At 39.8% G+C, this 72089-nt stretch overlaps 1 protein-coding gene and 1 long non-coding RNA gene across 2 annotated transcripts in view; both read left to right on the top strand.

The window, feature by feature from the left end:
- The first annotated feature begins 13181 nt into the window (after positions 1–13181).
- On the top strand, positions 13182–30567 carry LOC121648880. Its single transcript, XM_041999322.1, has 10 exons — positions 13182–13663; positions 15453–15521; positions 15893–16027; positions 20257–20410; positions 22303–22409; positions 23748–23786; positions 26137–26175; positions 27148–27189; positions 28755–28896; positions 28950–30567. Exons 1-10 carry the CDS (start codon positions 13598–13600, stop codon positions 29000–29002), a joined length of 846 nt encoding a protein of 281 aa, XP_041855256.1. The 5' UTR covers positions 13182–13597; the 3' UTR covers positions 29003–30567.
- Positions 30568–71302: 40735 nt separating this feature from the next.
- The window catches only part of LOC121655329, an 8210-nt gene continuing 7423 nt past the window's right edge, over positions 71303–72089 (top strand). The window contains exon 1 of the long non-coding RNA XR_006013165.1: positions 71303–71498. This is a non-coding gene — a long non-coding RNA (uncharacterized LOC121655329). The remainder of the gene's footprint in view (positions 71499–72089) is intronic.

The following is a 72089-nucleotide window of genomic DNA, read 5'->3' on the forward strand; positions in this document are numbered from 1 at the left end:
ATGGAAAATGACCTCGCCATGAAACACGGTTTGCTCATATCTCCATAGAAATGCGTGCGATCTGCACCAAACTTGACAGTATTCATACGTGTGACACCCCAAGTCCAGCAAAGAACTCAATCGAACACCTGTTGCCATGGCAACTGGGTGACCCCCATCTTGGTTTTCTCTGCCATTTGAACGAACTAGTCTGAGGGAATTCGTGCGACTGACTCCAAACTTGGTGGGAAGCTTCCTGACAAGTTGGGGACCAGACGCTCCTCAAATCTTTCTAATAGGAAAAAGCCTGTAACCGTGGCAACCGACGGAAAAAGCCTCCTCGCCATTAAACACGGTTTGCTCATATCTCCATAGGAATACATGGGAACTGCACCAAAATTGACAGGATTCATACAGGTTGGGTTCTTCACGCATTACACCACCTGTTGTCATGGCGACATCGGGTGGCGGGGTCCAGGCAGCTCGGACCCGATGGATGCCGCTTGCGGCTTTAATTATTATTATTATTCTTCCGCCGTTTTTGGGCACCTTCCTCCTTCCGCATTTTTTGTGCTATTTCAACAATTTTGGTATCAAAACGTTCAGCTCGTTCAGGACATTCCTGCTCTGACTTTTGGTATTTATAACTTTTATACTTTTTAAAATATTTAACTTTAAACAAAAATATTTTGCCATTGAAATCAATGGAAAACGTTTCAGCTCATTCAAAAACTTCCGCTTCTTTCAACTCCTACTACTTTTACATACTTTCAGCTAGAAACACCATTCAAACTTTAAACAACTCACAATGGATTGGGCTATTTAAAAATGACTTTTTTTGCCGATATGTTTTACGGTTTTGGATTTATGGAAGTTTAAAAATCATCAAAATCTTGATTTTCAACAAAATCTCTTGTCACTCTAGCGCCCTCTAGCTTTTCAGTCTGTTCCGCCACTCAAACAAATTCTCATAACTCCTACAATTTTCATCGTAGAGACATACATTATACATCAAAACGGAGGAATTTAAGTTGGCTTCGAATAGAACCAAGCACGACAGAGCTGGGACTTATAGATTTTGAGTTACGCCTCTCCAAGCGAGCAAAAGTCAACTTTTGCTCCTATACCCTTCCATTCAAATCAGAGGCAGGATTCTGGGTCAAAGTGCATTTCTCCTCTGTTTTTAACTCGCCACCATTTAAATTCTGTTCAAAGTAGGGATGAATAAATTACATCCCTGCCTTCCTCAGACCCTCCTGGCGCTCACGGTGAAAGAATTATTTGGATATCTCCTAAAGTTTTCTGTCAGGAGCGAGGAGTTCGAGAGGTGCGCAGAGTGATTCGGCAGTTCTGCTCTGCTCTTTTACCAGTCTGTGCCTGTCAGTTAAGTGAGGGGCTGTTGTCATGACAACTCACTGAGTGCTCTCAGCTGTTAGGAGCCAGCTGACCTTTGACCTCATACATTCAGTCTTATTGATCCAGATTATGGATTTCTCACCTGGTTTTGTCCTCCTAATGAGTCCACATATGTCTCTGTCCTTTTCTCCTGTCTCCTCCTTGTCCTTGAGGCCACATGTCCTCCTCTATCTCTCCTCCTCTGTCTGTCCTCTCATCATGTCCTTTGCTGCTCACTTATATGATTGACTGTGTTTCAGCTGCCAATTCACCTCTTTTTCAGCTCTTTCTGCCTTTTACAATCATTTGCTCTACATTCAACCAGTTCAGCACCTTTAATATTCACTTTCAGCTGTAAATCCTTTAACTATTGACTTCAGCTTCATGATTACTTCGGCTGGTGCTTCAGCAAGCAGACTTCAGCCATTTTCAGCCATGTTTCACTATCTTAAGCACATTTCAGTTCAACTTTCCACCATTTTAACTACATTTAAACACCAATTTGTGCTTTAAATGGTTGAACTCTTCATTTCAGCTTCATATATACTTCTTCAACAACCATTTTTCAGCCATCTTCAGCAATCTTTCAGCACCTTTTATCTCCACTTTGAGCTTTCAATCCTTCAACTTTTCACTTCAGCTTAATAAATATTTCTTCAACAAAGACATTTCAGCCTTTTTTAACCATCTTCAGCCATTTTTCAGCATTTTATTTCAATCATTCAGCATGACAGCATTCACACATGCTGTTATGCAATAACAGCTTTTTCTAGTTGTGTGAATGCTGTTAAGCATTCACACTATAGTTTTCCTGTTTTTCTTTATTATTCTTTTTATTATTATTATTCTTCCGCCGTTTTTCGTCGTTCAAAATCTTGAGCTAGCTTCAGCCGATTTCAACAATTTTGGTATCAAAACGTTCAGCTCGTTCAGGAGATTCCTGCTTCTATTCAACTTTTTGATATCTGTTCAACTTTTCAAATTATTGATCAATTTATTGCTCTTTAGCTCCCATTGAAATGAATGGCATTTCAGCTCTTCAGCCTTCACCTCCTTCAAAAACTTTCAGCTCTTTCAGCTCTTAGAACTTCAGCATACTTTCAGCTAGAGACACCATTCAAACTTTAAACAACTCACAAGGGATTGGGCTATTAAACTTCTATTCAACTTTTTGATATCTTTTAGCGTTATTGATTTATGGCAGTTTAAAAATCGATAACTTTTAGAATGTTCACTCCACTCTCTCCCACTCTAGCTCTCACTCTAACCTTTCAGCATATTCCACTACTCCAAACAAATTCTTATCACTCCCACAATTTTCATCGTAGAGAAATAAATTATACATCAAAATGGAGGAATTTTTGTTGGCTTCGAATAGAACCAAGAATGACAGAGCTGGGATTTACAGAGTTTTAGCTATGCCTCTCCAAGCGAGGAAAAGTCCACTTTTGCTCCCATAGACTTCCATTCAAATCGGGATTCTAAGAGGAAAATGCATTTCTCATGTGTTTTTAACTCGTCACCATTTAAATTCTGTTCACATTACAGTAAAATAAACCACATCCCTGCGTTCCCCAGACCCTCCTGGCACTCACGGTGAAAAAATTATCTGTATAACTCTTATAATTTTCTTTTAATGAACAGTTGTTTGGGAGGTGCGCAGAGTGATTGGAACGGTGCAGTTCTGCTTGTCAGTTAAGTGAGGGGCTGTTGTCATGACGACTCACTGAGTGCTCTCAGCTGTTAGGAGCCAGCTGACCTTTGACCCAATTCATTCAGCTTTATTGATCCAGATTAAGGACTTCTCACCTGGTTTTGGCCTCCTATTGAGTCCAGGTATGTCTCTCTGTCCTCTTCTGCTGTCTCCTCCTTGTCCTTCTCATTACAGCAGGCCACATGTCCTCCCCCATCTCTCCTCTGTCTGTCCTCTCATCATGTCCTTTGCTGCTCACTTACATGATGGACTGTGGTTCAGCTGCCAATTCAACTCTGGTTCAGCTCTTTCTGCCTTTTACAATGACTTCTTCTGCATTCAACCGGTTCAGCACCTTTAATATTCTGTTTGAACTTTAAATACTTTAACTTTTGACTTCAGCTTCATGATTACTTCAGCTGATGCTTCAACACCCAGACTTCATCCATTTTCAGCCTTGTTGAACTATCTTAAGCACATTTCACTTCAGCTTTCTACCATTTAAACTACATTTAAACACCAGTTTGAGCTTTAATTCCTTCCAACTATTGACTTAAGCTTCATATACACTTCTTCAACAACCATATTTCAGCCCTTTTCAGCCATCTTCAGTAATCTTAAGCACATTTCAGGTCAACCTTTCAGCCTTTCAGCACCTTTTCACTCCACTTTGAGCTTTAGGTCCTTCAACTTTTCACTTCAGCTTAATAAATCCTTCTTCAACAAAGACATTTCAGCCTTTTTCAACCATCTTCAGCCACTTTTCAGCATTTTATTTCAATCATTCAGCATGACAGCATTCACACATGCTGTTATGCAATAACAGCTTTTTCTAGTTATTATTATTATTCTTCCGCCGTTTTTGGGCACCTTCCTCCTTCCGCATTTTTTGTGCTATTTCAACAATTTTGGTATCAAAACGTTCAGCTCGTTCAGGACATTCCTGCTCTGACTTTTGGTATTTATAACTTTTATACTTTTTAAAATATTTAACTTTAAACAAAAATATTTTGCCATTGAAATCAATGGAAAACGTTTCAGCTCATTCAAAAACTTCCGCTTCTTTCAACTCCTACTACTTTTACATACTTTCAGCTAGAAACACCATTCAAACTTTAAACAACTCACAATGGATTGGGCTATTTAAAAATGACTTTTTTTGCCGATATGTTTTACGGTTTTGGATTTATGGAAGTTTAAAAATCATCAAAATCTTGATTTTCAACAAAATCTCTTGTCACTCTAGCGCCCTCTAGCTTTTCAGCCTGTTCCGCCACTCAAACAAATTCTCATAACTCCTACAATTTTCATCGTAGAGACATACATTATACATCAAAACGGAGGAATTTAAGTTGGCTTCGAATAGAACCAAGCACGACAGAGCTGGGACTTATAGATTTTGAGTTACGCCTCTCCAAGCGAGCAAAAGTCAACTTTTGCTCCTATACCCTTCCATTCAAATCAGAGGCAGGATTCTGGGTCAAAGTGCATTTCTCCTCTGTTTTTAACTCGCCACCATTTAAATTCTGTTCAAAGTAGGGATGAATAAATTACATCCCTGCCTTCCTCAGACCCTCCTGGCGCTCACGGTGAAAGAATTATTTGGATATCTCCTAAAGTTTTCTGTCAGGAGCGAGGAGTTCGAGCGGTGCGCAGAGTGATTCGGAAGTTCTGCTCTTTTCCCAGTCTGTGCCTGTCAGTTAAGTGAGGGGCTGTTGTCATGACAACTCACTGAGTGCTCTCAGCTGTTAGGAGCCAGCTGACCTTTGACCTCATACATTCAGTCTTATTGATCCAGATTATGGATTTCTCACCTGGTTTTGTCCTCCTAATGAGTCCACATATGTCTCTGTCCTCTTCTCCTGTCTCCTCCTTGTCCTTGAGGCCACATGTCCTCCTCTATCTCTCCTCCTCTGTCTGTCCTCTCATCATGTCCTTTGCTGCTCACTTATATGATTGACTGTGTTTCAGCTGCCAATTCACCTCTTTTTCAGCTCTTTCTGCCTTTTACAATCATTTGCTCTACATTCAACCAGTTCAGCACCTTTAATATTCACTTTCAGCTGTAAATCCTTTAACTATTGACTTCAGCTTCATGATTACTTCGGCTGGTGCTTCAGCAAGCAGACTTCAGCCATTTTCAGCCATGTTTCACTATCTTAAGCACATTTCAGTTCAACTTTCCACCATTTTAACTACATTTAAACACCAATTTGTGCTTTAAATGGTTGAACTCTTCATTTCAGCTTCATATATACTTCTTCAACAACCATTTTCAGCCATCTTCAGCAATCTTTCAGCACCTTTTACCTCCACTTTGAGCTTTCAATCCTTCAACTTTTCACTTCAGCTTAATAAATACTTCTTCAAAAAAGACATTTCAGCCTTTTTTAACCTTCTTTAACTATCTTTGAGCATTTCAGTCCGACCGTTCAGCGTGACAGCATTCACACTTGCTGTTATGCTAATAACAGCTTTTTCTAGTTGTGTGAATGCTGTTAAGCATTCACACTATAGTTTTCCTGTTTTTCTTTATTATTATTATTATTATTATTCTTCCGCCGTTTTTGGGCACCTTCCTCCTTCCGCATTTTTTGTGCTATTTCAACAATTTTGGTATCAAAACGTTCAGCTCGTTCAGGACATTCCTGCTCTGACTTTTGGTATTTATAACTTTTATACTTTTTAAAATATTTAACTTTAAACAAAAATATTTTGCCATTGAAATCAATGGAAAACGTTTCAGCTCATTCAAAAACTTCCGCTTCTTTCAACTCCTACTACTTTTACATACTTTCAGCTAGAAACACCATTCAAACTTTAAACAACTCACAATGGATTGGGCTATTTAAAAATGACTTTTTTTTGCCGATATGTTTTACGGTTTTGGATTTATGGAAGTTTAAAAATCATCAAAATCTTGATTTTCAACAAAATCTCTTGTCACTCTAGCGCCCTCTAGCTTTTCAGTCTGTTCCGCCACTCAAACAAATTCTCATAACTCCTACAATTTTCATCGTAGAGACATACATTATACATCAAAACGGAGGAATTTAAGTTGGCTTCGAATAGAACCAAGCACGACAGAGCTGGGACTTATAGATTTTGAGTTACGCCTCTCCAAGCGAGCAAAAGTCAACTTTTGCTCCTATACCCTTCCATTCAAATCAGAGGCAGGATTCTGGGTCAAAGTGCATTTCTCCTCTGTTTTTAACTCGCCACCATTTAAATTCTGTTCAAAGTAGGGATGAATAAATTACATCCCTGCCTTCCTCAGACCCTCCTGGCGCTCACGGTGAAAGAATTATTTGGATATCTCCTAAAGTTTTCTGTCAGGAGCGAGGAGTTCGAGAGGTGCGCAGAGTGATTCGGCAGTTCTGCTCTGCTCTTTTACCAGTCTGTGCCTGTCAGTTAAGTGAGGGGCTGTTGTCATGACAACTCACTGAGTGCTCTCAGCTGTTAGGAGCCAGCTGACCTTTGACCTCATACATTCAGTCTTATTGATCCAGATTATGGATTTCTCACCTGGTTTTGTCCTCCTAATGAGTCCACATATGTCTCTGTCCTTTTCTCCTGTCTCCTCCTTGTCCTTGAGGCCACATGTCCTCCTCTATCTCTCCTCCTCTGTCTGTCCTCTCATCATGTCCTTTGCTGCTCACTTATATGATTGACTGTGTTTCAGCTGCCAATTCACCTCTTTTTCAGCTCTTTCTGCCTTTTACAATCATTTGCTCTACATTCAACCAGTTCAGCACCTTTAATATTCACTTTCAGCTGTAAATCCTTTAACTATTGACTTCAGCTTCATGATTACTTCGGCTGGTGCTTCAGCAAGCAGACTTCAGCCATTTTCAGCCATGTTTCACTATCTTAAGCACATTTCAGTTCAACTTTCCACCATTTTAACTACATTTAAACACCAATTTGTGCTTTAAATGGTTGAACTCTTCATTTCAGCTTCATATATACTTCTTCAACAACCATTTTTCAGCCATCTTCAGCAATCTTTCAGCACCTTTTAACTCCACTTTGAGCTTTCATTAGTCTGTTGTGGGTGTCCACACACCTCCTGACAGCACCACGGACAGCAGCACAGTTTGCGCTTCAACCTTTCATCCTTTCAGCACCTTTAAAGTCCAGTTTGAGCTTTACATCCTTCAACTTCTCACTTCAGCTTAATAAATACTTTTCAAAAGTCCCATTTCAGCTATCTTTCACTATCTCCAGCCATCTTTTCAGCATTTTAGTTTTTTCCAATTACTTCACCTCCATGATTACTTCAGCGGATGCTTTAGCAAGCACACTTCAGCCAGTTACAGCCATGTTTGACTATCATAAGCACATTTCAGTTCAGCTTTACACCATTTTAACTACATTTAAACACCAATTTGTGCTTTAAATTGTTAAACTCTTCATTTCAGCTTTATATTTCTTTAACAACCATATTTCAGCCCTTTTCAGCCATCTTCAGCAATCATTTCACTTCAACCTTTCACCCTTTCAGCACCTTTTAACTCCAGTTTGAGCTTTAAATCCTTCAACTTTTCACTTCAGCTTAATAAATATTTCTTCAACAAAGACATTTCAGCCTTTTTTAACCATCTTCAGCCATTTTTCAGCATTTTATTTCAATCATTCAGCATGACAGCATTCACACATGCTGTTATGCAATAACAGCTTTTTCTAGTTATTATTATTATTCTTCCGCCGTTTTTGGGCACCTTCCTCCTTCCGCATTTTTTGTGCTATTTCAACAATTTTGGTATCAAAACGTTCAGCTCGTTCAGGACATTCCTGCTCTGACTTTTGGTATTTATAACTTTTATACTTTTTAAAATATTTAACTTTAAACAAAAATATTTTGCCATTGAAATCAATGGAAAACGTTTCAGCTCATTCAAAAACTTCCGCTTCTTTCAACTCCTACTACTTTTACATACTTTCAGCTAGAAACACCATTCAAACTTTAAACAACTCACAATGGATTGGGCTATTTAAAAATGACTTTTTTTGCCGATATGTTTTACGGTTTTGGATTTATGGAAGTTTAAAAATCATCAAAATCTTGATTTTCAACAAAATCTCTTGTCACTCTAGCGCCCTCTAGCTTTTCAGTCTGTTCCGCCACTCAAACAAATTCTCATAACTCCTACAATTTTCATCGTAGAGACATACATTATACATCAAAACGGAGGAATTTAAGTTGGCTTCGAATAGAACCAAGCACGACAGAGCTGGGACTTATAGATTTTGAGTTACGCCTCTCCAAGCGAGCAAAAGTCAACTTTTGCTCCTATACCCTTCCATTCAAATCAGAGGCAGGATTCTGGGTCAAAGTGCATTTCTCCTCTGTTTTTAACTCGCCACCATTTAAATTCTGTTCAAAGTAGGGATGAATAAATTACATCCCTGCCTTCCTCAGACCCTCCTGGCGCTCACGGTGAAAGAATTATTTGGATATCTCCTAAAGTTTTCTGTCAGGAGCGAGGAGTTCGAGAGGTGCGCAGAGTGATTCGGCAGTTCTGCTCTGCTCTTTTACCAGTCTGTGCCTGTCAGTTAAGTGAGGGGCTGTTGTCATGACAACTCACTGAGTGCTCTCAGCTGTTAGGAGCCAGCTGACCTTTGACCTCATACATTCAGTCTTATTGATCCAGATTATGGATTTCTCACCTGGTTTTGTCCTCCTAATGAGTCCACATATGTCTCTGTCCTTTTCTCCTGTCTCCTCCTTGTCCTTGAGGCCACATGTCCTCCTCTATCTCTCCTCCTCTGTCTGTCCTCTCATCATGTCCTTTGCTGCTCACTTATATGATTGACTGTGTTTCAGCTGCCAATTCACCTCTTTTTCAGCTCTTTCTGCCTTTTACAATCATTTGCTCTACATTCAACCAGTTCAGCACCTTTAATATTCACTTTCAGCTGTAAATCCTTTAACTATTGACTTCAGCTTCATGATTACTTCGGCTGGTGCTTCAGCAAGCAGACTTCAGCCATTTTCAGCCATGTTTCACTATCTTAAGCACATTTCAGTTCAACTTTCCACCATTTTAACTACATTTAAACACCAATTTGTGCTTTAAATGGTTGAACTCTTCATTTCAGCTTCATATATACTTCTTCAACAACCATTTTTCAGCCATCTTCAGCAATCTTTCAGCACCTTTTAACTCCACTTTGAGCTTTCATTAGTCTGTTGTGGGTGTCCACACACCTCCTGACAGCACCACGGACAGCAGCACAGTTTGCGCTTCAACCTTTCACCCTTTCAGCACCTTTTAACTCCAGTTTGAGCTTTACATCCTTCAACTTCTCACTTCAGCTTAATAAATACTTTTCAAAAGTCCCATTTCAGCTATCTTTCACTATCTCCAGCCATCTTTTCAGCATTTTAGTTTTTTCCAATTACTTCACCTTCATGATTACTTCAGCGGATGCTTTAGCAAGCACACTTCAGCCAGTTACAGCCATGTTTGACTATCATAAGCACATTTCAGTTCAGCTTTACACCATTTTAACTACATTTAAACACCAATTTGTGCTTTAAATTGTTAAACTCTTCATTTCAGCTTTATATTTCTTTAACAACCATATTTCAGCCCTTTTCAGCCATCTTCAGCAATCATTTCACTTCAACCTTTCACCCTTTCAGCACCTTTTAACTCCAGTTTGAGCTTTAAATCCTTCAACTTTTCACTTCAGCTTAATAAATATTTCTTCAACAAAGACATTTCAGCCTTTTTTAACCATCTTCAGCCATTTTTCAGCATTTTATTTCAATCATTCAGCATGACAGCATTCACACATGCTGTTATGCAATAACAGCTTTTTCTAGTTGTGTGAATGCTGTTAAGCATTCACACTATAGTTTTCCTGTTTTTCTTTATTATTATTATTATTATTGTGTGAATGCTGTTAAGCATTCACACTATAGTTTTCCTGTTTTTCTTTATTGTGTGAATGCTTTCAAGCATTCACACTATAGTTTTCCTGTTTTTCTTTATTATTATTATTATTATTATTATTATTCTTCCGCCGTTTTTAGGCACCTTCCTCCTTCCGCATTTTTTGTGCTATTTCAACAATTTTGGTATCAAAACGTTCAGCTCGTTCAGGACATTCCTGCTCTGACTTTTGGTATTTATAACTTTTATACTTTTTAAAATATTTAACTTTAAACAAAAATATTTTGCCATTGAAATCAATGGAAAACGTTTCAGCTCATTCAAAAACTTCCGCTTCTTTCAACTCCTACTACTTTTACATACTTTCAGCTAGAAACACCATTCAAACTTTAAACAACTCACAATGGATTGGGCTATTTAAAAATGACTTTTTTTGCCGATATGTTTTACGGTTTTGGATTTATGGAAGTTTAAAAATCATCAAAATCTTGATTTTCAACAAAATCTCTTGTCACTCTAGCGCCCTCTAGCTTTTCAGCCTGTTCCGCCACTCAAACAAATTCTCATAACTCCTACAATTTTCATCGTAGAGACATACATTATACATCAAAACGGAGGAATTTAAGTTGGCTTCGAATAGAACCAAGCACGACAGAGCTGGGACTTATAGATTTTGAGTTACGCCTCTCCAAGCGAGCAAAAGTCAACTTTTGCTCCTATACCCTTCCATTCAAATCAGAGGCAGGATTCTGGGTCAAAGTGCATTTCTCCTCTGTTTTTAACTCGCCACCATTTAAATTCTGTTCAAAGTAGGGATGAATAAATTACATCCCTGCCTTCCTCAGACCCTCCTGGCGCTCACGGTGAAAGAATTATTTGGATATCTCCTAAAGTTTTCTGTCAGGAGCGAGGAGTTCGAGAGGTGCGCAGAGTGATTCGGCAGTTCTGCTCTGCTCTTTTCCCAGTCTGTGCCTGTCAGTTAAGTGAGGGGCTGTTGTCATGACAACTCACTGAGTGCTCTCAGCTGTTAGGAGCCAGCTGACCTTTGACCTCATACATTCAGTCTTATTGATCCAGATTATGGATTTCTCACCTGGTTTTGTCCTCCTAATGAGTCCACATATGTCTCTGTCCTCTTCTCCTGTCTCCTCCTTGTCCTTGAGGCCACATGTCCTCCTCTATCTCTCCTCCTCTATCTGTCCTCCCATCATGTCCTTTGCTGCTCACTTATATGATTGACTGTGTTTCAGCTGCCAATTCACCTCTTTTTCAGCTCTTTCTGCCTTTTACAATCATTTGCTCTACATTCAACCAGTTCAGCACCTTTAATATTCACTTTCAGCTGTAAATCCTTTAACTATTGACTTCAGCTTCATGATTACTTCAGCTGGTGCTTCAGCAAGCAGACTTCAGCCATTTTCAGCCATGTTTCACTATCTTAAGCACATTTCAGTTCAACTTTCCACCATTTTAACTACATTTAAACACCAATTTGTGCTTTAAATGGTTGAACTCTTCATTTCAGCTTCATATATACTTCTTCAACAACCATTTTTCAGCCATCTTCAGCAATCTTTCAGCACCTTTTAACTCCACTTTGAGCTTTCAATCCTTCAACTTTTCACTTCAGCTTAATAAATACTTTTTCAAAAGTCACATTTCAGCTATCTTTCACTATCTTCAGCCATCTTTTCAGCATTTCAGTACAATCATTCAGCTTTAAATACTTTAACTATTTAGCTTCAGCTTCATGATTACTTCAGCTGAGGCTTCAACACCCAGACTTCAGCCATTTTCAGCCATGTTGAACTATCTTAACCACATTTTACTTCAACTTTCCACCATTTTAACTACATTTAAACAACTATTGACTTCAGCTTCATATATACCTCTTCAACAACCATAATTCAGCCATTTTCAGCCATGTTGAACTATCTTAACCACATTTCAGTTCAGCTTTCCACCTTTTTAACTACATTTAAACACCTGCTTGTGCTTTAAATCCTTCCAACTATTGACTTAAGCTTCATATATACTTCTTCAACAACCATAATTCAGCCCTTTTCAGCCATGTTGAACTATCTTAAGCACATTTCAGTTCAGCTTTCCACCATTTTAACTACATTTAAACACCTGCTTGTGCTTTAAATCCTTCCAACTATTGACTTATGATTACTTCAGCTGATGCTTCAGCAAGCACAGCTCAGCCATTTTAAGCCATGCAACTTTCTTTAGCACATTTCAGTTCAACGTTTCGCCATTTCAAATACATTTAAATACCTGTTTGAGCTTAAAATTGCTCAACTCTCTTTTTTGCTTCTTATACACTGTTTAACAAGCACATTTCAGCCTTTTCAACCATCTTCAACCACTTTTTACAATCATTTCCAGTCAACTTTCCACCATTTCAGCACATTCTAATTCCAGTTTCATTTTTATATTCAAAAACTTTTCAGTTCAGCTTCATGAGTGGATTCCTTCTCACACCCAGGCTTATTACAGCACAGCAACAGTATAATAATATTAAATCCACTTTGTTCTTGTCTGTGTGTGGTCTGAAATTCTAATAAAGAAGGAAGAATATTTACATTCATAGCAAATATAAATTTGAACTGATCATCTGGCTAAATACTGGTAATAATGTTTTCAGGTAGGCATAAATCTGCCTCTAAGGCTAACTTGACTTTACTACTTGAACACAATACAATGCTGCCACCCAGTGGCCAAATAGAATAATGCCTCGTAAAACACGTAGCGCACTGGAACGTCAAGAAAAATAACTAATAAAGTCCTAGATATCTTTCACGAGCAATACCGCACTAAACTCAAATAGAGTTGTACTAAACAATACTGCAACTGCATGTTAGGGTAAATTTACATATTAAATGTATGCCAAGGTGTACATAAAGAACAAACAGTATAATTTACATGGAAAACTGTAGGACTACTGATTAAGAAGGTGGAAATACAGGACGGCAACCTCGTTTAATATGAACACTTCCGACTACAGCTTGAACACCAACTATGGTTTGAACATTGCAAAGCAATATTTTTTTGGAATATTGTCAAACGTCAGTTGTACATGAGATGTGCTATAGAAAATCAATTTGACTTGCCTAAAGTCTTTAAAAAGAGTTAGTCTGGTTACAGTGTATCCATCAGTTACAGCAACCATGATATTATTTTTTTACAACATCTTGTTTGGCCTGACTGTTGTCGAATTCCCAGGAGATGACGCTGGGTATTTTCCCACATGTCTGAGACAAGGGACAGATTGTCCAGCTTTAAGCTACATCTCCTGGTGCTTTCTTTAATTTTATTTATTTTACTTACTTGTATTAGGACAGCTAAATTGTGTTTAATTCCCTTGTTGTCTCAGATGCAATTAAATGTATTTGAACATCGCTGTCCATGCGTCCCAAACGTGCTAAAGGTAGGTGGTGCAGTTGCGGGCTGTTACATTGACGCACTGACGCATCAGGGAATCCGCGCAAGGATGAGCTGGTAAACATGAAGAGTGCCACGTTGGTCAGCCAATCATTGCGTCCGATCAACGATTGGCTGGCCTTCTTACACGGACATTTCCGCTCACAGTTCGAAGTGTAGAAAAAGACGTAGCAGCACAGATATGAAGGAGCGGGAGCTTATGCCAGAGCCAGACATAAGTCTGCAGGAAAACAAGGCGGAGATGGAGGTAAGAGTGAAAGAAGGCTAATAATATTTTTAATAAAACAAGGTTGAGTGAGAGGGGGTAAATGGAAAAGAGGAGAAAGACAAGGACTAGGTTTGGGAAAGTGGTGCGTGAATTAGCGTGAATGTGCAAGACCGTTGCAGTGCAAGGTTTCGCTTTAATTGTTTGGGAAAGTAATTACGTTGAGTTTTTAAGCAGAGTAGGCTATATTTGCAGCCAATTTCTGAATACAGTCTCGACGAAGAATCGATGGTTCATCCGCCATTAGCCTGCAGAAATTCACATTCGATGTGTAAGCAGTTAGTTCTAAGCAGGAAAATATCTCTTACCACACAGCGTGTCTATTAATAGCCATTCTGGAATGGAAAGAAGAATACATAAAAAATACCTACATCAACGGCTTTTTAGATGACACGTGCACATAACCGAGTTTTAAATTTGAGTTGCATTTGAGTTCATTGCCTGGGAAATCAAGCCCGAGCTGCAGAGCTAGCTTGCAGCGCGAATCGTTTGCTAGCAGATTACGATCTGCCCCAACACCGCTATAGACACAGTTTTATTATTATTATTATTATTATTATTTTATTATTATTATATTATTTTATTATTATTACATAATTAATCAATATAAATTACCCAATTTCAATTTTTATTAATTGTTTTTTTATGTTTTTATATATTTGGGCGCAATGTCCAATCCGATCCTGTCTCTGGGTTTCTGACGTCACAGGGAAGAACTTCTTGTGATATTAGAAACGCAGCGGCGGGAAAAATCACTTTTCATCTTTTCCCGGTGAAGTAAGGTAGGTTTGATCTTTCTTAAAAATGCTAACTTACACACATATGACCGTATTCGTAAAAATCTGTTTAAAAAAATAATAATAATTAGGATTTTTAAGGGGCATTAGCATTACAAAGAGAAAATAGCTTTTTTTTTTCTCCTGTATTAATGAAGTTTTTTGGCTAGTTTACTTTTCTGTGGGTTAGGTACAGCTCATAGGTTAAAAGCTTTTCTTTTTCCTTTCTTCCCTGGCAATGACCTGTTAAACAAGTCAATAGGTGTATGTAACAGTATTCGGTTATGTGCTGGTGTCTTGTAAAAAGTCTTGAGGCTTATTTGTGTTTCTATTCCAATTTTAGGATGGCATTAAGACAAGTGCTGTGGGAAAAGGCCCCTGAGCCATATGCGAAGCCCCCTCCGCTGCACTTGCGTGTGATAGACATCTGTGATATGGTCCGAGTCCTGTCCTGGGATTTTGTGAAAGGCCAGGCCATACCAAAAATGAGTAAAAATAACACCGTTGTGGCTGTCACCGATGGCACTACGGTAACAAAAATAACTCTCTTCGAAGAGTACCGGCACAAAATGGCAGTAGGCAAAACTTATTATGTGAAAAACTATGGGGTGAGGGGAACCAGCCCCCCCTATCACATCTTAATTTTGAAAGAGACAATGTTCTATAGGAGCTCACCTGTCGCTCTCACCGATGAGCTTGTTGAGGAGGGCAAAAAGCTCCTCAACCCTAAGTCCGTACTGACCCCAACCTCTGAGGCATCTAGAGGAAGGGGCTTCATTACGCTGGAGGGCTCTGTTCTAGAGGTAGGTTATGGAGCATTCAGAATAGTTTGAAAATAACACTTTTAGGTGGACTGATAGGCCTCCTCATAACGAGGCAACTTTCTTTCAGCATGCTGTGCCAGTTCTTTGGTTAAAAGAAATGAAATAGTAAATTACCTCTGTGTGTTTTTTTTTTTTTTTTTTTTTTTTTTTTTAAATTTTTTGTCTTTTTAGTTTACAGAAATTAAGGAGGTTACTGTTGGGAGAGAGCACGTGCCAATGAGGACAGTAAAGATCCAACAGGTATGTCGACTTATTATCTTTATAGAATAAGATAAAGTGACAAGAACAATGAAAGAAATGGGGAAGAAAGAGACTTGTGTTTAGTCAGGCTACTTAATGTACATCAGGGGTGCCCAAGTCCGGTCCTGGAGATCTACCATCCTGCAACTTTCAGATGCAGCCCTTCTCCAACACGCCTGGATCAAATGACTGGCTCGTTACCAGGCCTCTGCAGAGCTGAATGACATTCATATGACATCTGGTGGAAGCGTGCAGGAGAAGGGTTGCATCTGAAAGTTGTAGGATGGTAGATCTTGAGGACCCAACTTGGGCACCACTGATGTACAGTATTCACTGAAGGAAATGTTTGATATTAATTGATGACTTTTCAGGGCACTGACACAGCAACAGTGAGCCTCTGGAGGGAGGCAGCAACATTTCCGTTGCAATGTGGACTCCTAATTCGGATGAGCCATCTAAGACACAGCACCATCTATCTACAAACAACCAACTTTACGAAGATTGAGGTAATTTCTAGAATATTTAAGTTGAACATTGCAACACACACATCTCCTTTCTCCTCTGCTCACAGCTGATTCCTCACTTCGATTACATTTTTCCTGTTCTCTTTACCTCTACTCATCTCCTCTCATCTCCTTCCTCATCTCTCCTCTCATCACCTTACCTCTTATTATCACCTTTCCTCTCCTCATCACCTTAGCTCTCCTCATCACCTTTCCTCTCCTCACATCACCTTTCCTCTCCTCACATCACCTTTCCTCTCCTCATTAACTTACCTCTCCTCACATCTCCTTTCCTCTCCTTTCCTCTCCTCATCACCCTACCTCTCCTCACATCTCCTTTCCTCTCCTTTCCTCTCCTCATTAACTTACCTCTCCTCACATCACCTCTCCTTTCCTCTCCTCATCACCCTACCTCTCCTCACATCTCCTTTCCTCTCGTCATTAACTTACCTCTCCTCACTTCTCCTCACATCACCTTTCATCTCCTTTCCTCACCTTACATCTCCTCACATCTCCTTTCCTCTCATTAACTTACCTCTCCTCACATCTCCTCACATCTCCTTTGCTCTCATTACTTACCTCTCCTCACATCACCTCTCCTCTCCTTTCCTCTCCTCATCACCTTTCCTCTCCTCACATCACCTTTCCTCTCCTCATTATCTTACCTCTCCTCACATCACCTCTCCTCTCCTTTCCTCTCCTCATCACCTTTCCTCTCCTCACATCACCTTTCCTCTCCTCATTATCTTACCTCTCCTCACATCACCTTTCCTCTCCTCACATCACCTTTCCTCTCCTCATTATCTTACCTCTCCTCACATCACCTTTCCTCTCCTCACATCTCCTTTCCTCTCCTCATTACTTACCTCTCCTCACATCACCTCTCCTCTCCTTTCCTCTCCTCATCACCCTACCTCTCCTCACATCTCCTTTCCTCTCCTTTCCTCTCCTCATCACCCTACCTCTCCTCACATCTCCTTTCCTCTCCTCATTACTTACCTCTCCTCACATCACCTCTCCTCTCCTTTCCTCTCCTCATCACCCTACCTCTCCTCACATCTCCTTTCCTCTCGTCATTAACTTACCTCTCCTCACTTCTCCTCACATCACCTTCCTGTCCTCACATCTCCTTTCCTCTCCTCATTACTTACCTCTCCTCACATCACCTCTCCTCTCCTTTCCTCTCCTCATCACCTTTCCTCTCCTCACATCACCTTTCCTCTCCTCACATCACCTTTCCTCTCCTCATTACTTACCTCTCCTCACATCACCTCTCCTCTCCTTTCCTCTCCTCATCACCCTACCTCTCCTCACATCTCCTTTCCTCTCGTCATTAACTTACCTCTCCTCGCTTCTCCTCACATCACCTTTCCTGTCCTCACATCTCATTTCCTCTCATTACTTACCTCTCCTCATCACCTTACCTCTCCTCACATCTCCTTTCCTCTCGTCATTAACTTACCTCTCCTCACTTCTCCTCACATCACCTTTCATCTCCTTTCCTCACCTTACATCTCCTCACATCTCCTTTCCTCTCATTACTTACCTCTCCTCACATCACCTCTCCTTTCCTCTCCTCATCACCTTACCTCTCCTCACATCTCCTTTCATCTCCTCATTAACTTACCTCTCCTCACATCTCCTCACATCTCCTTTGCTCTCATTACTTACCTCTCCTCACATCACCTCTCCTCTCCTTTCCTCTCCTCATCACCTTTCCTCTCCTCACATCACCTTTCCTCTCCTCATTATCTTACCTCTCCTCACATCACCTCTCCTCTCCTTTCCTCTCCTCATCACCTTTCCTCTCCTCACATCACCTTTCCTCTCCTCATTATCTTACCTCTCCTCACATCACCTTTCCTCTCCTCACATCACCTTTCCTCTCCTCATTATCTTACCTCTCCTCACATCACCTTTCCTCTCCTCACATCTCCTTTCCTCTCCTCATTACTTACCTCTCCTCACATCACCTCTCCTCTCCTTTCCTCTCCTCATCACCCTACCTCTCCTCACATCTCCTTTCCTCTCCTTTCCTCTCCTCATTACTTACCTCTCCTCACATCACCTCTCCTCTCCTTTCCTCTCCTCATCACCCTACCTCTCCTCACATCTCCTTTCCTCACCTTACATCTCCTCACATCTCCTTTCCTCTCATTACTTACCTCTCCTCACATCACCTCTCCTTTCCTCTCCTCATCACCTTACCTCTCCTCACATCTCCTTTCATCTCCTCATTAACTTACCTCTCCTCACATCTCCTCACATCTCCTTTGCTCTCATTACTTACCTCTCCTCACATCACCTCTCCTCTCCTTTCCTCTCCTCATCACCTTTCCTCTCCTCACATCACCTTTCCTCTCCTCATTATCTTACCTCTCCTCACATCACCTCTCCTCTCCTTTCCTCTCCTCATCACCTTTCCTCTCCTCACATCACCTTTCCTCTCCTCATTATCTTACCTCTCCTCACATCACCTTTCCTCTCCTCACATCACCTTTCCTCTCCTCATTATCTTACCTCTCCTCACATCACCTTTCCTCTCCTCACATCTCCTTTCCTCTCCTCATTACTTACCTCTCCTCACATCACCTCTCCTCTCCTTTCCTCTCCTCATCACCCTACCTCTCCTCACATCTCCTTTCCTCTCCTTTCCTCTCCTCATTACTTACCTCTCCTCACATCACCTCTCCTCTCCTTTCCTCTCCTCATCACCCTACCTCTCCTCACATCTCCTTTCCTCTCGTCATTAACTTACCTCTCCTCACTTCTCCTCACATCACCTTTCCTGTCCTCACATCTCATTTCCTCTCATTACTTACCTCTCCTCATCACCTTACCTCTCCTCACATCTCCTTTCATCTCCTCATTAACTTACCTCTCCTCACATCTCCTCACATCTCCTTTGCTCTCCTCATCACCTTTCCTCTCCTCACATCTCCTTTCATCTCCTCATTAACTTACCTCTCCTCACATCTCCTCACATCTCCTTTGCTCTCCTCATCACCTTTCCTCTCCTCACATCACCTTTCCTCTCCTCACATCACCTTTCCTCTCCTCATTACTTACCTCTCCTCACATCACCTCTCCTCTCCTTTCCTCTCCTCATCACCTTTCCTCTCCTCACATCACCTTTCCTCTCCTCACATCACCTTTCCTCTCCTCATTACTTACCTCTCCTCACATCACCTCTCCTCTCCTTTCCTCTCCTCATCACCCTACCTCTCCTCACATCTCCTTTCCTCTCGTCATTAACTTACCTCTCCTCGCTTCTCCTCACATCACCTTTCCTGTCCTCACATCTCATTTCCTCTCATTACTTACCTCTCCTCATCACCTTACCTCTCCTCACATCTCCTTTCCTCTCGTCATTAACTTACCTCTCCTCACTTCTCCTCACATCACCTTTCATCTCCTTTCCTCACCTTACATCTCCTCACATCTCCTTTCCTCTCATTACTTACCTCTCCTCACATCACCTCTCCTCTCCTTTCCTCTCCTCATCACCTTACCTCTCCTCACATCTCCTCACATCTCCTTTCCTCTCAATACTTACCTCTCCTCACATCTCCTTTCCTCACCTTACATCTCCTCACATCACCTTTCCTCTCCTCATTACTTACCTCTCCTCACATCACCTCTACTCTCCTTTCCTCTCCTCATCACCCTACCTCTCCTCACATCTCCTTTCCTCTCCTCATTACTTACCTCTCCTCACATCACCTCTCCTCTCCTTTCCTCTCCTCATCACCCTACCTCTCCTCACATCTCCTTTCCTCTCATCATTAACTTACCTCTCCTCACTCCTCCTGACATCACCTTTCCTGTCATCACATCTCCTTTCCTCACCTTACATCTCCTCACATCTCCTTTCCTCTCCTCATTACTTACCTCTCCTCACTTCACCTCTCCTCTCCTTTCCTCTCCTCATCACCCTACCTCTCCTCACATCTCCTTTCCTCTCCTCATTACTTACCTCTCCTCACATCTCCTTTCCTCTCCTTTCCTCTCATTACTTACCTCTCCTCACATCACCTCTCCTCTCCTCTCCTTTCCTCTCCTCACATCTCCTTTCCTCTCCTCATCACCTGTCCTCTCCTCATTAACTTATCTCTCCTCCCATCACCTTACCTCTTCTTATCTCTCCTTTCATCACCTCCTCATCACCTTTCCTCTCCTCATCAACTTACCTCTCCTCATATCACCTAACCCCTACTTATCTATCCTGACAGATGGTGGAGGAAGACAAAGTAACTCTCACTGGTAAGGTCGAGGGGGTTTCGAGTTGCCAGGAGGATGACAACCTAAACATCGACTTCTCAGATGGAAGCGAGTTAGTAATTGCAAAGGCGTTATGGGAGCCATTGGAAGAGCAGTTTGAAAAAGGTGACCTGTTTCTGACCGTGGAGAGGGTTGGAACAAGGGTCACAGCTGTAAAGGCTGTTGAGAAAAAAAAATAGTTTAGTTTCAGTGAGCTGTATTTCTTTTTTTTATTTGTTCGTTCAATCATTCATTCATTCATTCGCTCATTCATTCCGTTCATTACATTCATTGTTCCATTCGCAAATTTATCTTCATTAATTGAACATTCTTGTTAGTTAGGGTTGTTTAGTTTGATTTATTTAATTTATTTTTCTAACCGCCAAGCAAAGCTGTTTATTTATTTATTTTTTTACTGTAATGGAAAATCTGTTTTAATGAACTGCATTTCTTTTTTACTGTATGTGTGTGTGTGTGTGTGTGTATTTATTTATTTATTTATTTATTTATTTATTTATTTATTTATTCATTCTTGTATTTTTCCAATAAAAAATTTGTCTTAATTGAACATTCTTGTTAGTTAGGGTTATTTAGTTTGATTTATTAATTTCTTTTTCTAACTGCCAAGCAAAGCTGTTTATTTATTTATTTTATTTTTTTTACTTTAATGGAAAATAAATCTGTTTTAAAAAAAACAAAAAAAAAAAAACAAAAGTAAAAAATAATAAAAAAAAAAATCTATGATGTTTCAATGAACTGCATTTCTTTTTTACTGTATGTATGTGTATGTGTGTGTGTGTGTGTGTATTTATTTATTTATTTATTTATTTATTTATTTATTTATTCATTCTTGTATTTTTCCAATAAAAAATTTGTCTTAATTGAACATTCTTGTTAGTTAGGGTTATTTAGTTTGATTTATTAATTTCTTTTTCTAACTGCCAAGCAAAGCTGTTTATTTATTTATTTTTTTACTTTAATGGAAAATAAATCTGTTTTTAAAAAAAAAAAAAAAAAAAAAAAAAAAGTAAAAAATAATTTAAAAAAAAAATCTATGATGTTTCAATGAACTGCATTTCTTTTTTTTTTTTTTACTGTATGTATGTATTTATGTATTTATATATTTTTTTAGATTTTTCCAATAAAAAATTTTGTCTTAATTGAACATTCTTGTTATAAATTATTCTGAAGATTTGATCTGTTTTGCTACAATTTAAAAAAAAAAAAAAAAAACTAAAGTTCTACTCAAAATTCAGTATATTTTTATTATAGAATACAAGATGATCAAGAGATGCTTCTGTTTTCACATGGCTGACAGAGATTAGTTGGGGTTGTTTAGTTTGATTTATCAATTTCTTGGTCTAACCGCCAAGCAAAGCAAAGTCACAAAGTAAATTATTTTAAAGATACAGGTAAATACCAGGTGTGGTCTGTGAGATCTGATGGGACGGTTTACTGGTTGGATTAAGTGGTTAAGATTGTGAAATGTAATGGAGGCATCCAATGTTAACTTGTTTTTTTTATATATATATATATACATCACAAAATATGTAATTGCAGGTCAACCAGCTTATAAAATGATGAAGGCTGGCCCAAATATTAGTATCATTCATATTAATTCTATGGTGTTCCTCTAATTAGTAAAAGATATGTAATATTAATAGCTTTATCTATCACTTGTGATGGAGTTATGGCTGCCTCATGTACCATAGCAATATTCATACATGAATAATATACAGTTTTCTTTGCAAAACCATTTAATGATAAAAATGATGGTTTAAAAATGTATTATCTTATCTACTAATTAATGCAACTATCAACATGTGAAACGTTGTTTTAAAGAGAAGTTCAAAGACTGAACAGTGTTCGGACACCTTATTGTGACTTTATTATCACATTGTAGTCATTCACATTACAGTAGTAATTGTATTAAATTTGTTTATATTATTCAGTCAGTGTTAGTTGTTAGTTAGTGGACTTATATGTTTAAGAACTTTATTTACTTATATTTTACACAGTTTGTAACCAAACACTGGAATTTCTTACTCCACCTAAACTAAACACCCTCCTTTCTACGAGACCGCGCCAGCTCCCGCCCCTCCCCTTCTGCTGGCTTCGGCAAACAGTGAGTAAGCGGCAATCTGTCTCTCGTGAAATTATTAATATTTTATCTATAAACAGCTGTAAACGTCCTCAGAAATGTCCTGAGATGTTGATGAACTATAAGCGAAGTAAAATCAGTCGAAGAACGGTCGAAATTAATTACTATTTTAACAGTTTTAATCGAAACGAACCGGAAGTACATCCATTTCGCTTCGTCACGCTAGCGGAGATTAATGGCTAATGTCCCTCGGTTAAATTATTCAGTTTATGAACTATAAACACGTTTAAGCATCTTCTAACGTGTCCAGTGTGTTGAATGGTAAACGATGTAAAATCAGCCAAACAATAATCGAAATTAGCCATATGAACAAGTATATTTTAACAGTTTGAAGCTAGCTAACCGTTCGCGTTGCTAACGCTAATGGACGCTAACGGCTAATTTTAATGTCATAAATATGTCTTCAGCTCTTGTTAAACTTCAGACGAATTCAAACAAACCAATGACCCACCAGATTTATTTATTCTTTAACCACAGTGACGAAGTTAAATGACATGGCTAATGGCAGATAGGGAGAAAGCAACCAAATTCATTACTATCCCATTCATAGTAACTGGTTTTGTACAGTAAGCTAGCGATTAGCATTATGCTAACCGCTAGCTGTCTGTTCATCCAGACCTGTAGATAATTAGGTGTGTTTTGTAAGGGATTCATATACAGTTAACTGCTAATGCTATCCAGCCTGGAGGGACTAATCAGTCAGAAAACTTTCGTTCTCAGTTAAAAGACTTAATATGCACAGCTGTAAAATTAATAATGTTATAACTGAGTTAACTACTAAGCTGACAGGGACCAAAACATGCAGAGATGAGATGTTTTTCTCTGGTGGCACAGACAGGTATGACATAGATAACTTAAGGACTCTACGGTCTAACTGCAGCTGTGTCTCACAGCTGTTTACTGTCTGTAAAGGTGAGACACACATCAAATTAACCAGATGAAAAATTAATTACTTGTATTTATTACTGATTTTATGTCCACATGACTTTTAACACACTACTCTACATATAAATTAAATGACTGCTTCAGTGAATTGTTTTTTTATGGCCAGGTCATTTTTCTGTAGGAACTGGTTTAGATCTGTTTGAACTGGATTATAATTCACCTGAACTGGACTGTATCATTAGAAATGCCCTGAGAGGACCTGCTCATTATATGGTGTGTTAGAAATTAGCTGCATTGAAGATTTTACAGTAAAATAAAATGGAAATGTGGTATCATCAGTATTATGTGTGTGTGCTGGAGTTCTGGCAGACTGACTCCTCTCAGCTCAGATAATAAACTGTTGATCTGTGTTTTCAGACTAGAGAGAGAAACTCCTGGTGGTTTATCGACTGTTTGGTAAGTACAGACTGATTCAAAGCAGTGGTTCTCACTGTTTAAAAAAATGTACATTAAAATAAATTTAGGCTGAGAAATGACTTAATAATCACCAGCACATTATTTATTAATACATATTGTAATAGCTGCAGCTATAAAACCAGCAACAGAAGAGATTTGTGTTCCTGACGTTCCTGAATCTAAAACAACCAGAAGAAACCACGGCTTTAAGCATTTTCATGTCATGTTATCAGGATTTTACAGTCATGTGAAGCAGACAGTCCTTCCTCTTACAGTTCACAGGTGTAATTTATCAGGACATAATGAGAAGTTATCTGCTCCTCGCCAGCTCTGAAAATGAAGTTAATACACCATCAGATAAGAAAATACACATCTCTAACCATGCTGTTATTTAATGAACAGAAACATGAAATCTGTTGAAGACCAAGTCACATCGATCCTGTCCTGATATATTAAACCTTAGAAATGAAAGAGTGGACTTTGTTTCACCAGGACTGTTAAATCCAGTGGATCATGATGGCCTGAATGGAGTTAAATATGATGGAAGAAATGTTCAGTTTAATGGATGATGTCTTCAGAGAAAAAATGTTCTGATCAATGAGCCTGTTTATGTTGTATGTTAGGATAATTTTTTGAGTCCTGCTATCACAAGCAAAACTACAAACCAGTGTAGATGTGGAAAACTCAGGGTGTGTGGTGGTCGGGAAGTTGACCAGGTATTTTATAAAGCCAACTGTCTCCAGAGAGCAGTAGATGATCTCACACTTAAAGTCTCTGTTTTTATCCACGTATTATCTCCCGAATTCAGCTTTCTTCTGGAAGAAAACCATGATTCTGGATTTTTTTAATGGCTGTTTTTGGTTTGCTGTGAAACATCCATCCATCCATCCATTATCTTGACCGCTTATTCCATTTCGGGTCGCGGGTGAGCTGGAGCCTATCCCAGCATTTTAACAGGTGAGAGGCAGGGTACACCCTGGACAGGTCACCAGTCTGTCGCAGGGCTGCTGTGAAACAACCCTTCCAAAATCTGAGCCAATAGAAACAGATGTAATATTGACATGACAAGCAGCTCAGAGTAACCAGACACAGTAACCAGTAATCAGAGTAACTAACACGTGTTGACTTTACAAAGTGAGACACGAGTCAGTAAATCCACCATCATGTGATCAGCAGGACTGACTCAGGCCTAAACTGTAGATTCACTTCTAAACTTAAACATGAAGATTTATCCTCTGACTCTCTGAGCTGAGCTTGTCCAGGTGATCTGCTGAAGCCAGACTCTCCTCACCTGGAGGAAACTCTGTCAGGTAACACAGACAGAACCACAATGAGACACCTGGATAAGCTTTGACTGACATTTCTGTTTCACAGCAAGCTGAAAACAAGCAGAGACAATCACAGATTACAGGTTTTTACTGAAGAAAGTTCAGTTTTAGGAGGAGAGCAGGATGTTTGTTCAGTCAGTCTGAGCAGGAACGGATCAGACGTGAAGCAGAATATACCTGGATGAAGGTGGAAGAGGAAGATAAATGATTCAGTTTTACTTTATCATCACATCTGGTGTTTGTTTTAAAAGCTGCTTTAGATTTCTGACATGACATTTAACTAGCGGTCATACAGACGTCTTCCTCCTCCGTCCAGGTGATGTTAGAGCAGCAGATTTAAACATTTCTTCTTCTCAGCTTTCTACATGTTAACACACTGTGTGCTTCCTGAACTCAGACCTGATCAGACTGGTCCAGTTCTCGGCTGCTGGCTGGATTTAACAGATATGAGGTCTCCCTCTGAGACTCTTTCAGCCATAAACACTGAATCAAGGAGCTGCATGGAGCTCTACAGTAGATCATTTCACTGCTTTGTTTACTTACAATCACACAGAAGAAATGTCTGACTTTACTGGACACTAATGAAAGCATCACAGGTTTTTTCTAGAAGAGTACAGACACGACTGTCCTCATCATGTCCAGTAAATAAGCTTCAGTGGCTCCTAAAGACACTCTGGCCTTTTTTAAAGATGATGAATCCTGTTTTATTTACCAGCAAACGTGATGTTATGGTTCTCAGGGACAAAATATAGAAAACATTCAGGTTAATTTAAGTGGAACTTCAGTTTTCTGCTGTTTGTAGAACAATATGATTATTGATTATTGTCATGGGTTTTTAGTTAAGTCATTGTTTCCCCAACAGTACACAGTATTAAAGTTTTAAACACAAACACACCAGCAGCTACAGTCCGGCAAACACAGGTTATCTTAGTAACTGAGAAGCTGTTTTACCTCCACAGCTGGTTACTGACTTTAACCAGAAGAGATGGATCTGGTAACTAACCTGTCGTCTCTTTTCTCAGGCTGAGAGATTGTTGGCTGCATCCTGTGCTTCTGCTGCGGTACGTATGATCATGTATGAAACATGCAATGTTCCTGTATTCTTACAGAACTCGTATCAGACGCCTCAGAGGAGAGTCAGTAAAGTTTAGATGAGTTCCTGTAAAGTGGAGGATTGAACATCTGTAGTGGAGCTGGACAGTTTTATCATCTTTCAGTGATTGTAGGAACACTGACATGTTAGCCACCATCAGCTCATACAGTCTCGTGTTCATCTGCTCATGTCTGTGCAGTTCAATCACATTCATGTTTCTTCTTAAACTACAATAATTAACTATAAACATTAATAATTAGTCCAGCAGCTTGTAGAGAACCAAGCAGCTTCCACCACAGATGTTCATGTTTCACATGTAAACAGATGTTTCTCTGAGGATCCTGACATGTTCCTGGAAAGCTTTTAGTTCAGAACATGTAGAACATCTACAGCTGTTATTTTACATCTGGACCATAAACACTTGGAGCCTCTGAGATGATGATCAGAGCTCCAGCCTCCAGTAAAACCAGTCAGGTGTCCACACTCAGCCAGTGGGACAGGATTGTGGTAAAGTTGTACTCAGACCTGTTCCTGCTACTTCCTGTTTACCTGCTGTCAATCATCCTGTCAGTGTGCAGCTGGTTAACATCCAGACCAGCAGACCTGGTCCTCTCAGACTGGATCCATGAACTGGAACATCCGTCATCGTACAATATGTTTCACAGCTGATCTGCTGCTGCTCTGCTTTCCTTCTGACCTCTGATCACTTCTGTATCGATCAGCAGCAGGACTGATGTCACCTTGTAGAAAGAGGACATGATATTTTTATCTTTGATCATGAAGCTTCCAGCCTCTGAATTGATCTTCTACCAGCAAGTTAAAGTCCAGAAAAGTGGATCAAAGCTCATCCTGTTGAGACCAGAGCAGAAGCAGTCAGCTGTGAGATCAGATGATCTGATGGTTTCTGGCAGTGAACTAACTCCTCTGTTTCTTCTATCAGACTCAGAGAGAACTGGTTCCACTTGGATTCCTGCTTTGTCTGGTAAGTGTTTATAGTAGATGGAGGTTGAGTCCATCACATGACTGAATGTAGGAGGTTTTAACATTTAAACCTTTTCATCCTGCTTAAGTTCAGTAAATATTGTTATTGATCAGAGCTGCTGACCAGGTGAGTTCCTACATACGTGTTAATAAAAACACATCTACAAACATTAAGCTGAAGTCAGACATGAGAGACGAGCTGTTCTACCTGTAAATGGATCAGACCTGGTCCAGCAGCAGTGGGCTGAGTCCACCAGTATAAAGCTGACAGTTTCCAGTTGGAACTTCCTGTTAGGTCCAGTTTAATGGATTTAATGACCACAGCCAGAAAGCAGCATGTGTTCATGTAATTATGACACTTTATTATGATCCGTGTGTTCCAGCTTCATCCTGGTTCCTACATTTAATAAATGAATCAGACCAATAAGCAGCTGCTGACTCTTCCTCTCAGACCACATCCAGGAGCTGAAACATGGATCATCATGTTACAGAACACCTGCAGCTCTGATGTTTTCTCTCTGCTCATTTATGATGTGTGATGGTCAGTTTAAGCTCTGTCATCAGTAACATGTAAACATGACGTCTCCATCTGAGTTAATCAGCTGTTGGATCAGGAGAGAGCAGGTGAGTCCTGTCAGCCAGAGGTGGGACTGGACCAGAACAGCTGGATTGTTCTGGTCTAGAAACTGCAGCTGCTCTGTGGTGAACTTGTTTCCTGGTCTGCATGACATCAGAGAAAGTCCAGATCTACTTTGACTAGAATCTGCAGTGATCACCTGTGTTTGGTTCTGGACTGATCTGGTTCATGTAGACCAGGACTACACAGTTTGGTCCTATGAGGGCAGCAGCCCTGCAGGTTTTATAAAGTCTCCCTGCTCCAACACACCTAACTGAGTTCTGGTGTTGGGTCCATGTCAGTAGTCTGGTGTGTTGGAGCAGGAAACACTGAAAACCTGCAGGACTGCAGCCTTCGTAGGCCTGAACCAGCAGCCCTGATGTAGAACAAGTCAGAGTCTGAGTGGGTTCTACGTTTCATGATGCCATTTATTTTCACACAAACCGCTGGAAGTAGTGCTGCACAGAGATTTATTAAACTTGGTTTTTCTTTCAGCTTTCTCTTCATTTGAAGATCTTGGATGTAATTTTAGATTTTTATGTGTAAAGTGGAAGATTGAACATCTGCCGCTTTCAGTCATTACAGACCCGCTACTAAACCCACAGCTTAATAAACCTACACATGGAGTTAGTTTCATGTGGCCTTTCTCAAACTGAAACAAGGAATGAGAAATATGATTTTGCCAGATAATATATATAGAAAAAAGTGCAAAACATCTTTCAGAACATTTACATAAAGATGTTTGTTAGAATCCTGATGCTAGTGAACCAAAGCTGCCTTTAAAAAACTACCCATCCTGATCTTACTGCAAACAGTTTTAAAAAAAAAAGAGTATTTTTAATAAGGAGACTTTGTTTTATATTTAAGATAGTTAAAGGGTCTCCAGATTATATTGTGTTTCATTGAGTTGAGTTAAACAATGTCTAATCAATGTTTTCTGTGTCTTCCAGGTGTCCTGGTGTCCTCCACCTCTCTTCCCCTCCCCATCTACCTCTATCATTATTGGACGCTCTATCTTTCCTGTCACTCTAGTGCATATCTATCTAATTATTGGACTCTATCTTGTATCCCATCTATCCCTGCTCTATCTAGGGCAACAAAGCCCACCCTCTATCTTGTATCCCATCTATCCCTGCTCTATCTAGGGCAACAAGGCCCACCCTCTATCTTGTATCCCATCTATCCCTGCTCTATCTAGGGCAACAAGGCCCACCCTCTGTCTTGTATCCCATCTATCCCTGCTCTATCTAGGGCAACAAGGCCCACCCTCTGTCTTGTATCCCATCTATCCCTGATCTGTCTAGGGCAACAAGGCCCACCACACATGAAACCTGTTTTTGAACCTTTTTACAAGAATTGATTGTTTGGAGATTGATTACAAGAAACTTGATATCTTATCTTCTGTCTTATTGGACTCTATTTTTGGACTTTCTGATATTTGCATATAAACTCTCAGCAGTGTAGAATTCCTGGTGAGATCTATCTGTTCTAATCCTGAGAGCATCTCCGCCCTCACGCTCTATCTCTCCGCTGTTCTGTCCTATCCTGCACCCTTGCACTTACAATTGGAAACAACTAATTTAACTAGAAAGCATTGCTATACATCATATACATTCAGATCTGACAAACATTTAACATTCAGTGGACCAAAGAAAAAACATTATTTTAAATATTATTCTGTACATTTGAAATAAAAACAAATTTACTACATACACAGAAAATTTGGATTGACTTCAGAGATCTTCCATACTTTATCATTTTGTTCATTTGATAGAGATCAGCTGTATTTATTGATCTCCCAATAACACATCTTTAATACAGTAATTTATAGTTCACTGTTGAGATAAATCTACAAAAATCCTAATTGGATTATAGTGAAACTCAGAGCACTATCATTTATCTCAGTTTGTTGCTGATCCTCATTCTGGACTAACTGAAGGTTTGTGGTCTGTAAGTATTTGTGTTGCACTCAGTTAAAGATTAATTTAAAGATTATTGGTGTTAAAATATATTCTTGAAATAAAAGTAAAAGATAACCGCTAAAAGTTCCTGGAGTGTGTTTATTTCCAGTGAATCAGCTGTTTCCGCTCCGGTGCTACTGCCACTCGACTCACTGCAGGTTTGTTAAAGTCGTGCTATAAAAGACCACATCCAGCATTGGAGAAGCAGTCTGCTGTCTGTCCTGAGCTGAACTGACGAGAGGAATCCAGACACCAGAAGTCATCTTCATCCTACGACCTCACTGCTGCTGCTGTGTTCCAGATTTGCTCATAAAACTCGATATAAAACAGTCACAGATCTGAATAGAGCTTAGTGTCATATCTAAAACATTAGATTCATACAGTTCAATCTATTGGCCAAACTAAGAGTAGCATAAAACCAAATAAGTAATCTGGTGTAACATCCGACGTAACTGATATCTATATATTTCTGGGTTTTGAATTCTTGTAAAACCTAGTTATAAATTGACTCCTGAGAAATACTGAGAATCCATATCTGATATTTTCTGTCTGCTAGTAAAAGTTACTGGTTTAGTTTAACAGATTGTAGCTAATTCATCTGTCAGATTAATTTTTGAAGATTTGAGGATTTCATAGATATTTTAAAGAACTTTGTTAATTGAAGATTTGAACAATATACATATTTTTGGGGCGTTCTTGCTTGACCACTTGCAGTGATTACACAACTTTTCCCTTTAAGAGTTAGTGCATATCAGATTAACAAGCGTAAACCTATTTGATTATTTACACCTATAAACTTTGTATCAAAACAGTTTTAGTAGTTTGGGGCCAACTGATACATACTAGCTGATTGTATAGCCTAAATACATTTTCTGGTATAATTACTTTTGAATAGTCTAGACAACAGTTTAAATAAGTGATCTGTATAATTTCAGATAACAGGATTTATATATCAATTCTTTTGCATATTTGAAATAAATTATCCAAGAACCACTGAACACTCGAGTAATTTCTACTAAAGTGTGTGGTAATTAAATACTGCTTCGATTCAGTATAAGTTGTACTGAGGTTCTTGGTCGGCTGAAATCTTGAGAAATTATTTTTCTTTAGTGTTTATTAAACGTGAGTTTGTGTTTGAGAAGACATTAAAGTGTAAACCTGTTAAGTGAGTAAACAAAGTATAGTTGAAGTATCAGAACTGAGTAAAACTCAAATCTGTTAGTTGTAACAGTACAAATAAAGTAAGGTTTGAGGTTTTGAAAAAACAAAAATGCCGAGAGCAAAACGTGGGTCTCAGTCTCAGAAGCGCAGATGGGAGAAGGCAAGAGAAGCTCGTGAACAAGCACAAGGTACCAGTTCTCAGAGCAGCAACCAGGTGTCCCAGACGGTGTCTTATGCTGATGCTGTAAAGAGAGGATCACACAGTGATGATGTTGGACAGACTTCTGATGGTCCCCAGGTAAACCAGAGTGTACCACAGCTGTCTCATGCTAAAATGCAGATTACCAACAGAGGCCAGAGCAGTTCTAGCGAACCACCAGTTCCTAAGGAGAACACTCTTATAAATACTGTCCAGAATGATCCCTCTAAAGAACAACAGGTAAACCAGAGTGTACCACATGTGTCTTATGCTGACATTGTAAAGAGAGGACATGATGCAGCCGGACCATCTCATTTACACACCATGACCGAGGAACCTGAACCATCTGTGACACGACTCTCTGCTTCATACAGTCAGGCTTCCTTCAAATATGGAAAAATGTCAAGGAATAAGCAATGTGTGGCAAACAGTTTGGTGTTTCTATCATATCTGCATGAGGATGAAAACATTACCAAACAAGATCTTAACCATGTTCTGGATAAAGGTGACGCAATGTACAGAGAGGTTCGAAAAAGGTTTAAAAACAGTACTTTCCTGGCAACTGACGAACTCCCAGATGAAGTGACAGCACGAAAGACTAAATATCATGTAAACATGACTCAGGAGTCTCATTATGGAACATATGGAGGTGGAGAGACTGTTCTAAGCCTTGAAGAAGGACTGAGTTGTTTGTTGTCTGATGTACAGTACGCACTGTTGCTAATAACAGGATTATGTGTTGGAGTTTTCCGAACTGAATCTGGAGAATATGGAATTTTTGACCCACATCGTCGAGATACAGATGGACTGCCAGTGCCATTAGACACACATACGTTTGCAAGTGCTGTAATGCTGAAATTCTCACGTCTGAGTGATTTGATTGACAGGATCATATTGTCCTACTCTGCGTTTATGCTAGCACCATCTACTCAGTATGAACTCAAGCCTGTGTCATTTTACACTGCAAACCCATCCAGCTCAAGAAATGTTGTGTTACAGACAGACTGCAGAACGCCAGCTGTTAATACACCGACTCTGTCACATGACGCTGTTGATAAATCACACAGATGTATACGCCATGATCGCTCTGAGAACATTTCACCAGAAATAACAGCTAACTCTAATGTGGTCGAACAACAGGGGATTGAAACTGCATCATTCCAAACACAGGATTCTCCAGTATGTCAATCAAACATGACAGCTCACGTGATGAACACTACAAGTGATCTTTCTGCTAACATAATGCAAAGCGTGTCTACTGATACCAGTATGCCATTACCTATGAGAGAAGATGAGGTTCCATTCTGTAATACCAATGTTGTACCAGAAGTAACAAGTGAATTCTCTTCATTTATTGCACATGTTGATCCTGTCCGTGATGCTGCTAATGATTTCTCTGATACTGTGTTACTGGAAATCTCCCAGAAACTAACAAAGTTGAGTAAAGATCAAAGGAGAAAAATGAAAAGGAGACTAATGATGACAGAAAAATGTAGACAAGAACAAGTTGATAAAAAACAGAAAGAGAGGCAAGAGAGATATCAAAAGAACCTTGATTTTAGACAGAAAAAAACTCAGTATATTAGAAATCAGTACAAATACAATCCTGAATTTAGAGACAGACAAAGATCATATGTCAGAAATTCCTTTAGAGAAAATGCTGAGTTCAGAGACAGACAAAGATCATACGTCACAAATTCCTACAGAGAAAATGCTGAATTTAGAGACAGACAAAGATCATACATCAGAAATTCCTACAGAGAAAATGCTGAATTTAGAGACAGACAAAGATCATACATCAGAAATTCCTATAGAGAAAATGCTGAATTTAGACAGAGACAGAAAGACTACATAAAGCATTGTTACAAACAAAAGGAGGTGTTTCGACAAAAACAAAAGACATACATCAGAAATAATTATAGACAAAGTGAAGCATTTCGAGAGAGACAGAAAACCTATGTCACCCAACGTTATGCAAATGACAGAGAATTCAGACTCAGACACAGACAGCTTATGAAAAAACGAATGAGAGACAGATACAATAACAACTGTTCTTTCAAGATGATCCATAACATCAGATGTGCAACAAGCATTAAAAGAAAATACAGACGGATGAACAGACAAACTCACAATGTAGAAACTGAACCAGAAAACAGAATCAATCCCATTGTAGAGCAGAACCAGATTGAGCCAGAAAACAGTTTAATCAATGAAGCAATATCTGTCTTCAGATCAAACATAAAAGCAGGTCCCACCTTTATTTGTTCTTCATGTGAAAAAGCATCTTTTCCCAACCAAGTCAAAGTTTGCAAAAGATCAAATTATAAGAAAAATCCAGATGTAGTTGCACAGTGCCTGACAGGAAAGTACGTTCATGTTTGTGATGAATCCTGTATAAATGAGCAGTGCTCTGTGCCCGATGAGAGAAAGAAAGAATGGGTTTGTCACACATGCCATGAACATCTTAAAAAGGGGAACATGCCAAGACTTTCTGCAGCAAATAACCTTCAACTCCGTAAGATTCCACCTGAACTGTGTGATCTAAACATCTTGGAGAGACATCTGATAGCAAAGTGCATACCGTTTGCTAAGATCATTCCTCTTCCTAAAGGCAGACAAAGACTCATACGTGGAAATGTGGTGTGTGTTCCATCAGAAGTTAATGAGACAATTAACATGCTGCCTAGACTACGTTCTGAGTCTCAAGTTTTACGAGTAAAGCTGAAAAGACGTCTGTCTTATAAAGGCCACCAGCTGTTTCAGTCTGTCACCTGGTCCAAACTTGTTCAAGCACTTATCAAACTGAAGCAGATCCATCCCCAGTATCAGGATATTACTATCCGAGATGAAGCTGAACTCTGTGATCCAACACTTCCTGATGCAGACGATGATGATGATGATGATGATGTAAGCATGGGAGAGGATGACTATGATGAAGCTGATTTAATGGAGATTGACATGATAGAGAAAGATGCACTGTGTGATGCAGAAAATGAGCCTGAACGTGATCAGGACATGCAGAGTGACACTGAACAGGAACACAGAGATGATGCAGAACCAGATGATCTACCAAATGGCGGTTTTGCTATAGAATCGTGTCTTCAGCCTGTTGACATATCAGATGAGATTCTCTGTTACACCGATAGCATCTACTGTGTTGCTCCAGCAGAAAGAAATGATCCAGTCAGCTTTTTCAAAACACCAAAACTCGAAGCCATAGCGTTTCCATGCCAATTTCCTACGGGTCAGAACACCATAGATGAAGCTCGAGAAACATATGTCACACCTAGTGGATATTTCAAGTCCAGACTTTTCCACATTGATGAGCGATTTGCTAGAGATCCTAATTATCTGTTCTTTGCACAATTTGTCACTGAAATTCACTTGGCCAATTCCAGCATGATGGTACAGTTGAGAAAAGGAAAGACTAAAACCAGAGATGGAAGACAAATAACCTCAGCCATGTTACAGGACAGAACAGAAGTTCAGAAGCTGGTGAGAAATAAAGATGCAGTCAGATTCATGATCCCACTAAGAGGAACTCCCGCATACTGGCAGAAAACCTCCAAAGACCTTTTTGCCATGATCAGACAGTTGGGAACTCCTACGTTCTTTCTGACTTTTTCTGCTGCTGAATTCAGATGGCCTGAAGTGATAACAGCTATAAAGAGACAGCAAGGTGAACACGTAGATTTTGAAGCTCTAAACTGGTCAGAAAAAAGTGAAATTCTCAGATCCAACCCTGTCACATCCATGCGTATGTTTGATAAGCGCATTGAAGCCCTGTTCAGAGACCTGCTTCTCTCTCCTTCACAACCTCTGGGAGAAATTATCGATTTTTTCTACAGACTAGAGTTCCAACACAGAGGAAGTCCACACATACATGGTCTTGTCTGGGTAAAGGATGCTGTAGAACTTGATGTAAATGACGATCAGACTATCTGTGATTTCATTGATAAATACATCTCAGCCCAACTGCCTAACCCAGACACACAACCTGAACTGTACAGGAAAGTGAGTGAGCTCCAGAAACACAGTAGGAACCACACAAGAACCTGTTTCAAGAGTGTAAACTCTGGTTGTCGGTTTGGTTTTCCAAAGCCGCCCTGCAGAAAAACCATGATTGTGAGACCTGATGAAGAAGGAGACATTAACGCTGCCAAAGAGAAACTGAAACCTCTCATGGACCTGCTTAATGAACCTGAAATTGCTTCCTTGACTTTACAACAGATCCTGGTTCGTTGCAACCTGACGCTGCAAGAATATGAAGGATGTCTTCATTTGATGAACAAAAAGATTGCCATCCACCTGAAACGTGATCCCAAAGACTGCTGGATTAATGGTTACAACCCACATCTGCTGAAAGCCTGGGATGCTAACATTGACGTTTCATATATTGTCAATGCTTATTCCTGTGTGGAGTATCTCTGTAAATATATTACAAAACAGGAGACAAATCTTTCAAACTACTTGACAGATATGTTACAGAACGCAGACAGAGATCATGTCAATGAGTGTGATGAGATGCGAGCCGTCATGCAAGCTTACTCAAAGAAAAGAGAAGTCAGTGCTCAGGAGTGTGTGACTCGTGCATGTGGAATAAAAATGAAAAAGTCTTCACGAAGCACAATTTTTGTTCCAACGGAAGAAAACTGCTGTAAAATGAGTCGTTCTATAGCATTCTTGGAGGAACTGCCACCAGAATCTTGTGACGTCTGGATGACAAGTTTGAATGACAAGTACAAAGCCAGACCAGAGAGACCAGAGTATGAGGAGATGTGTTTGGCTGATTTTGCTGCTAGCTGCAGGTTTGTCAAGAGTGAAAATGCTAAAAAGGACGATGTCTTTCCACTGCTCAATGGACTAGGATATGTTCAACAGCGTAAAAATGATAAACCTGCTATCATCAGATATTACCACTGTTCCAAGGAAAAGCATCCTGAAGAATTTCATGAGAGATTACTGAGACTGTACCTTCCTCACAGATCAGAGCAGGAACTAAAGAGAAACTTTCCTACATATCAGTCTTTCTACTCTTCTGGATGGGTCGTGCTACCCGGATCAAACCATTCTGTCTATGTGAAGAACATTGTCAAACACAACAGAGACAAGTACGAGAAACACAGTGAGGCCATTGAAGAAGCACTGGAGGAGTTTGAGGAGAACAGAAACGTTGTGATCGATGAATGGTGTAATCTTGCTCCAGAATCTGAAGTTGTGAGGTTGGATTGTGATGAGGACCTGCTGGTAAGAGAGCTAATCAATGAAAACGAGCAGGAAAATGTTCCTGACCTTTGTCCTCAGTCTGATGCTGCAACAGAACTCAGTGCAATCAGACAAGCCCCTGCCATTGATCCAACTGTTCTCAGACAAATGTATCAGAACCTGAACCAGAAGCAGGCCTGTGTGTTCTATGCAATCAGAGACTGGTGCATCAAACGTGTCTGTTCTGTCAATCAAGAGCCATTTTTCTTCTATGTAAACGGTGGTGCAGGAACAGGAAAGTCACATCTGATTAAATGCATTCACTCAGAAGCATCAAAGATACTGAGCAGACTGCCAAGACATGCAGAGGAAGCCGACATATCGAGCCCTACTGTTTTTCTCACTGCATTTACGGGAACTGCAGCTTTCGGGATTGGTGGAACAACGTTGCATTCTCTCCTCCGCTTGCCTCGCAGTTTAAAACCTCCCATTCAAGGACTTGGCAATAAACTGGATGAAGTCAGAGCTGAACTGTACAATGCTGAGATCATTATCATTGATGAGATTTCTATGGTTTCCAAGCAGCTTTTCGCCTATGTGGATGCCAGACTGAAACAGATCAAGGGTAATAACAGACCTTTTGGAGGAATGTCAGTCCTAGCTGTTGGAGATTTTTATCAGCTGCCACCAGTACGACAGTCTAAACCTCTCTGTGTGCACGACCCATCTGAGATTGACCTATGGCAGGAACATTTTCAGATGATCACCCTGACTGAGATCATGCGTCAGAAAGATGATGTTGCCTTTGCAGAAATGCTGAACAGGATTCGAGTGAAGGAGAAAGATGAGGAACTGTCTGAGTCTGACAGAGAATTGCTGACACAAGCCATCACAAAACCAGAACTTTGTTCCACCGATGTTCTGCACATTTTCCCCACAAATAAGTTGGTTGAAGATCACAACTCAGCAACGCTGTCTCGGTTATTTTCTGACATCATCACTATTGATGCAGACGACTTCCAGAAAGATTCTCGATCAGAAAGAATGACACGGCAAGACAAACCCAGCAAAGGAGGACGCAATGATTTACCTGACACCTTGAAACTTGCGGAAGGAGCTCGTGTCATGCTCACCAGAAACATCGACATACAGAAAGGATTGGTGAATGGTGCCTTTGGTACTCTGATGAAGGTGATTACTTCTGAGACGAATCAACGCATCACAAAGCTTGGGCTGAGAATGGACAGTCAAACAGCTGGAAGACGTAGTGGACCTGCAGGATCTGACGATCTGGTTTACGTGGAGAGAGCAGAGGATACTGTGAAACAGAAAGGAGTGGTACGTAGACAGTTCCCCGTAAAGCTGGCCTTTTCTTGTACCGTGCATAAAACTCAAGGCTTAACGACACATGCAGCTGTAGTTTCCTTGAAGAAGATCTTTGAAGCAGGCATGGCTTATGTGGCTCTAAGCAGGGTGACTTCTCTCAGCGGACTGTATCTGTTGGACTTGGATGAGAAGAAAATCTACGCCAACCCTGAAGTTACTGCAGCCATCCAGACCATGAGACAAGCCAGTGTGGATGACATGATGCCTCTTCTTCCTCTGAGAGAAACCGTAAGCAGGCCTGACACTCTGACCGTCGTCCATCACAACACAGAGGGACTGCCTTCTCACATCGATGACATCAAGAGACATCATGAACTGTGTCTGGCCGATGTACTGTGTCTAACCGAATCTCACCTGCAGGGCTCCTTTGTTGCAGACACTCTTCAGCTGGATGGATTCACCTTGTACAAGCGTAACAGACACGTGTCGTACACAAACCTTCCGCAGATGGCCAGCAGATGTGGTGGTGGAGTTGCTGTTTATGTGCGAAACCACATTCAGGTGCATGAGAAACAGTATTTGCATAATGTGACTGATCTTGAGTTTGTAGTTCTGAAGGTTGAGGCTCCAGTCCAGGCACTGATCGCAGCGGTGTACAGACCCCCCAGCTACAGTTTGAGGCGCTTCCTGGAAAACATGGTAAGCCTTCTGGATGCACTGGAGATGATGGACTGTCACCCTGTAATTGTTTGCGGCGACTTTAACGAGAATCAGGTACCCACTTCTCCCAAACCCATTTTGGAGCTGTTCCAGTCTAAAGGTTATACACAGCTGATCACATCTGCCACCACAGACAAGAACACACTACTAGATCTTGTATTTATATCCCAGCGTCAGCAGTGTCTCCATTCTGGTGTGATGAGGACGTACTGGAGCTACCATAACCCCGGTGTTCTGCATCCTTTCCACCAGTGACCCATGAACATGTGTGGTGAGTTTTAAAGAGGACGTTCATTTGAAAAACACTTTACTTTGTATTTTGGTGTACAGATCAGTGAAAAGTGTGCAAAAATTTAATAAATCATGAAGAAATCATGGTACAGAGAAATTATGGGAACAGAAATAATGATACAGAATATTTATGGAAACAGAAATAATGATACAGAATATTTATAGAAACAGAAATAATGATACAGAATATTTATAGAAACAGAAATAATGATACAGAATATTTATGGAAACAGAAATAATGATACAGAAATTTGATGGATAGAGAATTAATGGTACAGAACCTTTATGGATAGAGAATTAATGGTAGAAAATAATTATGGAAATAGATTTTTGGCCTGTGCATTTACCTGGGTGGGTTGGGTTTGGGTTGGTAAATGCACAGGCCAAACATGGTAAGCCTTCTGGATGCAGAAGAATTCCCATGAAGTGCAGCGGCTGGTTTTGTACAAACCAGCCGCTGCACCTCATGGTAAGCAGCTGTACTGCAGCAACTGCAGCACAGTTGCTGGTTTTGGACATACCAGCAACTGTTTGCAGCATCCAGAAGGCTTACCATGCAGTACAGCTGCTGGTTTGTATACATCCAGCAGCTGTACTAAAGCTGTTCAAAATAACTACATCAATACACCAGAAAGCATGAGCTTCCTGGTGTATTGATATACCAGCTGATACCCACAGGGTGCAGGGCATGGTGGGTTGGGGGTGGGGTGGGCAGTCAAAGGAACCATCACTGATTTATTCAGCTATTCACAGTTTCATTGCACTATCTGTGTGTACTTAGAGCTGAATGGCCAAATCTTTGACACGAGGATGTTTTTACCGGCAGAAAAGATGTTTTTGTTTAGAAATTCCTTTTTTAGACGTGTGTACTCCAGACAGGAGACATGTTCTCCTGTGTCCTCTGTGACAACTTCATCCAGCACAACCATCTGCAGCAGATCTACACCATCACACTTCTACATCATCTTCATGAACTATTGGTGCAAACAAGAGACACCACTGCTGGACCACACAGAGAAGTCTTCTACATGCTGCCATCCCAGTCTTTCTTCAAGTAGGTGATGAAATGTCACCTGTGAAGCTTCACCTGACCGCCTGACTGGGCCTAAGAAAGATTATTGACATCATGCTGCCATGCTGCACACCAACAACAGAGGAAGCAAGACTTCACGGGACTAAGAGACTCCTCCTCCTCCTGCCAGTGACCTGGGTTCCTCACAGTAGAAGAAAAGGTAATGAAATTATTCATTATTATTGTAATTAATATATATTCATCCATGTTGCAGATTACAGCATCTAAAGAACATTTGCTTTCTGTTTATCAGCTCTTCCTCTGCTGTGAGTCTTTCTTTTCACCATCGATCCTCATCAGAATACTGTCATCAACACTCCCAAAGCATCTGGGTGTGAAACTGCACTGGCCAGGAGAAGACTGGACCTGCAGCACATTTAAGGTATTTCATTATCATGTGTTATGCAGGCTTTCAGCTGGTGGTCTTAGAAAAATTGAGTTAATAACAAAATGTGTTTATCCATTTCTTTTCCTCAGGACCAGTTCCATGTTCATGCCTGCACGACACCATCAAAGAGTAACCTGTGCTGACTCTTGAGTCAGAGACCAGCCATGTTGCTGCAGGGAAACGTTGCTGAGGACCAGTCAACATTTCTGGACTAACTTCCTCTTATCTGTGTAGCAAAAGGCCTTCTCAGTAAGACTCAACCTTCCTGTGTGCAGCAGAGACTGCACTGGTCCATGGAGGCAGCAGATGATCAGCCTCTGGAAAAGGAAACCATCCCATGGTGATCACACCGTACATCTTCACTGTGACAACATGTTCTCAGACTCTCTGGTCTGCACCAACACACAACAGAACTGAACTCAGCTCACACCATCCATCTTTGTAAAGACTATATTTTATAGTACAGTTTCATATTATTTATAGTTAAATAATTAGTTTTGCAGTGATAACAGTAATGAAAGAATCACAATAACTGACAATTATAATAAAAAAATTATTTGAAAAAACAAATTTTTAATATAAATTATAGGTTCATAATTGCCAAGTGAATTCTATTAAATTAAAAATAGATTATTTCCCTGATAATAAATTATAATGTTGTAAAGGTTTTAGTTTTCTTTGTTCTGTTAGCCTTCTCTTTGGTTCCTTTGACTGCCCACCCACCCGAAGACACTCTGTTTATCTTCAGAGTGTGTTGGGGTGTGAACAATTGTCCATATTCCATATAATCATATGGAATATATAATATGTATATATTTACATGAATGTGTCTGTATGGGTATGTGTATATACATATTTACAGTATTTTGTGTCAGTTGCTATTATTGTATATTATAAGAATAACAGATATGTTTATAATTATCATTAGAAATGATTATTACAGTACAGTAATTATACTGATTATTTATAGAAAGCATCCAGCGGGACTCACACATACATATGTTAATCTTTGGATGCTGACTGTGCCTAATATTTAGGCCTTAACAATAATAAATTGCCTAAGTGAAATAGGACTTTGCAATGCCATTTCAAAACTTGGCATTTTCCACCATAAAGACTGCAAATGCAGCTAATAGCAGGTCCACAATTCAGTTAACAACCACAGCATCACAGTGTTGAAGCTGAAGAGACGGCCAAGCTAGCAAAGCCTGGAACATGTTTGTGTGAGTCCTGCTCAAGTGTGGGGTATCTGCTGGTATGTAGGTAGAAAACACATATATACACTTAACCTGGACTAATATAGACCCCAGTTAGAGACAAACATCATATAAAGAATATAATGTGACCAAATATATTGACAATGATCCTCAGGGTGTTCAAAGTGCTTCTGAAATGCCCACAACTAATGAGGAGGTCACACAGGCCACATCCAGAGATGTGAGTCTTCCTGTAGTTTTACGTTCAACCTGGGGTAATTCTGGTTATATGTACATAAATTACGCTTTTAATATGATTATCTGGAGTGGGGCTGGGTCTATGAAAGACTGTGTACCCACATCGAAGCACAAAAGAAAAGTCTGATGGGATGTGGCTCCACATATCCATTTAAACTGTGATATGTATTTTTTTAATTACTATTAATGCCCAACAAAGGGTGATGTTTGTTTGAGTGTGTGCTATTAATAGCTTTTTGATTTTCAAATGTATTATTCCATATAACTGCTGGCATTTAATATGATTACGTTTATCAAACAAAGCCAGTGCTTTCTGTAGGGTGGAGAATTCTCTTTTTTTTGTTGTTGTTTTTTTGTTTGTTTGTTTTGTTTAGTTAGATTCTCCTAATATTTTATTTACATTTTTTAATATATCTGTTAAACTGTATTGTACTTGTGAATGTTTCAGTCATAATGTTAATATAAATTATATTTGCTTTGGATATTGCCACATTTTCTTGGAGAAAATGTTTTAAATCTGTGCTGTCATTGCAGATGTTCTGCTTTCTTTGTTAAAATGGCTATTTTTTTCTAATAGTGATATCACTTTTATGTGTCATATTTATTCAATCTGAAATGTTATCAAACTCTGGTTAATCTATTTCTCTAATTTGTTCCATAGTTATAAAATTAATTGCTGCCACATTTATTTTTTAAATTGTCATTCATGTTACTACATTTACAGATTATTAAGTTTCAATGTAATCTATGGCTTCCTAGATTAAAAATGTCTAACTTCTACTTATACAAACACCACAGATCTGCTTTGTAGAAAGAATAATAAAAATGCACATTTTGAATATTGTCAGACTGAGTTTGAGATTATTCTCCTATTGAATTAAACTTAATTACTATTTATGCTAAGACTTCAGCAGAAGGTTTCAAGTTTTGAACTTTAAAGACTAATAGTGTTAACTTCAGCTGCATAAATACTTTGTCAACCAGCAGATTTCACCTGTCTTCAAACCTCTTCAACTATATTAAGCACATTTAAGTTAAACTTTCCATCATTTCATCACATTTTCTCACCAGTGTCAGCTTTTCTTTTGCTTTTTAAAATCATTTATTCCACTTTTCACCACTTCAGACCCTTAAAACTGAGAATCATATAGTTCAAGTATAACTTCATTTGAAATATATCAAAACAATCTTTAACAACCACATTTCAAGCACTCTGTCTGTCCGATCTGTTGTTTCCTTCAGCACCATTGACAGGAAAATTATTAGTCTGTTGTGGGTGTCCACACACCTCCTGACAGCACCACGGACAGCAGCACAGTTTGCGCTTCAACCTTTCACCCTTTCAGCACCTTTCAAGTCCAGTTTGAGCTTTACATCCTTCAACTTCTCACTTCAGCTTAATAAATATTTCTTCAACAAAGACATTTCAGCCTTTTTTAACCATCTTCAGCCATTTTTCAGCATTTTATTTCAATCATTCAGCATGACAGCATTCACACATGCTGTTATGCAATAACAGCTTTTTCTAGTTATTATTATTATTCTTCCGCCGTTTTTGGGCACCTTCCTCCTTCCGCATTTTTTGTGCTATTTCAACAATTTTGGTATCAAAACGTTCAGCTCGTTCAGGACATTCCTGCTCTGACTTTTGGTATTTATAACTTTTATACTTTTTAAAATATTTAACTTTAAACAAAAATATTTTGCCATTGAAATCAATGGAAAACGTTTCAGCTCATTCAAAAACTTCTGCTTCTTTCAACTCCTACTACTTTTACATACTTTCAGCTAGAAACACCATTCAAACTTTAAACAACTCACAATGGATTGGGCTATTTAAAAATGACTTTTTTTGCCGATATGTTTTACGGTTTTGGATTTATGGAAGTTTAAAAATCATCAAAATCTTGATTTTCAACAAAATCTCTTGTCACTCTAGCGCCCTCTAGCTTTTCAGCCTGTTCCGCCACTCAAACAAATTCTCATAACTCCTACAATTTTCATCGTAGAGACATACATTATACATCAAAACGGAGGAATTTAAGTTGGCTTCGAATAGAACCAAGCACGACAGAGCTGGGACTTATAGATTTTGAGTTACGCCTCTCCAAGCGAGCAAAAGTCAACTTTTGCTCCTATACCCTTCCATTCAAATCAGAGGCAGGATTCTGGGTCAAAGTGCATTTCTCCTCTGTTTTTAACTCGCCACCATTTAAATTCTGTTCAAAGTAGGGATGAATAAATTACATCCCTGCCTTCCTCAGACCCTCCTGGCGCTCACGGTGAAAGAATTATTTGGATATCTCCTAAAGTTTTCTGTCAGGAGCGAGGAGTTCGAGCGGTGCGCAGAGTGATTCGGAAGTTCTGCTCTTTTCCCAGTCTGTGCCTGTCAGTTAAGTGAGGGGCTGTTGTCATGACAACTCACTGAGTGCTCTCAGCTGTTAGGAGCCAGCTGACCTTTGACCTCATACATTCAGTCTTATTGATCCAGATTATGGATTTCTCACCTGGTTTTGTCCTCCTAATGAGTCCACATATGTCTCTGTCCTCTTCTCCTGTCTCCTCCTTGTCCTTGAGGCCACATGTCCTCCTCTATCTCTCCTCCTCTGTCTGTCCTCTCATCATGTCCTTTGCTGCTCACTTATATGATTGACTGTGTTTCAGCTGCCAATTCACCTCTTTTTCAGCTCTTTCTGCCTTTTACAATCATTTGCTCTACATTCAACCAGTTCAGCACCTTTAATATTCACTTTCAGCTGTAAATCCTTTAACTATTGACTTCAGCTTCATGATTACTTCGGCTGGTGCTTCAGCAAGCAGACTTCAGCCATTTTCAGCCATGTTTCACTATCTTAAGCACATTTCAGTTCAACTTTCCACCATTTTAACTACATTTAAACACCAATTTGTGCTTTAAATGGTTGAACTCTTCATTTCAGCTTCATATATACTTCTTCAACAACCATTTTCAGCCATCTTCAGCAATCTTTCAGCACCTTTTACCTCCACTTTGAGCTTTCAATCCTTCAACTTTTCACTTCAGCTTAATAAATACTTCTTCAAAAAAGACATTTCAGCCTTTTTTAACCTTCTTTAACTATCTTTGAGCATTTCAGTCCGACCGTTCAGCGTGACAGCATTCACACTTGCTGTTATGCTAATAACAGCTTTTTCTAGTTAGGGTCCGAGCCATACAAAGTATGGCAAGGCCCTATTGTTCCTGAAATGTTTATTATTGTTCTCCTTCTCCTTCTAAGCATTTTGAGCCTAAATATCACCCCCTAAACACCCATGAAAAGTTGTGAAATTTGGCACACACATCAAGCCCGGTGAAAAATTTCATATTCTAAAGTCCGCATTGACTTCAATGCAAAATCGGCTCAACAGCGCCACCTAGACTCACCAAAAATCACCACATGAATGGGGTCCCGAACGTCTACTTCGACGTAGGAACACGAAACTCGGCACACACGTGTAACACCCTGAGTCGACCAAAAACTCAATAGAACATCTGTTGCCATGGCAACAGGGTGCCCGCCATCTTGGCGTGTACGGCCATTTTTTTGCCATTTTTTGCACTTTACACACATCGTATTTGAACGAACTAGTCTGAGGGGATTCGTGCGATTCACTCCAAACTTGGTGGGAAGCTTCCTGACAAGTTGGGGACCAAACGCTCCTCAAATCTTTCTAATAGCAGAAAGCGTGTTACCGTGGCAAGCGACAGAAAAACACCTTCTCGCCATGAAACACGGTTTGCTTATATCTCCATAGAAATAGATGGGATCTCCACCAAACTTGACAGTATTCATACGTGTGACACCCCAAATCCAGCAAAGAAGTCAATCAAACACCTCTTACCATGGCAACGGGTCGCCCGCCATCTTGGATTTCACTGCCATTTGAACGAACTAGTCTGAGGGGAATGGTCCGACCGACTCCAAACTCGGTGGGGACCTTCCTGACAAGTTGGGGACCAAACGCTCCTCAAATCTTTCTAATAGCAGAAAGCGTGTTACCGTGGCAACCGATGGAAAAAGACCTCGCCATTAAACACGGTTTGCTCATATCTCCACAGAAATAGATGGGATCTGCACCAAAGTTCACAGTATTCATACGTGTCACACCCCAAGTCCAGCAAAGAAGTCAATCAAACACCTGTTGCCATGGCAACGGACTGCCCGCCATCTTGGATTTCACTCACATTTTAACAAACTAGTCTGAGGGGATTCGTGCCACTGACTCCAAACTTGGTGGGAAGCTTCCTAATAAGTTGGGGACCAAACGCTCCTCAAATCTTTCTAATAGGAAAAAGCGTGTAACCGTGGCAACCGACGGAAAAATGCCCTCGCCATGAAACACGGTTTGCTTATATCTCCATAGGAATACATGGGATCTGCACCAAACTTGACAGGATTCATACTTGTGACACCCCAAGTCCAGCAAAGAAGTCAATCGAACACCTGTTGCCATGGCAACGGGGTGGCCGCCATCTTGGATTTCACTGCCATTTGAACGAACTAGTCTGGGGGGGATTCGTGCGACTGACTCCAAACTTGGTGGGAACGTTACTGACAAGTTGGGGACCAAACGCTATTCAAATCTTTCTAATAGGAGAAAGCCTGTAACCGTGGCAACCGACGGAAAAAGCCTTCTCGCCAGGAAACATGCTTTGCTTATATCTCCATAACAATACGTGGGATCTGCACCAAACTTGACAGGATTCATACTTGTTGGGTCCCTAACGCATTACACCACCTGTTGTCATGGCAACATAGCATGTTAGCTAGCAGAATTAGCATGCAAGCAAAAAATCCTAACTAGGTATTTCAACGTTTCAGATTCTCAGCTACGTGTTTTACCATGTCACCTACCATGTTACCAGGCTACCTACCATGCTAGGAACAGGTGTATGAGACGGGTGGCGGGGTCCAGGACGCTCGGACCCGATGGATGCCGCTTGCGGCTTTAATTAGGGTCCGAGCCATACAAAGTATGGCAAGGCCCTATTGTTCCTGAAATGTTTATTATTGTTCTCCTTCTCCTTCTAAGCATTTTGAGCCTAAATATCACCCCCTAAACACCCATGAAAAGTTGTGAAATTTGGCACACACATCAAGCCCGGTGAAAAATTTCATATTCTAAAGTCCGCATTGACTTCAATGCAAAATCGGCTCAACAGCGCCACCTAGACTCACCTAAAATCACCACATGAATGGGGTCCCGAACGTCTACTTCGACGTAGGAACACGAAACTCGGCACACACGTGTAACACCCTGAGTCGACCAAAAAACTCAATAGAACATCTGTTGCCATGGCAACAGGGTGCCCGCCATCTTGGCGTGTACGGCCATTTTTTTGCCAGTTTTTGCACTTTACACACATCGTATTTGAACGAACTAGTCTGAGGGGATTCGTGCGATTCACTCCAAACTTGGTGGGAAGCTTCCTGACAAGTTGGGGACCAAACGCTCCTCAAATCTTTCTAATAGCAGAAAGCGTGTTACCGTGGCAACCGACGGAAAAACGCCTTCTCGCCATGAAACACGGTTTGCTCATATCTCCATAGAAATACGTGGGATCTGCACCAAACTTGATAGGATTCATACTTGTGACACCCCAAGTCCAGCAAAGAAGTCAATCGAACACCTGTTGCCATGGCAACTGGGTGACCGCCATCTTGGTTTTCTCTGCCATTTGAGCGAACTAGTCTGAGGGGATTCGTGCGACTGACTCCAAACTTGGTGGGAAGCTTCCTGACAAGTTGGGGACCAAACGCTCCTCAAATCTTTCTAATAGCAGAAAGCGTGTTACCGTGGCAACCGATGGAAAATGACCTCGCCATGAAACACGGTTTGCTCATATCTCCATAGAAATGCGTGCGATCTGCACCAAACTTGACAGTATTCATACGTGTGACACCCCAAGTCCAGCAAAGAACTCAATCGAACACCTGTTGCCATGGCAACTGGGTGACCCCCATCTTGGTTTTCTCTGCCATTTGAACAAACTAGTCTGAGGGAATTCGTGCGACTGACTCCAAACTTGGTGGGAAGCTTCCTGACAAGTTGGGGACCAGACGCTCCTCAAATCTTTCTAATAGGAAAAAGCCTGTAACCGTGGCAACCGACGGAAAAAGCCTCCTCGCCATTAAACACGGTTTGCTCATATCTCCATAGGAATACATGGGAACTGCACCAAAATTGACAGGATTCATACAGGTTGGGTTCTTCACGCATTACACCACCTGTTGTCATGGCGACATCGGGTGGCGGGGTCCAGGCAGCTCGGACCCGATGGATGCCGCTTGCGGCTTTAATTATTATTATTATTCTTCCGCCGTTTTTGGGCACCTTCCTCCTTCCGCATTTTTTGTGCTATTTCAACAATTTTGGTATCAAAACGTTCAGCTCGTTCAGGACATTCCTGCTCTGACTTTTGGTATTTATAACTTTTATACTTTTTAAAATATTTAACTTTAAACAAAAATATTTTGCCATTGAAATCAATGGAAAACGTTTCAGCTCATTCAAAAACTTCCGCTTCTTTCAACTCCTACTACTTTTACATACTTTCAGCTAGAAACACCATTCAAACTTTAAACAACTCACAATGGATTGGGCTATTTAAAAATGACTTTTTTTGCCGATATGTTTTACGGTTTTGGATTTATGGAAGTTTAAAAATCATCAAAATCTTGATTTTCAACAAAATCTCTTGTCACTCTAGCGCCCTCTAGCTTTTCAGTCTGTTCCGCCACTCAAACAAATTCTCATAACTCCTACAATTTTCATCGTAGAGACATACATTATACATCAAAACGGAGGAATTTAAGTTGGCTTCGAATAGAACCAAGCACGACAGAGCTGGGACTTATAGATTTTGAGTTACGCCTCTCCAAGCGAGCAAAAGTCAACTTTTGCTCCTATACCCTTCCATTCAAATCAGAGGCAGGATTCTGGGTCAAAGTGCATTTCTCCTCTGTTTTTAACTCGCCACCATTTAAATTCTGTTCAAAGTAGGGATGAATAAATTACATCCCTGCCTTCCTCAGACCCTCCTGGCGCTCACGGTGAAAGAATTATTTGGATATCTCCTAAAGTTTTCTGTCAGGAGCGAGGAGTTCGAGAGGTGCGCAGAGTGATTCGGCAGTTCTGCTCTGCTCTTTTACCAGTCTGTGCCTGTCAGTTAAGTGAGGGGCTGTTGTCATGACAACTCACTGAGTGCTCTCAGCTGTTAGGAGCCAGCTGACCTTTGACCTCATACATTCAGTCTTATTGATCCAGATTATGGATTTCTCACCTGGTTTTGTCCTCCTAATGAGTCCACATATGTCTCTGTCCTTTTCTCCTGTCTCCTCCTTGTCCTTGAGGCCACATGTCCTCCTCTATCTCTCCTCCTCTGTCTGTCCTCTCATCATGTCCTTTGCTGCTCACTTATATGATTGACTGTGTTTCAGCTGCCAATTCACCTCTTTTTCAGCTCTTTCTGCCTTTTACAATCATTTGCTCTACATTCAACCAGTTCAGCACCTTTAATATTCACTTTCAGCTGTAAATCCTTTAACTATTGACTTCAGCTTCATGATTACTTCGGCTGGTGCTTCAGCAAGCAGACTTCAGCCATTTTCAGCCATGTTTCACTATCTTAAGCACATTTCAGTTCAACTTTCCACCATTTTAACTACATTTAAACACCAATTTGTGCTTTAAATGGTTGAACTCTTCATTTCAGCTTCATATATACTTCTTCAACAACCATTTTCAGCCATCTTCAGCAATCTTTCAGCACCTTTTACCTCCACTTTGAGCTTTCAATCCTTCAACTTTTCACTTCAGCTTAATAAATACTTCTTCAAAAAAGACATTTCAGCCTTTTTTAACCTTCTTTAACTATCTTTGAGCATTTCAGTCCGACCGTTCAGCGTGACAGCATTCACACTTGCTGTTATGCTAATAACAGCTTTTTCTAGTTGTGTGAATGCTGTTAAGCATTCACACTATAGTTTTCCTGTTTTTCTTTATTATTATTATTATTATTATTCTTCCGCCGTTTTTGGGCACCTTCCTCCTTCCGCATTTTTTGTGCTATTTCAACAATTTTGGTATCAAAACGTTCAGCTCGTTCAGGACATTCCTGCTCTGACTTTTGGTATTTATAACTTTTATACTTTTTAAAATATTTAACTTTAAACAAAAATATTTTGCCATTGAAATCAATGGAAAACGTTTCAGCTCATTCAAAAACTTCCGCTTCTTTCAACTCCTACTACTTTTACATACTTTCAGCTAGAAACACCATTCAAACTTTAAACAACTCACAATGGATTGGGCTATTTAAAAATGACTTTTTTTGCCGATATGTTTTACGGTTTTGGATTTATGGAAGTTTAAAAATCATCAAAATCTTGATTTTCAACAAAATCTCTTGTCACTCTAGCGCCCTCTAGCTTTTCAGTCTGTTCCGCCACTCAAACAAATTCTCATAACTCCTACAATTTTCATCGTAGAGACATACATTATACATCAAAACGGAGGAATTTAAGTTGGCTTCGAATAGAACCAAGCACGACAGAGCTGGGACTTATAGATTTTGAGTTACGCCTCTCCAAGCGAGCAAAAGTCAACTTTTGCTCCTATACCCTTCCATTCAAATCAGAGGCAGGATTCTGGGTCAAAGTGCATTTCTCCTCTGTTTTTAACTCGCCACCATTTAAATTCTGTTCAAAGTAGGGATGAATAAATTACATCCCTGCCTTCCTCAGACCCTCCTGGCGCTCACGGTGAAAGAATTATTTGGATATCTCCTAAAGTTTTCTGTCAGGAGCGAGGAGTTCGAGAGGTGCGCAGAGTGATTCGGCAGTTCTGCTCTGCTCTTTTACCAGTCTGTGCCTGTCAGTTAAGTGAGGGGCTGTTGTCATGACAACTCACTGAGTGCTCTCAGCTGTTAGGAGCCAGCTGACCTTTGACCTCATACATTCAGTCTTATTGATCCAGATTATGGATTTCTCACCTGGTTTTGTCCTCCTAATGAGTCCACATATGTCTCTGTCCTTTTCTCCTGTCTCCTCCTTGTCCTTGAGGCCACATGTCCTCCTCTATCTCTCCTCCTCTGTCTGTCCTCTCATCATGTCCTTTGCTGCTCACTTATATGATTGACTGTGTTTCAGCTGCCAATTCACCTCTTTTTCAGCTCTTTCTGCCTTTTACAATCATTTGCTCTACATTCAACCAGTTCAGCACCTTTAATATTCACTTTCAGCTGTAAATCCTTTAACTATTGACTTCAGCTTCATGATTACTTCGGCTGGTGCTTCAGCAAGCAGACTTCAGCCATTTTCAGCCATGTTTCACTATCTTAAGCACATTTCAGTTCAACTTTCCACCATTTTAACTACATTTAAACACCAATTTGTGCTTTAAATGGTTGAACTCTTCATTTCAGCTTCATATATACTTCTTCAACAACCATTTTTCAGCCATCTTCAGCAATCTTTCAGCACCTTTTAACTCCACTTTGAGCTTTCATTAGTCTGTTGTGGGTGTCCACACACCTCCTGACAGCACCACGGACAGCAGCACAGTTTGCGCTTCAACCTTTCATCCTTTCAGCACCTTTAAAGTCCTTCAACTTTTCACTTCAGCTTAATAAATACTTTTTCAAAAGTCACATTTCAGCTATCTTTCACTATCTTCAGCCATCTTTTAAGCATTTCAGTACAATCATTCAGCTTTAAATACTTTAACTATGTAGCTTCAGCTTCATGATTACTTCAGCTGAGGCTTCAACACCCAGACTTCAGCCATTTTCAGCCATGTTGAACTATCTTAAGCACATTTCAGTTCAGCTTTTCACCATTTTAACTACATTTAAACACCAGTTTGACTTTAAAATCTTTCTACTATTGACTTAAGCTTCATATATTCTTCATCCACACCACATTTCAGCCCTTTTCAGCCATCTTCAGCAATCTTAAGCACATTTCACTTCAACCTTTCAGCCTTTCACCACCTTTTAACTCCAGTTTGGGCTTTAAATCCTTCAACTTTTCACTTCAGCTTAATAAATACTTCTTCAAAAAAGACATTTTAGCCTTTTTTAACCATCTTCAGCCATCTTTTAAGCATTTTATTTCAATCATTCAGCATGACAGCATTCACACATGCTGTTATGCAATAACAGCTTTTTCTAGTTGTGTGAATGCTGTTAAGCATTCACACTATAGTTTTCCTGTTTTTCTTTATTATTATTATTATTATTCTTCCGCCGTTTTTGGGCACCTTCCTCCTTCCGCATTTTTTGTGCTATTTCAACAATTTTGGTATCAAAACGTTCAGCTCGTTCAGGACATTCCTGCTCTGACTTTTGGTATTTATAACTTTTATACTTTTTAAAATATTTAACTTTAAACAAAAATATTTTGCCATTGAAATCAATGGAAAACGTTTCAGCTCATTCAAAAACTTCCGCTTCTTTCAACTCCTACTACTTTTACATACTTTCAGCTAGAAACACCATTCAAACTTTAAACAACTCACAATGGATTGGGCTATTTAAAAATGACTTTTTTTGCCGATATGTTTTACGGTTTTGGATTTATGGAAGTTTAAAAATCATCAAAATCTTGATTTTCAACAAAATCTCTTGTCACTCTAGCGCCCTCTAGCTTTTCAGTCTGTTCCGCCACTCAAACAAATTCTCATAACTCCTACAATTTTCATCGTAGAGACATACATTATACATCAAAACGGAGGAATTTAAGTTGGCTTCGAATAGAACCAAGCACGACAGAGCTGGGACTTATAGATTTTGAGTTACGCCTCTCCAAGCGAGCAAAAGTCAACTTTTGCTCCTATACCCTTCCATTCAAATCAGAGGCAGGATTCTGGGTCAAAGTGCATTTCTCCTCTGTTTTTAACTCGCCACCATTTAAATTCTGTTCAAAGTAGGGATGAATAAATTACATCCCTGCCTTCCTCAGACCCTCCTGGCGCTCACGGTGAAAGAATTATTTGGATATCTCCTAAAGTTTTCTGTCAGGAGCGAGGAGTTCGAGAGGTGCGCAGAGTGATTCGGCAGTTCTGCTCTGCTCTTTTACCAGTCTGTGCCTGTCAGTTAAGTGAGGGGCTGTTGTCATGACAACTCACTGAGTGCTCTCAGCTGTTAGGAGCCAGCTGACCTTTGACCTCATACATTCAGTCTTATTGATCCAGATTATGGATTTCTCACCTGGTTTTGTCCTCCTAATGAGTCCACATATGTCTCTGTCCTTTTCTCCTGTCTCCTCCTTGTCCTTGAGGCCACATGTCCTCCTCTATCTCTCCTCCTCTGTCTGTCCTCTCATCATGTCCTTTGCTGCTCACTTATATGATTGACTGTGTTTCAGCTGCCAATTCACCTCTTTTTCAGCTCTTTCTGCCTTTTACAATCATTTGCTCTACATTCAACCAGTTCAGCACCTTTAATATTCACTTTCAGCTGTAAATCCTTTAACTATTGACTTCAGCTTCATGATTACTTCGGCTGGTGCTTCAGCAAGCAGACTTCAGCCATTTTCAGCCATGTTTCACTATCTTAAGCACATTTCAGTTCAACTTTCCACCATTTTAACTACATTTAAACACCAATTTGTGCTTTAAATGGTTGAACTCTTCATTTCAGCTTCATATATACTTCTTCAACAACCATTTTTCAGCCATCTTCAGCAATCTTTCAGCACCTTTTAACTCCACTTTGAGCTTTCATTAGTCTGTTGTGGGTGTCCACACACCTCCTGACAGCACCACGGACAGCAGCACAGTTTGCGCTTCAACCTTTCATCCTTTCAGCACCTTTAAAGTCCAGTTTGAGCTTTACATCCTTCAACTTCTCACTTCAGCTTAATAAATACTTTTCAAAAGTCCCATTTCAGCTATCTTTCACTATCTCCAGCCATCTTTTCAGCATTTTAGTTTTTTCCAATTACTTCACCTCCATGATTACTTCAGCGGATGCTTTAGCAAGCACACTTCAGCCAGTTACAGCCATGTTTGACTATCATAAGCACATTTCAGTTCAGCTTTACACCATTTTAACTACATTTAAACACCAATTTGTGCTTTAAATTGTTAAACTCTTCATTTCAGCTTTATATTTCTTTAACAACCATATTTCAGCCCTTTTCAGCCATCTTCAGCAATCATTTCACTTCAACCTTTCACCCTTTCAGCACCTTTTAACTCCAGTTTGAGCTTTAAATCCTTCAACTTTTCACTTCAGCTTAATAAATATTTCTTCAACAAAGACATTTCAGCCTTTTTTAACCATCTTCAGCCATTTTTCAGCATTTTATTTCAATCATTCAGCATGACAGCATTCACACATGCTGTTATGCAATAACAGCTTTTTCTAGTTATTATTATTATTCTTCCGCCGTTTTTGGGCACCTTCCTCCTTCCGCATTTTTTGTGCTATTTCAACAATTTTGGTATCAAAACGTTCAGCTCGTTCAGGACATTCCTGCTCTGACTTTTGGTATTTATAACTTTTATACTTTTTAAAATATTTAACTTTAAACAAAAATATTTTGCCATTGAAATCAATGGAAAACGTTTCAGCTCATTCAAAAACTTCCGCTTCTTTCAACTCCTACTACTTTTACATACTTTCAGCTAGAAACACCATTCAAACTTTAAACAACTCACAATGGATTGGGCTATTTAAAAATGACTTTTTTTGCCGATATGTTTTACGGTTTTGGATTTATGGAAGTTTAAAAATCATCAAAATCTTGATTTTCAACAAAATCTCTTGTCACTCTAGCGCCCTCTAGCTTTTCAGTCCTGTTCCGCCACTCAAACAAATTCTCATAACTCCTACAATTTTCATCGTAGAGACATACATTATACATCAAAACGGAGGAATTTAAGTTGGCTTCGAATAGAACCAAGCACGACAGAGCTGGGACTTATAGATTTTGAGTTACGCCTCTCCAAGCGAGCAAAAGTCAACTTTTGCTCCTATACCCTTCCATTCAAATCAGAGGCAGGATTCTGGGTCAAAGTGCATTTCTCCTCTGTTTTTAACTCGCCACCATTTAAATTCTGTTCAAAGTAGGGATGAATAAATTACATCCCTGCCTTCCTCAGACCCTCCTGGCGCTCACGGTGAAAGAATTATTTGGATATCTCCTAAAGTTTTCTGTCAGGAGCGAGGAGTTCGAGAGGTGCGCAGAGTGATTCGGCAGTTCTGCTCTGCTCTTTTACCAGTCTGTGCCTGTCAGTTAAGTGAGGGGCTGTTGTCATGACAACTCACTGAGTGCTCTCAGCTGTTAGGAGCCAGCTGACCTTTGACCTCATACATTCAGTCTTATTGATCCAGATTATGGATTTCTCACCTGGTTTTGTCCTCCTAATGAGTCCACATATGTCTCTGTCCTCTTCTCCTGTCTCCTCCTTGTCCTTGAGGCCACATGTCCTCCTCTATCTCTCCTCCTCTGTCTGTCCTCTCATCATGTCCTTTGCTGCTCACTTATATGATTGACTGTGTTTCAGCTGCCAATTCACCTCTTTTTCAGCTCTTTCTGCCTTTTACAATCATTTGCTCTACATTCAACCAGTTCAGCACCTTTAATATTCACTTTCAGCTGTAAATCCTTTAACTATTGACTTCAGCTTCATGATTACTTCGGCTGGTGCTTCAGCAAGCAGACTTCAGCCATTTTCAGCCATGTTTCACTATCTTAAGCACATTTCAGTTCAACTTTCCACCATTTTAACTACATTTAAACACCAATTTGTGCTTTAAATGGTTGAACTCTTCATTTCAGCTTCATATATACTTCTTCAACAACCATTTTTCAGCCATCTTCAGCAATCTTTCAGCACCTTTTAACTCCACTTTGAGCTTTCATTAGTCTGTTGTGGGTGTCCACACACCTCCTGACAGCACCACGGACAGCAGCACAGTTTGCGCTTCAACCTTTCATCCTTTCAGCACCTTTAAAGTCCAGTTTGAGCTTTACATCCTTCAACTTCTCACTTCAGCTTAATAAATACTTTTCAAAAGTCCCATTTCAGCTATCTTTCACTATCTCCAGCCATCTTTTCAGCATTTTAGTTTTTTCCAATTACTTCACCTTCATGATTACTTCAGCGGATGCTTCAACACCCAGACTTCAGCCATTTTCAGCCATGTTGAACTATCTTAAGCACATTTCAGTTCAGCTTTCCACCATTTTAACTACATTTAAACACCAGTTTGACTTTAAATCTTTCTACTATTGACTTAAGCTTCATATATTCTTCATCCACACCACATTTCAGCCCTTTTCAGCCATCTTCAGCAATCATTTCACTTCAACCTTTCACCCTTTCAGCACCTTTTAACTCCAGTTTGAGCTTTAAATCCTTCAACTTTTCACTTCAGCTTAATAAATACTTTTCAAAAAGACATTTTCAGCCTTTTTTAACCATCTTCAGCCATCTTTTAAGCATTTTATTCCAATCATTCAGCGTGACAGCATTCACACTTGCTGTTATGCTAATAACAGCTTTTTCTAGTTATTATTATTATTCTTCCGCCGTTTTTAGGCACCTTCCTCCTTCCGCATTTTTTGTGCTATTTCAACAATTTTGGTATCAAAACGTTCAGCTCGTTCAGGACATTCCTGCTCTGACTTTTGGTATTTATAACTTTTATACTTTTTAAAATATTTAACTTTAAACAAAAATATTTTGCCATTGAAATCAATGGAAAACGTTTCAGCTCATTCAAAAACTTCCGCTTCTTTCAACTCCTACTACTTTTACATACTTTCAGCTAGAAACACCATTCAAACTTTAAACAACTCACAATGGATTGGGCTATTTAAAAATGACTTTTTTTGCCGATATGTTTTACGGTTTTGGATTTATGGAAGTTTAAAAATCATCAAAATCTTGATTTTCAACAAAATCTCTTGTCACTCTAGCGCCCTCTAGCTTTTCAGTCCTGTTCCGCCACTCAAACAAATTCTCATAACTCCTACAATTTTCATCGTAGAGACATACATTATACATCAAAACGGAGGAATTTAAGTTGGCTTCGAATAGAACCAAGCACGACAGAGCTGGGACTTATAGATTTTGAGTTACGCCTCTCCAAGCGAGCAAAAGTCAACTTTTGCTCCTATACCCTTCCATTCAAATCAGAGGCAGGATTCTGGGTCAAAGTGCATTTCTCCTCTGTTTTTAACTCGCCACCATTTAAATTCTGTTCAAAGTAGGGATGAATAAATTACATCCCTGCCTTCCTCAGACCCTCCTGGCGCTCACGGTGAAAGAATTATTTGGATATCTCCTAAAGTTTTCTGTCAGGAGCGAGGAGTTCGAGAGGTGCGCAGAGTGATTCGGCAGTTCTGCTCTGCTCTTTTACCAGTCTGTGCCTGTCAGTTAAGTGAGGGGCTGTTGTCATGACAACTCACTGAGTGCTCTCAGCTGTTAGGAGCCAGCTGACCTTTGACCTCATACATTCAGTCTTATTGATCCAGATTATGGATTTCTCACCTGGTTTTGTCCTCCTAATGAGTCCACATATGTCTCTGTCCTCTTTCTCCTGTCTCCTCCTTGTCCTTGAGGCCACATGTCCTCCTCTATCTCTCCTCCTCTGTCTGTCCTCTCATCATGTCCTTTGCTGCTCACTTATATGATTGACTGTGTTTCAGCTGCCAGTTCACCTCTTTTTCAGCTCTTTCTGCCTTTTACAATCATTTGCTCTACATTCAACCAGTTCAGCACCTTTAATATTCACTTTCAGCTGTAAATCCTTTAACTATTGACTTCAGCTTCATGATTACTTCGGCTGGTGCTTCAGCAAGCAGACTTCAGCCATTTTCAGCCATGTTTCACTATCTTAAGCACATTTCAGTTCAACTTTCCACCATTTTAACTACATTTAAACACCAATTTGTGCTTTAAATGGTTGAACTCTTCATTTCAGCTTCATATATACTTCTTCAACAACCATTTTTCAGCCATCTTCAGCAATCTTTCAGCACCTTTTAACTCCACTTTGAGCTTTCATTAGTCTGTTGTGGGTGTCCACACACCTCCTGACAGCACCACGGACAGCAGCACAGTTTGCGCTTCAACCTTTCATCCTTTCAGCACCTTTAAAGTCCAGTTTGAGCTTTACATCCTTCAACTTCTCACTTCAGCTTAATAAATACTTTTCAAAAGTCCCATTTCAGCTATCTTTCACTATCTCCAGCCATCTTTTCAGCATTTTAGTTTTTTCCAATTACTTCACCTTCATGATTACTTCAGCGGATGCTTTAGCAAGCACACTTCAGCCAGTTACAGCCATGTTTGACTATCATAAGCACATTTCAGTTCAGCTTTACACCATTTTAACTACATTTAAACACAAATTTGTGCTTTAAATTGTTAAACTCTTCATTTCAGCTTTATATTTCTTTAACAACCATATTTCAGCCCTTTTCAGCCATCTTCAGCAATCATTTCACTTCAACCTTTCACCCTTTCAGCACCTTTTAACTCCAGTTTGAGCTTTAAATCCTTCAACTTTTCACTTCAGCTTAATAAATATTTCTTCAACAAAGACATTTCAGCCTTTTTTAACCATCTTCAGCCATTTTTCAGCATTTTATTTCAATCATTCAGCATGACAGCATTCACACATGCTGTTATGCAATAACAGCTTTTTCTAGTTGTGTGAATGCTGTTAAGCATTCACACTATAGTTTTCCTGTTTTTCTTTATTATTATTATTATTATTGTGTGAATGCTGTTAAGCATTCACACTATAGTTTTCCTGTTTTTCTTTATTATTATTATTATTCTTCCGCCGTTTTTGGGCACCTTCCTCCTTCCGCATTTTTTGTGCTATTTCAACAATTTTGGTATCAAAACGTTCAGCTCGTTCAGGACATTCCTGCTCTGACTTTTGGTATTTATAACTTTTATACTTTTTAAAATATTTAACTTTAAACAAAAATATTTTGCCATTGAAATCAATGGAAAACGTTTCAGCTCATTCAAAAACTTCCGCTTCTTTCAACTCCTACTACTTTTACATACTTTCAGCTAGAAACACCATTCAAACTTTAAACAACTCACAATGGATTGGGCTATTTAAAAATGACTTTTTTTGCCGATATGTTTTACGGTTTTGGATTTATGGAAGTTTAAAAATCATCAAAATCTTGATTTTCAACAAAATCTCTTGTCACTCTAGCGCCCTCTAGCTTTTCAGCCTGTTCCGCCACTCAAACAAATTCTCATAACTCCTACAATTTTCATCGTAGAGACATACATTATACATCAAAACGGAGGAATTTAAGTTGGCTTCGAATAGAACCAAGCACGACAGAGCTGGGACTTATAGATTTTGAGTTACGCCTCTCCAAGCGAGCAAAAGTCAACTTTTGCTCCTATACCCTTCCATTCAAATCAGAGGCAGGATTCTGGGTCAAAGTGCATTTCTCCTCTGTTTTTAACTCGCCACCATTTAAATTCTGTTCAAAGTAGGGATGAATAAATTACATCCCTGCCTTCCTCAGACCCTCCTGGCGCTCACGGTGAAAGAATTATTTGGATATCTCCTAAAGTTTTCTGTCAGGAGCGAGGAGTTCGAGAGGTGCGCAGAGTGATTCGGAAGTTCTGCTCTTTTCCCAGTCTGTGCCTGTCAGTTAAGTGAGGGGCTGTTGTCATGACAACTCACTGAGTGCTCTCAGCTGTTAGGAGCCAGCTGACCTTTGACCTCATACATTCAGTCTTATTGATCCAGATTATGGATTTCTCACCTGGTTTTGTCCTCCTAATGAGTCCACATATGTCTCTGTCCTCTTCTCCTGTCTCCTCCTTGTCCTTGAGGCCACATGTCCTCCTCTATCTCTCCTCCTCTGTCTGTCCTCTCATCATGTCCTTTGCTGCTCACTTATATGATTGACTGTGTTTCAGCTGCCAATTCACCTCTTTTTCAGCTCTTTCTGCCTTTTACAATCATTTGCTCTACATTCAACCAGTTCAGCACCTTTAATATTCACTTTCAGCTGTAAATCCTTTAACTATTGACTTCAGCTTCATGATTACTTCGGCTGGTGCTTCAGCAAGCAGACTTCAGCCATTTTCAGCCATGTTTCACTATCTTAAGCACATTTCAGTTCAACTTTCCACCATTTTAACTACATTTAAACACCAATTTGTGCTTTAAATGGTTGAACTCTTCATTTCAGCTTCATATATACTTCTTCAACAACCATTTTCAGCCATCTTCAGCAATCTTTCAGCACCTTTTACCTCCACTTTGAGCTTTCAATCCTTCAACTTTTCACTTCAGCTTAATAAATACTTCTTCAAAAAAGACATTTCAGCCTTTTTTAACCTTCTTTAACTATCTTTGAGCATTTCAGTCCGACCGTTCAGCGTGACAGCATTCACACTTGCTGTTATGCTAATAACAGCTTTTTCTAGTTAGGGTCCGAGCCATACAAAGTATGGCAAGGCCCTATTGTTCCTGAAATGTTTATTATTGTTCTCCTTCTCCTTCTAAGCATTTTGAGCCTAAATATCACCCCCTAAACACCCATGAAAAGTTGTGAAATTTGGCACACACATCAAGCCCGGTGAAAAATTTCATATTCTAAAGTCCGCATTGACTTCAATGCAAAATCGGCTCAACAGCGCCACCTAGACTCACCAAAAATCACCACATGAATGGGGTCCCGAACGTCTACTTCGACGTAGGAACACGAAACTCGGCACACACGTGTAACACCCTGAGTCGACCAAAAAACTCAATAGAACATCTGTTGCCATGGCAACAGGGTGCCCGCCATCTTGGCGTGTACGGCCATTTTTTTGCCATTTTTTGCACTTTACACACATCGTATTTGAACGAACTAGTCTGAGGGGATTCGTGCGATTCACTCCAAACTTGGTGGGAAGCTTCCTGACAAGTTGGGGACCAAACGCTCCTCAAATCTTTCTAATAGCAGAAAGCGTGTTACCGTGGCAAGCGACAGAAAAACACCTTCTCGCCATGAAACACGGTTTGCTTATATCTCCATAGAAATAGATGGGATCTCCACCAAACTTGACAGTATTCATACGTGTGACACCCCAAATCCAGCAAAGAAGTCAATCAAACACCTCTTACCATGGCAACGGGTCGCTCGCCATCTTGGATTTCACTGCCATTTGAACGAACTAGTCTGAGGGGAATGGTCCCACCGACTCCAAACTCGGTGGGGACCTTCCTGACAAGTTGGGGACCAAACGCTCCTCAAATCTTTCTAATAGCAGAAAGCGTGTTACCGTGGCAACCGATGGAAAAAGACCTCGCCATTAAACACGGTTTGCTCATATCTCCACAGAAATAGATGGGATCTGCACCAAAGTTCACAGTATTCATACGTGTCACACCCCAAGTCCAGCAAAGAAGTCAATCAAACACCTGTTGCCATGGCAACGGACTGCCCGCCATCTTGGATTTCACTCACATTTTAACAAACTAGTCTGAGGGGATTCGTGCCACTGACTCCAAACTTGGTGGGAAGCTTCCTAATAAGTTGGGGACCAAACGCTCCTCAAATCTTTCTAATAGGAAAAAGCGTGTAACCGTGGCAACCGACGGAAAAATGCCCTCGCCATGAAACACGGTTTGCTTATATCTCCATAGGAATACATGGGATCTGCACCAAACTTGACAGGATTCATACTTGTGACACCCCAAGTCCAGCAAAGAAGTCAATCGAACACCTGTTGCCATGGCAACGGGGTGGCCGCCATCTTGGATTTCACTGCCATTTGAACGAACTAGTCTGGGGGGGATTCGTGCGACTGACTCCAAACTTGGTGGGAACGTTACTGACAAGTTGGGGACCAAACGCTATTCAAATCTTTCTAATAGGAGAAAGCCTGTAACCGTGGCAACCGACGGAAAAAGCCTTCTCGCCAGGAAACATGCTTTGCTTATATCTCCATAACAATACGTGGGATCTGCACCAAACTTGACAGGATTCATACTTGTTGGGTCCCTAACGCATTACACCACCTGTTGTCATGGCAACATAGCATGTTAGCTAGCAGAATTAGCATGCAAGCAAAAAATCCTAACTAGGTATTTCAACGTTTCAGATTCTCAGCTACGTGTTTTACCATGTCACCTACCATGTTACCAGGCTACCTACCATGCTAGGAACAGGTGTATGAGACGGGTGGCGGGGTCCAGGACGCTCGGACCCGATGGATGCCGCTTGCGGCTTTAATTAGGGTCCGAGCCATACAAAGTATGGCAAGGCCCTATTGTTCCTGAAATGTTTATTATTGTTCTCCTTCTCCTTCTAAGCATTTTGAGCCTAAATATCACCCCCTAAACACCCATGAAAAGTTGTGAAATTTGGCACACACATCAAGCCCGGTGAAAAATTTCATATTCTAAAGTCCGCATTGACTTCAATGCAAAATCGGCTCAACAGCGCCACCTAGACTCACCTAAAATCACCACATGAATGGGGTCCCGAACGTCTACTTCGACGTAGGAACACGAAACTCGGCACACACGTGTAACACCCTGAGTCGACCAAAAAACTCAATAGAACATCTGTTGCCATGGCAACAGGGTGCCCGCCATCTTGGCGTGTACGGCCATTTTTTTGCCAGTTTTTGCACTTTACACACATCGTATTTGAACGAACTAGTCTGAGGGGATTCGTGCGATTCACTCCAAACTTGGTGGGAAGCTTCCTGACAAGTTGGGGACCAAACGCTCCTCAAATCTTTCTAATAGCAGAAAGCGTGTTACCGTGGCAACCGACGGAAAAACGCCTTCTCGCCATGAAACACGGTTTGCTCATATCTCCATAGAAATACGTGGGATCTGCACCAAACTTGATAGGATTCATACTTGTGACACCCCAAGTCCAGCAAAGAAGTCAATCGAACACCTGTTGCCATGGCAACTGGGTGACCGCCATCTTGGTTTTCTCTGCCATTTGAGCGAACTAGTCTGAGGGGATTCGTGCGACTGACTCCAAACTTGGTGGGAAGCTTCCTGACAAGTTGGGGACCAAACGCTCCTCAAATCTTTCTAATAGCAGAAAGCGTGTTACCGTGGCAACCGATGGAAAATGACCTCGCCATGAAACACGGTTTGCTCATATCTCCATAGAAATGCGTGCGATCTGCACCAAACTTGACAGTATTCATACGTGTGACACCCCAAGTCCAGCAAAGAACTCAATCGAACACCTGTTGCCATGGCAACTGGGTGACCCCCATCTTGGTTTTCTCTGCCATTTGAACGAACTAGTCTGAGGGAATTCGTGCGACTGACTCCAAACTTGGTGGGAAGCTTCCTGACAAGTTGGGGACCAGACGCTCCTCAAATCTTTCTAATAGGAAAAAGCCTGTAACCGTGGCAACCGACGGAAAAAGCCTCCTCGCCATTAAACACGGTTTGCTCATATCTCCATAGGAATACATGGGAACTGCACCAAAATTGACAGGATTCATACAGGTTGGGTTCTTCACGCATTACACCACCTGTTGTCATGGCGACATCGGGTGGCGGGGTCCAGGCAGCTCGGACCCGATGGATGCCGCTTGCGGCTTTAATTATTATTATTATTCTTCCGCCGTTTTTGGGCACCTTCCTCCTTCCGCATTTTTTGTGCTATTTCAACAATTTTGGTATCAAAACGTTCAGCTCGTTCAGGACATTCCTGCTCTGACTTTTGGTATTTATAACTTTTATACTTTTTAAAATATTTAACTTTAAACAAAAATATTTTGCCATTGAAATCAATGGAAAACGTTTCAGCTCATTCAAAAACTTCCGCTTCTTTCAACTCCTACTACTTTTACATACTTTCAGCTAGAAACACCATTCAAACTTTAAACAACTCACAATGGATTGGGCTATTTAAAAATGACTTTTTTTGCCGATATGTTTTACGGTTTTGGATTTATGGAAGTTTAAAAATCATCAAAATCTTGATTTTCAACAAAATCTCTTGTCACTCTAGCGCCCTCTAGCTTTTCAGTCTGTTCCGCCACTCAAACAAATTCTCATAACTCCTACAATTTTCATCGTAGAGACATAAATTATACATCAAAACGGAGGAATTTAAGTTGGCTTCGAATAGAACCAAGCACGACAGAGCTGGGACTTATAGATTTTGAGTTACGCCTCTCCAAGCGAGCAAAAGTCAACTTTTGCTCCTATACCCTTCCATTCAAATCAGAGGCAGGATTCTGGGTCAAAGTGCATTTCTCCTCTGTTTTTAACTCGCCACCATTTAAATTCTGTTCAAAGTAGGGATGAATAAATTACATCCCTGCCTTCCTCAGACCCTCCTGGCGCTCACGGTGAAAGAATTATTTGGATATCTCCTAAAGTTTTCTGTCAGGAGCGAGGAGTTCGAGAGGTGCGCAGAGTGATTCGGCAGTTCTGCTCTGCTCTTTTCCCAGTCTGTGCCTGTCAGTTAAGTGAGGGGCTGTTGTCATGACAACTCACTGAGTGCTCTCAGCTGTTAGGAGCCAGCTGACCTTTGACCTCATACATTCAGTCTTATTGATCCAGATTATGGATTTCTCACCTGGTTTTGTCCTCCTAATGAGTCCACATATGTCTCTGTCCTCTTCTCCTGTCTCCTCCTTGTCCTTGAGGCCACATGTCCTCCTCTATCTCTCCTCCTCTGTCTGTCCTCTCATCATGTCCTTTGCTGCTCACTTATATGATTGACTGTGTTTCAGCTGCCAGTTCACCTCTTTTTCAGCTCTTTCTGCCTTTTACAATCATTTGCTCTACATTCAACCAGTTCAGCACCTTTAATATTCACTTTCAGCTGTAAATCCTTTAACTATTGACTTCAGCTTCATGATTACTTCGGCTGGTGCTTCAGCAAGCAGACTTCAGCCATTTTCAGCCATGTTTCACTTTCTTAAGCACATTTCAGTTCAACTTTCCACCATTTTAACTACATTTAAACACCAATTTGTGCTTTAAATGGTTGAACTCTTCATTTCAGCTTCATATATACTTCTTCAACAACCATTTTTCAGCCATCTTCAGCAATCTTTCAGCACCTTTTATCTCCACTTTGAGCTTTCAATCCTTCAACTTTTCACTTCAGCTTAATAAATATTTCTTCAACAAAGACATTTCAGCCTTTTTTAACCATCTTCAGCCATTTTTTCAGCATTTTATTTCAATCATTCAGCATGACAGCATTCACACATGCTGTTATGCAATAACAGCTTTTTCTAGTTGTGTGAATGCTGTTAAGCATTCACACTATAGTTTTCCTGTTTTCTTATTATTCTTTTATTATTATTATTCTTCCGCCGTTTTTCGTCCGTTCAAAATCTTGAGCTAGCTTCAGCCGATTTCAACAATTTTGGTATCAAAACGTTCAGCTCGTTCAGGAGATTCCTGCTTCTATTCAACTTTTTGATATCTGTTCAACTTTTCAAATTATTGATCAATTTATTGCTCTTTAGCTCCCATTGAAATGAATGGCATTTCAGCTCTTCAGCCTTCACCTCCTTCAAAAACTTTCAGCTCTTTCAGCTCTTAGAACTTCAGCATACTTTCAGCTAGAGACACCATTCAAACTTTAAACAACTCACAAGGGATTGGGCTATTAAACTTCTATTCAACTTTTTGATATCTTTTAGCGTTATTGATTTATGGCAGTTTAAAAATCGATAACTTTTAGAATGTTCACTCCACTCTCTCCCACTCTAGCTCTCACTCTAACCTTTCAGCATATTCCACTACTCCAAACAAATTCTTATCACTCCTACAATTTTCATCGTAGAGAAATAAATTATACATCAAAATGGAGGAATTTTAGTTGGCTTCGAATAGAACCAAGAATGACAGAGCTGGGATTTACAGAGTTTTAGCTATGCCTCTCCAAGCGAGGAAAAGTCCACTTTTGCTCCCATAGACTTCCATTCAAATCGGGATTCTAAGAGGAAAATGCATTTCTCATGTGTTTTTAACTCGTCACCATTTAAATTCTGTTCACATTACAGTAAAATAAACCACATCCCTGCGTTCCCCAGACCCTCCTGGCACTCACGGTGAAAAAATTATCTGTATAACTCTTATAAGTTTTCTTTTAATGAACAGTTGTTTGGGAGGTGCGCAGAGTGATTGGAACGGTGCAGTTCTGCTTGTCAGTTAAGTGAGGGGCTGTTGTCATGACGACTCACTGAGTGCTCTCAGCTGTTAGGAGCCAGCTGACCTTTGACCCAATTCATTCAGCTTTATTGATCCAGATTAAGGACTTCTCACCTGGTTTTGGCCTCCTATTGAGTCCAGGTATGTCTCTCTGTCCTCTTCTGCTGTCTCCTCCTTGTCCTTCTCATTACAGCAGGCCACATGTCCTCCCCCATCTCTCCTCTGTCTGTCCTCTCATCATGTCCTTTGCTGCTCACTTACATGATGGACTGTGGTTCAGCTGCCAATTCAACTCTGGTTCAGCTCTTTCTGCCTTTTACAATGACTTCTTCTGCATTCAACCGGTTCAGCACCTTTAATATTCTGTTTGAACTTTAAATACTTTAACTTTTGACTTCAGCTTCATGATTACTTCAGCTGATGCTTCAACACCCAGACTTCATCCATTTTCAGCCTTGTTGAACTATCTTAAGCACATTTCAGCTTCAGCTTTCCTACCATTTTAACTACATTTAAACACCTGCTTGTGCTTTAAATTCCTTCCAACTACTTGACTTAAGCTTTATATATACTGCTTCAACAACCATATTTCAGCCCTTTTCAGCCATCTTCAGCAAATCTTAAGCACATTTCAGTTCAACCTTTCAGCCTTTCAGCACCTTTTAATTCCACTTTGAGCTTTAAATCCTTCAACTTTTCACTTCAGCTTAATAAATTCTTATTCAACAGACATTTCAGCCTTTTTTAACCATCTTCAGCCACTTTTCAGCATTTTATTTCAATCATTCAGCATGACAGCATTCACACTTGCTGTTATGCAATAACAGCTTTTTCTAGTTGTGTGAATGCTGTTAAGCATTCACACTATAGTTTTCCTGTTTTTCTTTATTATTCTTATTATTATTATTATTATTCTTCCGCTGTTTTTAGTCGTTCCACATCTTGAGCTAGCTTCAGCCGATTTCAACAATTTTGGTATCAAAACGTTCAGCTCGTTCAGGAGATTCCTGCTTCTATTCAACTTTTTGATATCTGTTCAACTTTTCAAATTATTGATCAATTTATTGATCTTCAGCTCCCATTGAAATCAATAGGATTTCAGCACTTCAGCCTTCAACTCCTTCAAAACTTTCAGCTCTTTCAGCTCTTAGAACTTCAGCATACTTTCAGCTAGAAACACCATTCAAACTTTAAACAACTCACAAGGGATTGGGCTATAAAACTTCTATTCAACTTTTTGATATCTTTTAGCATTATTGATTTATGGCAGTTTCAAAACCAATAACTTTTAGAATGTTCATTCCACTCTCTCCCACTCTAGCCCTCACTCTAACCTTTCAGCCTGTTCCACTACTCCAAACAAATTCTCATAACTCCTACAACTTTCATCGTAGAGACATAAATTATACATCAAAACGGAGGAATTTAAGTTGGCTTCGAAGAGAACCAAGAATGACAGAGCTGGGATTTACAGATCTCAAGCTATGCCTCTCCAAGCGAGGAAAAGTCTACTTGTGCTCCCATAGACTTCCATTGAAATCTGGATTCTAAGAGGAAAATGCATTTCTCATGTGTTTTTAACTCGTCACCATTTAAATTCTGTCCACATTACAGTAAAATAAACCACAACCCTGCGTTCCCCAGACCCTCCTGGCGCTCACGGTGAAAAAATTATTCGGATAACGCTCGTAGTTTTCTCTTAAACAAGAGTTGTTCGGGAGGTACACAAACAGTGCAGTTCTGGTCCCCTCTGCTTGTCAGTTAAGATGCGGGCCATCGTCATGACAACTCACTGAGTGATCTCAGCTGTGAGAAATCAGCTGATCTTTGACATAATCCATTTAGTTTTATTGATCTACAATATGGACTTCTCACCTGGTTTTGGCCTCCTAATGAGTCCAGGTATGTCTCTCTGTCCTCTTCTCCTGTCTCCTCCTTGTCCATCTCATTACAACAGGCCACATGTCCTCCTCTGTCTGTCCGCTCATCATGTCTTTTGCTGCTCAGTTCACTAGTCAACTATTAACTTCAGCTTCATCTCTTCAACTATTGCTTCAACAAGCTGACGGCAGCCATTTTCAGCTATATTTAACTATATTAACCGTATTTCAGTTCAACTTTCCACCATTTCAAATATATTTTAACACCTGTTTGAACTTTAAAACCTTCAACTCTTCATTTCTGCTTCATATATACACATTTTATCCCTTCTCAACCATCTTCAACAACCTTCAGCTATCTTAAGCACATTTTAATTACACCTTTCACCATTCGGCCCTTTTTACCTCCTTTTTAAGCTTTAAATACTTCGACTACTCACTTCAGCATGGATACATCTTACACCTGCAGAGTAGTGGGCCTTCAGGACCACGGTTGGAGACCTCCTCTCTATATGTTGTCTGTCTCTAACTGGGGTCTATATTAGTCCAGGTTAAGTGTATATATGTCTTTTCTACCTACATACCAGCAGATACCCCACACTTGAGCAGGACTCACACAAACATGTTCCAGGCTTTGCTAGCTTGGCCATCTCTTCAACTTCAACACTGTGATGCTGTGGTGGTTAACTGAATTGTGGCCCTGCTGTTACCTGCATTTGCAGTCTTTATGGTGGAAAATGTGAAGTTTTGAAAATGGCATTGCAATGCCCCATTTAATTTAGGCAATTCATTTTTGTTAAGGCCTAAATATTAGGCACAGTCAGTATCTAAAGTGAACATATGTATGTGCGAGTCCTGCTGGATGCTTTCTATACATAATCATAACTACTATAGAGTAATGATTATTTGTAATGATAATTATAAACATATCATCTATTACTCTTATAATATACAATAATAGCAACTGACACACAATACTTTAAATATGTATAGACACACACACACACACACATATATATGTGTGTGTGTACGTATATACATCTTATATATTCCATATGATGGATATGATGCACTCTAAGAACTCCGGATCTGGACTCCATGACTCTACCAGCTCTGTTTCATCCTGTTTAGCTCTGCCTGCCACAGAACTTATACACCACAATCGGAGATCATTTCTCACCCCTCCACCATTTAACAACCACTTTAATCATCACATTAAGCCACATATCTTGTCATCGTAATTCAGAACCTTTTCAGATCCACGTTAATCCTCTGCTTTCTCTTAGAAAGAGCCTCCTGTATCTGGACCAAGTCATCTGCATTTAGTGAAAAGTTGTAAATAAAGACTGTTCATTTACATCCCTCACCTTTCTGTGTGTTTGCATTTGGGTCCTCCTCATTCATATGGTCCCTGATCGTGACATGATGTCCATAAAAGAGTTCAGCATGCTACAAAAATAAAAAAAAAAACACGAAGGTCCACAATTTAAAGCTGACTGCAGCTAATTTAAATACACAAACACAACTTGCAAATATTTCGGTTTTCAAAAACAAAACAAAACAAAAGAAAGTTCTGCTGTCCTCTCAGACTGTTTCCCTGTCCTTTTGTCATGTCTCCTGCACTTGTCCTTCTTTTTTTCCTTTCTTACTTAACCAGAACAGAGATTGCTGCTTATTTTTATTTTACAATGTTTAATAACAAAAAAACATTAAATTACCTGCAATCCTTCAATACACCGGTGTCCTGGTCTGCTACTGACTTTATCATGGTCCTCTAGCCCTGCACATCTCTTCAGGGCTGCAGAAAGAGACCTACTGACCAGATAAATCGGTCTGTACATATAATGTTATATAAAAACCCCACCTCACTATTGCTTGATGGTTATGTGTCAGGTATTTAATTTAATACTTCTAAATCGTCTCCGTACAGTCTTCTGTAAAAAAAACTTCTGACACCGCTTCAGCAGATGTCCTCGTCTTAATCTCCTGCTGAGCCTTCCATTCAGGTCTTTCCCATTCGGAAAAAAATGGAAGGTTTACTACATTTCACTTTCAGACATCTCTGTCCTCTCTTCGCCTGCATACAGGTGACACAAGTGACGGAGTGATAATTATTAAAACTTTTACATAGACCATAGCCACTAGCCAACAACGTGGGACTTCTCTATTTTGTGAGCTAACGGGCAATAACATAGAGTATCATACTAACGTCATTAGCTGGCTCACGTCAGTAAATACATTCAAGTTCTGCATATGTCCATATCCATCATCAGCAGTCAGAAAGGCAAGTATGCAAACGTAGAGCAATGATAAACGGCTTTGACAACCACAATTCAGCCATCTTAAACTATATTAAGTTAATTTCAATTCTGATTTAAGCCATTTTAATCACATTTAAACACCAACTACAACTTATATTCCTTCATCTAAACTTCTCAGTCACTTCTGTTTAGGCTTAACACACAGATTTCATAAAATATAAACCAAAGTTCTTCTTCTTCTCCTTCTTTATCTTAGCTTTCAATAAGCTCATTCTCAGTCTTAAATCTAATCACCAAGTATCTGTTTATTTTTACAGTGATTAATCAAAGATCAACACTTTAAGCATATTTACCAGATTTTTTTTTTAAATCCCACTTTTGTTTATTTAAGCTTCCTCATTACTTCTACTGAAGCTTTAAATTGTGGACTTTGGTAGTTTTGTTTTCACTTTTTGAGCCCTATTTCTGCAGTTTAACATGGTTAATTTAACTTGAACATTTTCTAGATATTTTAAAATAATTAGGCTGCCAGTATAAAATGGCTGTATGTGTTTGTCTTTGGTCAGTATTTATAGTATCTTTGCACCTTTATTAGATATTACTAAAATTTTTAATGATTTAAACCTCGTCTTTTCTTTTAAACAGGGTTATGTGAACATTTTATATGGTCATTCATTCATGGAATTAAAGCAAAGCAGAGCAACTACCATCACCTGAAAAATTATCTGGTCCTCGCCAGCTCTGAAAATGAAGTAAATACACTATCAGATTAAAAAACACATCTCTAACCCTCTAGAATTATGAATCATTACATGAACATTTTCTAGACATTTTAACATCATTAGGCTGCCAGACTAAAATGGCTGCATGTTTGTCTTTGTTCAGTATTGTATAGTATTTTGGCACCTTTATCAGATTTCACTAGAACTTTACAATTATTTAAGCCTAGTCTTTTCTTTGGACATTTCACATAGTAATTTAGTTAAATTTAGTCTGATTAATGGAGTTCCTCTTTAGCTGCAAAGCTAAGCAAAGCCAGCTACCACTACCTAGTAGTTCTTAACCAGCCATCATCTTTCAGGCTTCAGCTGATAAAATTAATTCATGGAATTCCTGCAAGGCAAAGCAGAGCCAGCTACCATTACCAGTTGTACAAGTTGTACAAGTTATGGCTGACTTATGTACCATAACAATATCCACACATGAATAATATACAGAGGTTTTCTGTGCAAAACCATTTCATTATTAACACCACAGTTAATAAAAAAATTATTATCTTATTCACTAATTCAACTATCAACATGTGAAACGCTTATTTTTAAAGAGAAGTTCAAGGACTGAACAGTATTCGGACATCTTACAATGGCTTTATTATCACATTGCAGTCATCCTAATTATGGTTATAATTGTATTAAATCTGTCTACATTACTTAGAAAATATTGTTAGTAAGCGGGCTGATAAATTTGAGAACTTCACTTATTTATATTTTACACTGTTTTCAATCAAGCACTGGAATTTCTGACTTCATGTGAACTCACCACAGCGTTTCTACGAGGCGCTCGCGCTGCGCTCCCTCCTCCCCTTTTGCTGGCTTCGTCAGACGGTGAGTACACGAGAGTTTTCTCACGGTTAAATGATTAATATTTTAACTATAAACAGCTGTAAACGTCCTCTAACATGTCCGGAGATGTTGTTGAACTGTAAGCGAAGTAAAAACAATCCAAGAACGATCGAAATTAATTACTATTTTAACCATATTAACAAGTATATTTTAACAGTCTGAAGCTAGCTAACCGTTAGCGTCGCTAACGCTAACGGCCGCTAACGGCTAATTTTAACACCATAAAAATGTCTTCAGCTCTTGTTAAACTTCAAACGAATTCAAACAAACCAATGAGCCACCAGATTTATTTATTCTTTAACCACAGTGACGAAGTTAAATGACCTGGCTAATGGCAGCAAGGGAGAAAGCAGCCAAACTCATTATTATCCCACTTATAGTAAGTAGGCTTGTACAGTAAGCTAGATAGATAGATAGATAGATAGACAACTTTATTTATCCCCGAAGGGAAATTGCGTTGTTACAGTAGTCCAGTGTCATACGTGGCATAAACTATGAATAAAAAATAGAAGTAAAATATACAATATAAGTAAAGTGGAATAGAAGTAGAAATAAAATAAAGATAGAAATCCA

The sequence above is a fragment of the Melanotaenia boesemani genome, chromosome 2 (genome assembly GCF_017639745.1).
Source record: "Melanotaenia boesemani isolate fMelBoe1 chromosome 2, fMelBoe1.pri, whole genome shotgun sequence".
NCBI classification, from domain to species: domain Eukaryota; kingdom Metazoa; phylum Chordata; class Actinopteri; order Atheriniformes; family Melanotaeniidae; genus Melanotaenia; species Melanotaenia boesemani.

Coding starts and splice junctions, on each gene's coding strand:
- LOC121648880 (XM_041999322.1), top strand. CDS start 13,598: ATGAAGGAGCGGGAGCTTATGCCAGAGCCAGACATAAGTCTGCAGGAA. Junction 22,410..23,747: donor TCTGCTGGCTTCGGCAAACA/GTGAGTAAGCGG, acceptor CTGTGTTTTCAG/ACTAGAGAGAGAAACTCCTG. Junction 27,190..28,754: donor TTGGATTCCTGCTTTGTCTG/GTAAGTGTTTAT, acceptor TGTGTCTTCCAG/GTGTCCTGGTGTCCTCCACC.